Source organism: Oryza brachyantha, chromosome 1 (genome assembly GCF_000231095.2).
Source record: "Oryza brachyantha chromosome 1, ObraRS2, whole genome shotgun sequence".
Taxonomy (NCBI): domain Eukaryota; kingdom Viridiplantae; phylum Streptophyta; class Magnoliopsida; order Poales; family Poaceae; genus Oryza; species Oryza brachyantha.
The window spans coordinates 8,950,754-9,022,114 of record NC_023163.2 but is presented as its reverse complement, the minus strand read 5'-3'; the positions used below and the strand labels follow the sequence as shown (position 1 = coordinate 9,022,114).

General features: G+C 41.0%; 7 protein-coding genes and 2 pseudogenes across 7 annotated transcripts in view; 3 read left to right on the top strand and 6 right to left on the bottom strand.

The window, feature by feature from the left end:
* Positions 1-1,026: 1,026 nt before the first annotated feature.
* LOC102723005 (pectinesterase-like) lies at positions 1,027-14,009 on the bottom strand. Its single transcript, XM_040520109.1, has 2 exons — positions 12,871-14,009; positions 1,027-2,059 (listed from the first exon to the last, which is right to left on the bottom strand). The coding sequence occupies exons 1-2, from the start codon at positions 13,916-13,918 to the stop codon at positions 1,368-1,370; spliced, it is 1,740 nt and encodes a 579-aa protein (XP_040376043.1). The 5' UTR covers positions 13,919-14,009; the 3' UTR covers positions 1,027-1,367.
* Positions 14,010-33,952: 19,943 nt separating this feature from the next.
* Positions 33,953-36,383, top strand: LOC102704747 (probable pectinesterase/pectinesterase inhibitor 41). The gene is made up of 2 exons (XM_006644056.3): positions 33,953-35,004; positions 35,498-36,383. Exons 1-2 carry the CDS (start codon positions 34,041-34,043, stop codon positions 36,193-36,195), a joined length of 1,662 nt encoding a protein of 553 aa, XP_006644119.1. The 5' UTR covers positions 33,953-34,040; the 3' UTR covers positions 36,196-36,383.
* A 421-nt stretch (positions 36,384-36,804) lies between these two features.
* Positions 36,805-37,879, bottom strand: LOC102722728 (cell wall / vacuolar inhibitor of fructosidase 2-like). The gene is made up of 2 exons (XM_006645748.3): positions 37,425-37,879; positions 36,805-37,315 (listed from the first exon to the last, which is right to left on the bottom strand). The coding sequence occupies exons 1-2, from the start codon at positions 37,793-37,795 to the stop codon at positions 37,069-37,071; spliced, it is 618 nt and encodes a 205-aa protein (XP_006645811.2). The 5' UTR covers positions 37,796-37,879; the 3' UTR covers positions 36,805-37,068.
* Positions 37,880-45,662: 7,783 nt separating this feature from the next.
* On the top strand, positions 45,663-46,851 carry LOC102722449 (annotated as a pseudogene).
* Positions 46,852-48,265: 1,414 nt separating this feature from the next.
* LOC102704462 (dual specificity protein phosphatase PHS1-like) lies at positions 48,266-54,224 on the bottom strand. The gene is made up of 12 exons (XM_006644055.3): positions 54,213-54,224; positions 53,655-54,062; positions 52,727-52,765; positions 52,409-52,587; positions 51,590-51,806; positions 51,183-51,353; positions 50,930-51,090; positions 49,805-50,846; positions 49,414-49,560; positions 49,092-49,319; positions 48,851-49,008; positions 48,266-48,735 (listed from the first exon to the last, which is right to left on the bottom strand). The coding sequence occupies exons 2-12, from the start codon at positions 53,739-53,741 to the stop codon at positions 48,366-48,368; spliced, it is 2,799 nt and encodes a 932-aa protein (XP_006644118.1). The 5' UTR covers positions 53,742-54,062; positions 54,213-54,224; the 3' UTR covers positions 48,266-48,365.
* A 1,576-nt stretch (positions 54,225-55,800) lies between these two features.
* On the bottom strand, positions 55,801-56,850 carry LOC121056736 (E3 ubiquitin-protein ligase EL5-like). The gene has a single exon (XM_040530016.1). It carries the CDS (start codon positions 56,634-56,636, stop codon positions 56,043-56,045), a length of 594 nt encoding a protein of 197 aa, XP_040385950.1. The 5' UTR covers positions 56,637-56,850; the 3' UTR covers positions 55,801-56,042.
* A 4,472-nt stretch (positions 56,851-61,322) lies between these two features.
* LOC102722170 lies at positions 61,323-61,945 on the bottom strand (annotated as a pseudogene).
* Positions 61,946-63,135: 1,190 nt separating this feature from the next.
* LOC121056732 (RING-H2 finger protein ATL64-like) lies at positions 63,136-64,253 on the bottom strand. The gene has a single exon (XM_040530002.1). It carries the CDS (start codon positions 64,168-64,170, stop codon positions 63,418-63,420), a length of 753 nt encoding a protein of 250 aa, XP_040385936.1. The 5' UTR covers positions 64,171-64,253; the 3' UTR covers positions 63,136-63,417.
* Positions 64,254-69,922: 5,669 nt separating this feature from the next.
* Positions 69,923-71,361, top strand: part of LOC102721888 (phospholipase D zeta 1-like) — an 11,678-nt gene continuing 10,239 nt past the window's right edge. Inside the window, exons 1-2 of the mRNA XM_040519884.1 lie at positions 69,923-70,296; positions 71,160-71,261. Coding sequence (XP_040375818.1) covers positions 70,054-70,296; positions 71,160-71,261 — 345 coding nt within the window. The 5' untranslated portion in view covers positions 69,923-70,053. The remainder of the gene's footprint in view (positions 70,297-71,159; positions 71,262-71,361) is intronic.

Below are 71,361 nucleotides of genomic sequence, written 5' to 3'. Positions count from 1 at the left end.
GTTTTGACGTCCACGTACGGATAATACGTAGCTTGCTTTAGTTCACCTAAATAAGTTTTATTTTTATTTAGTTGAAGTAAAGCCGATCACATGTTGAGTGGTATTAATTGATTATGAATAATATGTATCATTGAAGATTTTATTTTAAAACCATGCAAGAATGGTGATTTTCTAGTGAAGATTGTGCATAGGTACAAATTTTGTTCTAATTTATATTGTTATATGAAATATACATCACACACTATGAATTATTACCCACTTTATTTATTTCATCGTTGTATGTAGTACTAGGTTAAGATTTCACATAGTGGCCCTAAATTTCACTGCACGTCTGCACGGCCTTCTAAGCTGGGCCTTTAACTTGACCTGCTACTTGATCAAGTTTCACACTTCGGGATTTGCTGAGCATAGGAAGTTCAGGTTAGCCAAATTAGTTGATTTTCTCATGCAATTTTGCGTAGAGGTAGATTTAAAAAGAAGAATTGGCTCTATAGAGAGCTCCTAGTTTATATTTCCATACATACAACATAGAATATTAGTATTTTGTATGCAGTAGATTATAAAAATAGAAATTTCGTTAATTTATACCACAATTAGTTTTGTTACCATAAAAACAGTTGGCATGATCAAGCTATGCCGTTCGAATTTAGAATATCCATTATTTAAGGGTGTAAATCTCTCCTTTGCTCTCATTAATGGTAATTTCTAGGTACCAAAAGCAAAAATCATTTTGAACTAAATTTGAGATTGTTAAAGAAGTTAATTGAACTGAACTGGAGAATATCAGGAGGGCGTGTACTTTGTCAGACAACATGTAATCAATAAGCCATAGAAATATAAGCGAATAAAGAAACATAGGTATTATCTGCACTTGAAAAGTCGAATATTGAAAAATAAAATGCGACATAAAAAATCATGAATCAACTCTAAACATTTAAAATTTAAGTCTTGGCTATTACTGATAAGACATCATGCAAAAGATGGAGTGAGGAAAAGCTCTCAGGAGGCCACTGAGCAAGGCAGGAGGGCAAAAAGAAAATGTCCCATTTTATTTGCTCTATAGCAAGCACTTATATCAGATTGACACCCATACATTCACCAATCACGAAACCCCACTGCCAAAAACAGAGAAAAAAAATACACCTGATTTAACATTCAACTTTCCATGTAGCTGAACTATATGGAGTACGTAAATAGGAACCCCTATCATATCGAATGGTAATTTCTGAATCACTTCGGGCCCAAAAACAAAAGAATCAACAGCAACATGTATTCAGTTTCAGTTCCAGCCGGTGCCTTCCTTCACTTGTGAGCACAGCACGCTTCCAGCCATGGCGCCCTGAACGTAAGCGTTCCGTGACGATCGGTCACAGCCCGACGGAGAAGGGGACGGACGTGCCGGCGAGCCAGACGTCGCCGTCGATGAAGGAGCCGACCGTGAAGGTGCTCGCCTCCGACGAGCTGGTGATGACGCGGTAGCCCTTCCACTTGACCCGGTTAGCCGTGGAGGCTCCGTCGCCCGTGTTCTGGTACTCGCCGTAGTAGAGCGTGTCGAGCGCGAAGTTGCCGTTCCACTCGAGCCACCCGGCGGGGTTGACGACGCTGTCGAGCTGCGACTGCATGAACACCGTGCGGGAGTACTGCTTCCAGGGGCGGCCGAGGTAGGTCTTGAAGCTGGACTGGACGGCGGCGAGGTCGGAGGCGGCGGCCACCTTGCACTTCTGGATGGAGATGCCGGTGTTCTGGTTGGGGTCCTCCCGGCCCTGCGCCGTGTAGGCGTTGCTCTGGTTGGGGAGCGGGCGGCGCGCGTAGAGGTTGCAGCTCTGGAAGACGACGGCGGAGTTGCCGAAGATGAAGTCGACGGTGCCGTAGATGTCGCACTCGCGGAAGAACTGGCGGAGGGAGTGGACGTAGAGGGTGTCCTGGTAGCCGACGAAGCTGCACCGGTGGAACGCCGACAGGTCGGCGCCCACGCGCAGCGCCACCGCCTGGTGCTTCGACGGGCCGGCCGAGTTCTCGATGGTCAGGTCGCGGGCCAGGAAGTTATTGCCCACCACCGCTGCACCCATAATCACATGGCAAATAGTTCAAAGGGCTTTCTTCTACCATGGGCCTAATTCATAGGATCACATGATGCAAGTTTTCTAGTGGCGACCCAATTGTTTCAATTTATCTGGTGCTAAGTTGTGACAGACATTTAGGAAATTAGAGCCCATGTTTGATCACTGACTACAAATGGGCCGTTACCGCAGCTAGAAGGTAGAAGAAAACACCTATTATTTTTTTCTCACTTAAATTGCAGCCTCGGCCATTCCTAATGAAAGTTTTATGGACACGATTATCTAAAGTGATACGTCATTTAAAAATGTTTGAAACTAGGATAAAACACCTCTTGGTAACATGCAAGACACCAGCTATCTAGGTAACCGTGTATACAGGGTTTTATCTCCATGAAACTCATTTCATCTCTCTCCACTAATACGTTGTCACATCATAAAAAATATCTATATGACATCCTATTTATTGCTCATAAAACTTCCACTAAAACTAGCCTAATTTAACAAGGCAGCAGCAAGCCAGCAAAACTAAAAAGAAGTATTTGACTATGGACAATTCTAGCATGTTTTCCTACAGAGTGAACAATCAAAAGGACCTTGCGACAATGGAACACGCACCGAAGTTGAACCACCTGCGGTACGTATTTCTCAACAGTAAATCAGCATATCATGCACATCCTACTTACCCAAAAAAACAAAATTTGTTGAACGGAGCCGTCCGGATCCACGGAACGGGTCCAGCAAGGAGGGATGGCCAGACAGACAAGAGGAAGGGGCGTGATAACTTGAAAAAGGGATATGGATGCGCTTGATGGAAATCAATCTAGCTGCGCGCACATGGCATGCAGGAGTACGCGGAACTGCACACACAGCGACAACCAGTAAATGCCGGCCGCCCCACGCGCGTAGGGGGGGGTGGTTGTTTCTTGGTGACTTTTTTTTTCCGAGTCAAATATGATGTTTAGATATTAATTAAAAGTATTAAATATAGATTATTAATAAAACACACATCATACTCTGGACTATTTTGCGAGACGAATTTATAGAGCCTAATTAGTCCATGATTAGCGAATACGATGCTACAGTAAACATTTGTTAACACTAGATTAATTAGGCTTAAAAAATTTATCTAATGAAATAGTCTTTATTTATTCAATTAGTTTTGTTATCAGTCTATATTTAATACTCCTAATTAACGTCCAAACATCCGATATGACAAGGGACTAAAAAAGTCAAAAAGTCATAGTGGCTGTTCGGATCCTGAGACTTTTTTAGTCCTTTATCACATTAGATGTTTGGACATTAATTAGTAGTGTTAAATATAAACTGATAACAAAACTAATTACATAAATAAAGACTATTTTATTAGACAAATTTTTTAAGCCTAATTAATTCACGATTAGCAAATGTTTACTGTGATATCACATTCGCTAATCATAGACTAATTAGGCTCAATAGATTCGTTTTACGAAATAGTCCAGTGTATGAGGTGGGTTTTATTAATAGTCTATATTTAGTCCAAATGTTCCATGTGACAGGGACTTTAAAAAAAGTATAGAAGATCCAAACAGACCCTAGGCCATGTTCGGCGGTGAGGAAAAGGGAGGTAAGTTATTCGGCGTGAAAAATATAGTAATAGATTATTACATGATTAATTAATTATTAATTATTAAAAATATAAAATAAATTATTATGATTATTTAAAACAACTTTCCTATAAAAATATTCTTTAAAAAATATATCGTTTAGCCGTCTGAGAAACGTAAGTCTGAAAATAAAGAGAAGGTTTAGATATCTTATGGGCTATATATAGCAGTAGGATGACTATACCTAGTAGTAGGATGCACACAATCCTAGCTGTATGTAGCAGGGATATGCCGTTCGACGACGACAAGAGGAGCACCGACTTCCATACGCGCACAACGTGAGTGTCAGTACCGGACTGTATACTATAAAATTCATGTAACTTAGGACTCGTTTAGTTTCTAACATTTTTTTCAAAAACATCATATTAAATTTTTAGACATTTAAATAAAATATTAAATATAAATAAACCAAAAAACTAATTACATAGTTATGAAAGAAATCTTGAGACGAATCTTTTGAGCCTAATTAGACTATGATTAGCCATAAGTGCTACAGTAATCAACATGTGCTAATGACGGATTAATTAGGTTCAAAAGATTCGTCTCGCGGTTTCTACCTTAGCCGGGAAATTCGTTTTTTCATTCGTGTCCGAAAACCCTTTTCATCATCCGATCAAATATTTAATGTGACACTTGTTCTAAAAATTTTCTCGCTCTACACACACAGACGAATACGAACATTCAACTTTGGCTGGTGATCTGCCATTCCTACGTTCCTGTTCGCAAAGAATTAATGGCAAGTGATCACGGGTGTGACTTCCAACTTTGTTTGGCTAGCTTATGGTCCGTGGTTCAAGATTTGGCTTATGATCACGTGTGTGCATTTCAAAATATATGGACTTGGTGCTAAGTATGAGTATATTACTGGTTCTAAAAATGCACCACCTCCTTGACTCGCTGTAGCCCCACCAAACGGTTCCCACTGCTCGATCTCACCTCTTTGTTTGTGCCTCGCTTACACTGGTCTAGTAGTACTCCCCATTTTTTCTCCATTGGCTAGGATCTACTGTACCGCATATGGCCACCTCCCCGTAGGTTGCGAGTGGTCCAAGATCAGCAGAGGTAATTTTAGGCCTTCCAATTATTATCTAACTACATTTCCTCTTCCGATCCGCTTGTGTCCTAGCAATCCAAAAATTATATCCAACGGCCGAGAGGTGTTTCCCTCTCATAAAGGCAGAGGAGACGATTCTGCCGTACTACAATTATAGAGCGGCAGGTGGGTGTAGCATTGTGCATTGGCACTTATCCACTATAATCTATCTGCAGGAAGGAGCTGTAGCCCACCTGCAAAAATGTTTAGGACACCAAGTGATAGATACGAGCCAATGATTGATACATTGTCTATTAGATTTGCTTCGGTCCAATAAAAATTATCTCCAAGTACTTGTAACGTATAAAATCGTTTTTATCATTAGATCTAATAATATCTATCCTGCGCAGCTAGATCTAATAATAAAAAATAATTTAATACTGTGAAGTACCAGTAACTCGAGGTATTTTTTTTAAACCAGATCAAATCTCAATGCCCATTGCCAAGGACTCGGGAGGTGGGGCGCTTCCAGCAGCAAGACGAGAGAATAATTGGACAGCTATATATTGCTTGTCCTGCAGCTGGGGAAAAAAAAGGTGTGCATCAGTGCATGCCATCGATCGATCGACCGATCGATGCATGCATTTAATTGCTTCTCTCATCCCCCTATATAAAAAAGGCGCAACACGGCTAGCTAGCTTCCATGGTCCCCCTTGGAAGTGCTAATACATTTTTCTATTAAAACCGTCACACGGCCCTGGTTTGGAACCAAACTCTATAAACACAGTGATTAGTTAGCTAGTACCCCATTTTGATAATTCATATTATTTAGAACAGTCACACGATCTTCAAAATATATCTGTGATTTTTATTAAAAATACAAATATATAAAAATTAGACAAATGGTTATTTATATTGAAGTGTTTCATTCGTCGTGTATTATAAGCGCTATACTTAGATTTATATCAATCAAATATATATTGTTTATATATATATATATGTCTAGATTTATTACTATTTATATAAATATATAAACATAAACAAAACTAAAAATATTATATCGTGAAACGGATGTAGTTATTTTAAAATTCATCTATACTTATTGTACTACATTTTTCAATCAAAAATTTATTAATAATTATAGTTTTAAGGTTTCACTACACACTTATCTAGAACAATATGAATTACGAATATATATGGGGGAGCATTAGAGAGTATTGCAGCATGCGATTTAGCTTGGAAGCTTATTAACACCGACACACGGTACACGAGGAAGGAATTGAAGGGGACAGGTCGCCGGCCGGGCGGCCGGTGGGTCACGGGCGAGCGTCGTGGCGCTGCGCTGCCTGTGCAACTCCCGGGAGGAGCGAGCTAGGTGGACTGCATGCATCCGGGCAGAGAGACACTAGCAAGCAAGCTGCACGCCCTGCTCGTCGAGACGCGCGGCATGCAGGGGGAGGCACCGGTGTGTGGAGGCGTGGGGGCACGCGCGCCGCGTGATCGGCTGGAATCGCACAGCACAGGAACCTCGTCTAGCTAGCGATTTTGTCAGTGCAGTGCATGCGTACTGCAGAGCAGCAGCCAGCCGGACCTGACCAGGTTCGTGTAACACAGGATTACCGCTGCATTTCACAGAGTCACAACCATACCCCCTCCCCTCCGTCAAGCTCTTCGAACACGGCCTAATTAGGGTACGCGCATTCGTGTTGAGGCACACCTCTCGTTGAGTTGTTGCCATGGCTCCTACATGGCAAACGAGACTACTCATTACGCAGGAGCATCGTGCATGCCGTAAAAGACCAGCGCCATGTGAAGCTAAAAACAAATCTAGCAGGTAACGAATTCGAGAAACCCCAACATATATATGTGCTGAAAAATATGTCAGTTCACAGAACTTAATTATATAAGCCGTTTGTAGCTAGCACGTACGTATGGCTATCGAACATGCGTGCACTTTTTATCTTTTCATGTTTGTTTATAGGCTGACAATTGAATTTTAAGCCTTAATTTAGTTAACTTTTAGATTTTCTTCGTTCTAGATTATTTTTCTGTCTTAACTTTTAGATCGTTAAAAACACAAATATTAAAAAAAATTTCATAAATTATTTCTGTTTATAAATATGTCATTTGGATTCACACGTGTTTGTTTGGCAGGTCTATCGGAAAACGCCACGCTGACAGTCGACAAAGATACATATACGTACGTACCGGGTACACTGTACTGCATTCATGATGCGCTAGCTCGGCACACGTTACCGCTAAACCCACTTAAACACCCATCGTAGTTCATCACTCCATACAGTACGATAAGTACAGAGATATCTCCAGCCTAGCTAGCTTGCATTTCCAGTTAATCATTCAGACAATCTATTCTATACCACTAACTTTGCATCGATTTAACGATTTGCTATGATATTGTCTATTCATATAATATATCGCTAAGTTTATCAATAGTTCTATAATGTATTATTGCACTGGTATTTTCTAAAAAAATGACCAATATGCCCTTATGATACATAAAGGTTGACCATTGATTAGGCCCAATAAAAATTCCATGAATCTTTTTGCATAATGTTGATGGAGGATGTATAATTTTTTAAATATATTTTTGGAAAATTATTTTGTTGTGGTAGAGAGGAATGACTTGCATAAAAGATAAAAGCACAATATATTTTATGCAACACAGGAAGATTGGTTTACATTAATAATAAAAACAAAAAATATTCTATATAGTACATAATGTCAACTATACCACTTTCGTCCTAATTTAACTGCATTTGTGGATTTTTCGTGTTTAACGTTTGATAGTTTGTTGTATTTAAAAATTTTATGAATTTTTTTTTAAAATAGTCACACACAAAAAGTATTATTCATGTTTTATCATTTAATAATAAAAAATACTATCATAAGCTTTTTTTAATAATACAAACGACCAAACGTTGAACATAAACAATAACAAAATGCACTCTTTCTGGATGTGGTAGTAATTAATAGTAATAGAAGTCATGAAACTTATAAGCAAAATTTCGTATTATGTGAGTGCTAAAGAATAATTTAATTGTTAGCCTTACATGTTTATAAGGGTATTTTGGATATTTTTAGAAAAACAGTACTGTGTCCAATGACATATTATATAACAAAAGATAAACTCAACTATACCCTATTGAAAGAGATAATGTCGATAATAGCTAAACTGGAACAAGCTCAGTGGCGTAGGGTGAACTAATCATTATATATTTTTTTGCCATTAGGAGTTGCCTACGACAACGTCCATAAGTGCTGTGCTCTTCTGGTTGGTGGACGCTTGGAGCTACGTACTGCTTTGGCTGATTAGTGGTGAACACCTGTCAGCTGTAGTACTGTTCGTCCGAGATGCACGGCGAGGACCACGTTTAATTTTTCACTGTTTCACCGCATCAATCACGTGGATCGGGATCGAGCAGTGGTCTACGTTGGTGCACCCGTGTGTGTTTTCCTACGTATGCTCGCTCCGTTGTTATGTTGTTGACTTTTAAATCTATTATCGTCAATTTTATTTGTAATTTTATTTTATATTGTAACACTTTCTAGCCTTATTTAAATTTATCAATGAATAAATATATATAATTTATATATATATATGTCTTGATTTATTAACATCCATATGAATCTAGATAAAACTAAAAAGTCTTATACTGTAAAATGGATAAAATATGCTTAGTAATAATTAAATTATAATAAATAATACATAATTGTGTAATTTTTTTTAAATAAGACGAATATCTAGTCTAGAAATTAACAAATTCAAATAAAAATGTTGAGTAATAATCAGTCTAGTCCTATGAAAGGTACATGCCCGGACAAAGCTGTGCAAATCTAAGATATTTTAAAATATAAATAATTTTATATTATTTAGTATAGAATAAGAAGATATTAAAAAATTCTTTTAGTAACTTCGTCGATTATTTTTGAATTTTAAATTGATTAGATTTTTTATAAGTACCTCATTAGCTCTGGAATCATTAATATATATGATTAAAATACTAAAGTAAATGTAGAAGTGCTTATATTATGTAAAAAAATTGAATTTTAAAAATATTTATATTTTACAATAGAGGGAGAACTGAATATTTACGGTGGTTTGATCATCAACTACTCAACTACTGGTTATTTCAAACACTCCAATGTGTGCCCTAGGGATAGTCAGCGTCACTCCGCTCTCCGTGACGTGACGAGCGTAGGGTCGAGTGGTCGACATGCCCTCGACGGCTCGACGTGTATATATTTGTCAACCCGCAGAAGGCGCATCATGCACGTACCTACCATGTGTACTGTCCAGCTATATCTTTCGATCACAGAAAGCGACACACAACAAGCAAACACCTGCGTATCCATCCTATATCAAGTGGTGGGCACGTACCAATTTATGAATCTCAAATTTACTCCATTCAATCCAACCAGGATATGAGTTAAGAAATATCCTGGTTTGGTCAAAGTAATCCCTTCCTATACACTATATCTTGTTACACCGTTGTCTTTTTTATATATTTAACTATTCATCATATTTAAAATTATTAAGTAGATATACACACATTAAATTATATTTAAATAAAATTAATAATAAATTATGTAATGAACGAAAGAAATAATAATTATGTAAGATTTTTAAATATAATAAAATATGAAGTATATGACTCAAAGTCAACGTTGTTATCTACTGAAAAAACGAAGAAAAATATTCATATGATTATCTACACCCCCTTCCTTTTTAAGACCTCCTAAGTTCCATCCCACCTCGCACCCTCTTTTTAAGTCCCAAAACCTACCTCCACCTCATTAAAAGGCTGGTTAAAGGGTTAACCACGTGGGTCAACTCTCTTATGGGCTTTCCCTTATGTCTATCTAAGCTCACCTCTCGTTTCATAGGAATTGTGCAGTAAAATGACGACAAAAAAACAGAAACACGACGACTAATTTGCATTAACAACGTCAAAAAATACCCATGTGATCTACTTTTTAAAACAATTTTTTTAAATAATATGGTACAAAAGTTCTTAAAAAACAATATATGAGATGAGGGATAAAGTTGTTTAAACTTTGAAATCTTAAGAAATAGATAAATATCTATAAGTACAGTAACGATACGTTTTTAAAATATGTGTATTGTTACTGCACAATTACAGTAACGTCGTGATAGAAATACAGTAACATCGCGATATACGTGCAGTAATATGTGTGTTACATAATTGCAATAACATCGTGATAGAAATACAGTAACATCACGATAAAATTATAGTAACATTAAAAAATTGTATTCCCAATCTTTAGAGAGCAATATCTCATGTGTTATATATTATTTTTCAAAACCGTTTTCACCACATTAGTTAAAAAAATATGATTTAAAAAACTAGATCCGTCATGACTATATTTTGAGGTTGTTACTGTATTTTATAAGCCATGTTACTATATTTTTGCCTTCGTGTTACTGCACTTTTTAGACAGACGGAAGTAGACAAAAGTGGGATGTGGAGGAAGGTCAAAAGGATGAGTTTGACCGGCGGATTGAGCTTTTACTAGGCTAAAAGAGGGGTTTTAGGCCTTTGAAGAGGTGGGAGATGGTTTGGGCCTTATGAGGGGAGGGGGGACATAGAATAGTTTATTCTATGGGGTGCACATAAGGCCTAAACCCACCTCCCACCTCCTTCTAATGGTCCAAAGCCTCTCTTCTAGCCTGGTCAAAACTCTACCACGTCGGTTCCAGTCCTGTTTGTCTAAAAAGTACAATAACACGAAAGCAAAAATACAGTAACACGTCTTATAAAATAAAGTAACAACATCATGACGGATCTAGTTTTTTAAATCATATTTTTTTAATCACGATAGTGAAAACGGTTTTAAAAAATAATATGACACATGAGATATTGCTCTCTAAAGATTGGAAATACAACTTTTAGCTCTCCCACATATATTAATTATGTTGTAGGAATAGTATGTAGTCACACCTCGTGTTACTGTCATTCGATTATGATGTTATTATACTTATATTACGACGTTACTATACTTATATCACGACGTTACTATAATTATGCAGTAACAACGCACGTGTTACTGTACTTATATCATTACGTTACTGCATAATTGCACTAACAATACTCATAACTCATATTTTATAGTAACATCGTATTATTACAGAATGTAAAGCGTTACTGTTGCTATTATCATTATATTAGTGTATAATAATACAAATCCTATAGATATTTCTTAAGATTTTAAACTTTAAACAACTTTATCTCTCACCTCATATATTATTTTTTAAAAACTTTTATACCGAATTGTTAGAAAAATGCTTTAAAAAATAGATCCTTCATGGGTATGTTTCGACGTTGTTACTGTGAATTAGTCGTCATATTACCATATTTTTTCCTGTGTTACTGCAAAATTTCTAGTAGACGAGAGGTATGCTTAGATAGACAAGAGGAGAAGTCTATAAAGGGTTGTCCCACGTGAGAAACTCTTTGACCAATCTTTAATTATCTTGAGGATTATTTTTGGGCCTAGGAAAGGTAGGTGAAAGGTGAGATAGATCTTGGGAGGCCTTGAAAGGAAGGAAGTGTATAATAGCTTATACTAAGAGGGGTGCGCGTATTAGTCTCGCTCTATATACACCACACCACTTTCACCTGAGGCGCATTCACGTGTACATAAAGGTAATAGGTACCTGTTTGTTTATGAGAACGACTTTGAAGATTTGACACGCAACATACTTTTGATTACAGAAAGTGACACATAACATGCAAATTCCCGCAAAATACCTATATCAATTGGTGGGCACATACCAATTTATGATTCTCAAATTTAATCATATAATTGAACCAGAGCGACTTAGGCCTGTTTGGTTCTTAGTCTAGGACTAAAAATTAGTAACTATTTGGTTAAAGAGAGTAAAAGAGACTAAAAGTAGTTATTTTTCTAATCATAGATTAGCGGCAGCAACAAAGGCTCCTAAGCAGCAGCAGCTATTGCACAGCAGCAAGCGATAAGCAGCAGCAGCAGCAATATGTTTTCAGCGTCAACAGCAAAGGGTTGTGCACTTTGCTGTTGGCGGGCGTCAACAGCATCAACAGCCCGGCCGTGGGCGGCGGCAGCCCCTATCTTTTTATTTATATATTAATTTATATTTATATGGAGGATGTACCACATGCTAACACTCCTGTCCTTTTATTTATGCTTATATTTATAAGCTAAAATTTAAATTTTTAACCTTAAAAATAGACTTAATTTTAAGATCTTTCTCAGCGAAGATAAATTTTATAGCCTTGACTTTTAGATCGTTAAAAATATATATATATATAAATTTTATTCACAGATTTTTAAAAAAATATGCAGTTTGATTTTTTCATGAAAAAACCAAAAAAATTTAACATGAGGTGCATTCAAATGTGCGTAAAGGGCAAGTACCGGGTTTTTGTAGAAGAATTATTTGAGGATTTCAATCCTAGGGAGCAGTTATGAACGCATAGTTCTACAAACCACCAAAGAGAGTTCCAAAATGCTGCCTCAATGGCTAAACCTGATCCACAAGCACTAAGCATGCATGTGTGTGCTTGTATATATATTTACCAATGCCAGCATTATATTTACCGTTGTTAGGTTAAAAATGTGCAATTGCTAATGTATGTATCTAAACAACCAATAATAAATTACCGATTTCATTTTAAAATAAAGCAACATAGTATCAAATAGTACCAAATATACGTGATATATCCTAGTACCACGGATATGGATATAAGGTATGTTCAGTACATGGTTGCTATATTTTGAAACGAAAAGAGTAGGAACTTATAACTTCTTGACTTTTTCATAACGTCGCTTATATAAACAATCAATAACCAATTAACCCAGTTACTCTCATAGTTATATATCGTAAGACTTTATAATTTTAATTAGATTAAGAGTTAATTTATAGATATTATTTCTATATTTGCCTTGTATTGTCCTGGAACAGATTGAGTACTAGTAAGCAAGTGCACTGTTTGTACGTTGCAATGGCGTACTGTTCTGTCGACTGGACGGACGTTGCAAATCAATTTGCAGCTAGCAAGCAATTAGCATCATGGCATGGTCATCAATGCAGAGGGAGGAGGCGTGTACTTACCAACTGTGGCGGAGCGGAAGGTGGTGGAGCCGTCGACGACGTTGCGGCTGGCCTTGATCACCGTCTTGCCGATGCCGTCGCCGATGAACATCAGGTTCGTCTTGGCCTTCCCCACATCCACGTTCTCCATGTACGCCCCGGCCTTGATGTATATCACGTACCGCTTCTTCGAGTTCGACGGCGCCGCCGCCACTGCGGCCGAGACCGTCGTGTAGCCGCCGCTCCCGTCCTTCGCCACCACCGCGTCAGGCGTAATGCCCGACGCCGGCGCTTGGAGTAGCCGCCGGTCACCCGGCCTCACCCACCTCGGGAACCCGTTCGCCATCTGCCCGTACCCCATGAATGGCTGGCGCTGCGCGGTCTCCGGCTCCGATTGCGTCGCCGTGTTGGCCGTCGGCGACGGGTTCGCCCCACCGCCGCCGGCGCCGGGCAGCTTCTTGGCCATGGCGAGCGAGTTGCTGACCATGTGGGAGACGTGGTGGATGTTTGCCTCCATGTATCGGCGCACCCTGTCGCCGTTCTTGTAGTCGAAGCCGTCGAGGCAGGTGTACTGGTTGGTCATGGCGGCGGAGAGCACCGTCATGACATGATCCATGGTGACGCGCTTTGCGGCCATCGAGGCCGAGCCATTGTTGCCGGAGACGACCGGCGACTCGAGGTCGTTGGTGGTGGCCTGGAGCTCGTCCATGGTGGTCTGGAGGAGCTCCATGCAGTCGGCGATGGCGAGCCGGTCCTGCGCGGTGAGGTACTTGTTGTTGATGTAGTGCGAGCAGTTGTAGGAGGTGGCGGCGACGGCGTCCTTGGTGCGGTTCACGGTGCCGCAGATGGCGTCCGGGAGGGACTTCTTGTGGAGGTCCGGGATGTCGGCGAGCGTGGACAGGCAGAGCTCCGGGTAGAGCGTGCCTTCGCAGTGGGCGGCGGCGGCCTCCTCGGCGGAGGGGTAGAAGGCGACCGTGTCGGACGCAGCCACGGTGGCGGCGGCGGCGGCGAGAGTGACGGCGAGGATCACTAGCAGAGGCCCGCGACCCCTGGCCTGCAAGAGTGGCATTGTGCTGTCGCCTCGTGTGGTGGTAGCCCGTTGCGTCACAGCGAGCACTGAGCAGCAAGAGCTAAGCTAGCTGGAGGGGGAGTAGTACTACTGCGAGTGATGGATGATTGGGTTTGGCTTGATGGTCTACTACTGTATAAGTAGAAGACCAGTGCGCGAGAATAGAGTGTGAGGGAAAGTATTAGTCCCACAGAGATGTTTTTTTTTTTAAAAAAAAGGACAACAACCCCTTCCATTTTCATTAACATTAACAGAAAAGATAATAATATGTTCAAAACAGTACTCATGTAAACACGTACCGAAACCAACCTCTCTCTACTGAGCTATCTTCACAAAACCACTTAAAAACTACCTCTCTCTAGTGATCTGACTTCACAAAACCACTTAAAACTATCATCATCAAGAGACAAACACAACCACTGACTAAAAAGATCCTCGGTCACAACACTCCAGCAGAAACTAGCACCAAAAAGAAAACAAAAAGACCCAACTCATCCCTTGAGACGCTTTGTCTTCAGACCCCAGCCATGTTTCACATCATAAAATTTCCATCCTCACGTGTTTGAGTAATCTTGCTTCACTTTCAAGTTTTTCTGCTCCGTGCCCCTTGATCTGCATAAGAGACCACAATAAAATACAATTAGCAATCTGAAAAATTATCTCTGCAGAATCGTTTGGAAACTTATCCTAAAAACAAGCATTGTTTCTTATTTTCCAAATAGACCATAAGACTGCTGAAACTCCTGCAACTACCAGAATTTTCGTAGCTTTGTTAAAACCTCTCATCCAATTATCAAACAAATCAGTCCCACAGAGATCTGCTCTCTGTTTCAGCTTTCGCGTCGTCGGTTGGATCACGACGGGATGGTTCAGATCATTGCTTCGGCGAAAGATTTTCAGATTGGATCGCACACACAGTGATAGAGACACACAAAAACACCGCACACAAATGAAAGGGAGCATCTAAACATGCGCGGACAGTTTTCCAAAGGAAAAAGGGGTTTGCCAATACAGCTTTTGAATGAAATTTAACACAAAAACTTTCAAACGTAACTACACTACAACTGTAGTCTGATTAGAGCATCCAACGGCTCATCTAAATTTAGTTATACATATCATTATTTAGATGATCACCAAAAATAGTTTTATCCTTCATATTTTTTTTACTCAAGCATACCATCTATGTATAATATCCTCCGTATATTTAAGGGATGGAGGAAGATTTTCTCTCTTCTAATATAGATGATATTTAAAATAGAAGATAAGATAGATACTCTAATTGAGCTTAACTTTTACTCATCATTCTCTATTTAACTTTTACTCATCATAATAAAGGATATGATATGATCTACTGAAGATGCTCTTAACGAGCAGTGACGTTCCTATATACTACATTGTAAATGTAGTATATAATGAGCAGTGGCGTTACTGTATAGTGCTAGCCGGAGTCAATATATTTCGTGAGTAGTATATGCTAGAGTGGAAATGGGCAGTAGATATTTACTAATAAAATATAATATAGTTGGAGTGAGATATAGATGATGTAGTATGAATAATCTGCTAAAAAGTACAAATTTGATATGGAGAACGATTCGTTTTTGAATGATCGTTCGAATAAAGTTATAGAAGACTAAATTTAAATAAGCTATGGGACATTCTCTTAGCTGTATTAGTAAAAAAAATATAATATGATGGGAATGAACGGATAGAAAATTATTACATACGCTGAGTCGCTGACCAACAGAAACACGCGGGCAAACCCGACAGAAGTAGCTCTCGTACGGTGTGTCTACATCAAAAACTTTTTGGCTTGAGAATTTTTAGTTATCTTAATATGATTTTTTCCTTGGGAGTGCACTAAATTCTACTACCTCCGTTTCATAATGTAAGATGTTTGACTTTTTTTAGTTACAACGTTTAACCATTCGTCTTATTCAAAAATTTAGTACGGATATAAAAAATAACAAATCGTGCTTAAAATTATTTTAATAATAAAGTAAGTCAAGCAAAAAAATGATATATATTTTCATAATTTTTAAATAAGACAAATAATTAAACACTGTGAGCAAAAAGTCAAATATCTTATGTTAGAAAACATAGTGAGTATTTGTAATTATCATGTATTGGCACTTTTGTTCAAGAACTTTTTGGGCGCGGATGCAACGGGAAGAGGAGTTGCACACGCAGAGTTACTGTTCGAGTGAACATAAATGCATTCAACTGCAAGATATGGATAGGCCCGTTGATGGGCTGATCTGGGCTAGCATTTTGTCTGTCGTCAGTCACTGGGACCCTTAGAGCAAGTTAAATATTACAGCTAACTGCTGGCTCTAATTCATCTATAGTCAATCTAATAGCCAATTTATATAATAGTTGTTTACAAAATATTAATACATGGTCCCACATATCATACACATGTAGCGTCTTGAAGCCCGTGTTGTAGCTAGCTATAAATTAGTAGTTTACTCTTTTCTCTTTCTTTTTATCTCTTTAAAATATATTTATAGTTGGCTTATAGTCTATTGTACCTGCTCTTAAGGGTTGAAATAAGGAAAAGTGTGTTGTTCACATGTTGTTTTGAACTCAGGGCATGTTTAAAGCAGGGTCACGTTTTCGTAGACCTTTAAAACTGCCGTTCAGTGAATCATGATTGTCGCACGATTATTGTGGTTTTTTATAATTCTCAATGGTTTTCATGACGATAATCGTGGTTTTTATGGTGATAGCAGAGTCGGTTTTATGAGCCTTGGTTACAAGTATATCCTGGTGCAGGCTCTTTTTTAGGGGGAATTTCTTTTATGCCCCTGAAACGTTAGCTATTCCTTTATATATCCTTAAATTTTGCTAGCTCCCTTGGATGCTCTTAAATTTTGATTTTTGATCCCTTCCATGCCCTTTTCATTGGTTGACCATTAGTTGACCGTTTAATTTTTGTAAAAATGTCAATTATCCCTTATGCATGGATAGGAAAACTATAGAAATACGTGTACTATAGTATTAAAAGCCATAAATTCATTGTACGTGATTATTATATTCTTTATGATATAAGGTATTATTCATGAAAAAATATTTTATCATAATTAAAAATTATATCATATTTTTTATTGGAAAAGTATGTAATGTATTTTTCTAATGATAATACAATAGATTTACTATGTGTTGTAACTTAAAAAATTCTACCCATAACTTTAATTTATTATGATTGCCATTTTAAAATTTTACACATTTTAATATGTATCTAAAATCTTAATGTATAGTACTTTCTCATACATCAAACTTATTGTCATACCACAAAGTACTATATTTTTAATGTGTAAATATTATATTTGTTCATTCATTACATATCCAGGAGTAAAATCGATATTTTTATACTTATTGAATGGTCAACTTCCGGGAGGATATACAAGGGATCAAAACAAATATTCAGGGGTATATTGGAGAGTGACCAAAACTTAGGGATATACAAGGGATATGGTAAATTTTCAGGGGCATGAAAGAAATTTTCTCCTTTTAAAAATGGCTACTCTCATGATAGTTGAGAAGATAAAAGATTTAATCGTTAATACATCAAAATAATCTTTTAGAGAGATTTTACAATATTTGCAAGGTACAAAGAGGAGGTGATGTGAGCCATTGGTTTGCGAGGGATAACATAAAAAAGAAAATATTGTAATATGTTGTATTGGTATAAATATGATGATATTAGAATGACAAATGTGTTTTCTATACATATGAAAAATGTATGAGAAGATATTGAAGGATTTAGCTAGTAGCCTATTGCGTTATTTTGTTCTTACATATGTTATGTCCGTACGTAGGGTTTATGTGTTATTCGATCTGTTACGAGGAAGTTGGAAGTGGAGAATCAAGGGCCGGGGTGGACGCGTGGTTTTTCTCTTTTTCCTGACTTGCTAAGGACTGAAATAGCTTGCTATTAATTGCTGTTGTACATATTGTTAGAAGAAAACTTTTAATTTTCTAGATATTTGATATGGTTTGAGATTCGTGCTACAGAGTGGGAGAAACAAATTTGCCACTACACGTTTTGTTATGTACGTATACCTCGCAAACATCGTAAAGTCCTTCTTTTAAGTTTAGATAATTTAAGTACACACCATTCAAACCACCCTAATCGAACGGAGGACCCATGGAATATCTGGACAGGCATTCATTAGCTTTCCACCAACACAGTACCAAACAATCATTCTTCACTGTAGCCACATGATTGACATAACTAAGGATATACAGTACCAGAGTTAAATCTTATCCACAACGCCGCCGGTGGTTTAATCTCTGAACTCACTCTCTCTCTATCTCTGTTCATGCTATACGCTGATGGATTCTCAATTCTACATGACAGACGAGCAGCTAGCTCTAGCTGGTACCATGCCCTGCAGCAAGCAAAGGCAGCAAGGCTAACAGTTCCCTGTCGCGTGCAAGACGACGGCACGTCGTCGTCCGTCGGCTACGTGACAGGGGCACGCCGCGGATAAGCGCAGCGCAGAGTGCATCAACCGGGCTGGCCGGTCGGCCCGTCGCGGCGGGCGTCAGTTAAGTACTGGTCCTTTGCATGGCAAGTTGGCAGTTGCATCTATACGTCCAGACCTCTTAATTGGGATCCATAATACAATACGCGCGAGAGAAACGCACAACGGAACACACGCCTACATTACAAATTTCGATGACCCGGTACCTTCTTCAATAATAGCCATTGGCATAAGCAGGCGATCGAACGGTTGTAGTATTCGGGACCAATATATACAATGGTCTGTCTCAGGTGGTAAAAGCGGAAAGACCGAGCCATCAATAACGGAACAAAAGTTTGACCTGATCAATTAGGTTTACTCTAGATACTTAAAAAATTAGATATTAAAAAAGAACTCAATATCAATTAAATAGATATGAGTGAGATTTTAAACTTAGATCTGAGACCAGCTAACCTACCGTCTTGTGGAGCTAGTCGGATGACTCGCGAGCATTTCTCTATATGTACTTATATATTGCTCATGCTATACTCGATCGGGTTCGTACGAGGATATATGTACAGCTCTAATACGGCACGCTAGCTAATCACCTGTCTGTAACTTGTTGCTTGGAGATCGGCATGAAATCTTCATAAGTTCGTACTAGGATGGAGTCATGGATGTCAGGCAAAAAGGCGTTAGAAGTAGGTTGGGTGGGATCGAATTCGTCCCCCTTCATATAGTGTGCATGTAGACCAACTCTCAAGTGTTTGTAGTACAATCCAATCCAACACTAATTTGCCAGTCCGGAGAAATTCCCATCGTCAGAGTACAGTATGCATATTAACATCCGGTAGAAGGATCAAGGATCCATGCATTCTCACTATGCAACCTGTGCACTGCTCAACACGTTAGGTGGATGGTTCACGTGCGAGGTGGGCGGGCGGGCTAGCGGACGGAGAGAGCGCTGCGCCGCGGCTTTGACTCCGGTAAGCGACGACGCGACGGATCACGGATGGATGGGACCCGTACGTCCTGTGTCGACACGACAGACAGTTCCCGTGGGCCGATCGATAAATTCGATCGATCTGCCTCGTCTGCGCGTCATCTCACCACGGGCACCGGTAGCGCGGTACGGCCGGCCTGCCGCTGAATGGGCGGCTCGACGACAGCGCGCGGCCGACCGACCACGCGCGGTGCCGGCGAATCGCGACCGTGCACAACCGCAGATGCGATCGATGCGCGACCTAGCTGACGATGCGTCATGGACTGGGCCGGGCATCTGCCGTGTTTTCAGCGTTGATCCATGAAGGATTGAAGGCCCGTCATGTGGCAACGGTCACAGCCCGATGCATTTGGCCCACGATGAGAAGAGTCTACTTTAGGTTCTTCCTCTTGTCGCGGAGTTTAAATTTCAACCCTGGATCACAATACCGAAATTCTTGACCGTCCAACTTCGCAGAACCGGATTAAATTAGGTCCGTCAACAGTACAGATGGTTGGTTTCGTTGATATGGGTTCCTAGCCAGCAAAAAAACCATGTGGGTTTCCACTGACATGTGGACCCCATCTCTTTCTCCTTCACTTCTCCGCTCTCTTTTCCCCTTCTTTAATTAGGGTTAACCCACAGCGTTGAGTGGCATGCGATGATAGATCATAACCGCAACAAACCACGGAAACTGAGGATTTAGGAGTTCACGGAGGCAACAACGCTCCAGTTCCATCCACGTCTTCTTGGACTATGCTGGTAGAGACAGAGGAGCTTGATGAGGACAGATGCCATGGCTCCTACCTCCTCAGATGTAAGAGTTCACGGTGGCAACAATGCTCCAGTTCCGTCCGTGTCTTCTTGGACTGTGCTGGTAGAGACATGGGAGCTTGACGAGGACAAATGCCATAGCTCCTCCCTCCTCGTTGCCGCTTTCCTCGTTGTCTTCCAAAGTCGCGATCCAAAACCACTCGGCTAGACCAAACCCCCTTGGCCAAGCCAACGGCTGGCTAGCTCGACTCGACTCGCGTGCTTATGGTGCTTCGTCCACCCTCTCAACCAGGCAACGAATACTCTTACATAACACCCTATTTATGTTGAGATTTATCCACATTAACTTTTAACGTGGTATTAAAACCCATACCATTAATTATGGGCGAATAAAATTTTTTGAGAATAAATTAGTCCTAGCACATTTATTCCAATAAAACCGACCACAATACTGCCAAAGGATCTAAGTTGACCTAGTTTTGCAAGTTGGGGTGGCAAGATTTCCGGTATTACTATTTTGGGATGCGATTAAAACTTGGTAACAAGATAAGAACCTAAAATGGACTTTTATAGGTTGAAATATACAACCCTGATTTTGGAACAAAATGAATCAATATGAGTTCATTGTTTCTTTCTCCTTTCTATGTTTTTCTATAAGAGCTTTTCACTATCAATGAAAAAGATAGCTGAAGATACCATATTTTTTCTATGTAAAAACTTGGGACTCTAGATACTAGCTACTTAGGTAGAACATTTTACACTAAAAAAAGGTATTTTAGGTACTTCCTTAGTAACCGTAAAATGTCTCCTCTTTAAGGGTCCTATTCGGTTTGTAGTAAGAATGAAGGATTGGATTCATAAGAATTAATTCATATGAAAATCATTCAATTTGTAAGAATAAAGCATAATAAAACTAAAGAAAATTGTTCTTTCCTACCAGCTATGGAGAGAAAATATAAGAAATTTTTTATCCACTCAAGTCTCTTGGAAAAATTATTAAATTAACATGAACATGGCTTCCTTTATTTTTTGCTATTCTTATGGGTTGAAATTACTTCAAACTGAATTGGCCAGAGCATGCCCAACATATCTATAAAATCCAGTCATCTATTATCATTTTTTTTGGATTGTTAAAACTGTTTAAGCAATAGAAAAAAAATACTCCATCTCTAAAAGATTTGCTAAATCTAAAATTCCCTGTAGCTAATTGTGGGCTATATCGTTAACTACTGACAGAAAAACAAGGTACGTTGTCGCGCACCCAATCGTTCTTCTTGCACGTGTGAGACAAATTTTTTGTTGGATTGGGAGTGGAACTGGACCCCTACAAGTGGAGACTAGTAAAACAATGTTTGAAATTTTTATTTTTAACTAGTGAGCCTGAGAACAGAAAGTCTGTTGGATTTGATTTTCATTAAAAAATTCCCTACTTTTGGTAATACCAAGTCTGTTGGTGATGCTCTAAGTATGCCTATGAACGGACCCGTTGGAGCTAGAGTAGAAAGCAGAAAAGAAGCACACAGTGCATCCCTGCCAAATTAGTTAGTTTAATTTAGCTGGCAGCGGCACGCACAAGCCTCAAATTTCTTCCAATCAAGTAACTAACCAGCCCTACTGGCACCGCTAGAGTTCGTCCCGAGTCCCCGACCTTGTCGTGCACCGCTTATCTGCGTGCATTCAACGTGATTTTGGTCAGATTTCGGCTGCTCCGGTTGTTCCTCCATCCCAGATCCAGCTCGATGCATCGGCTGTGAGATGTGCATTCTGCAAACTCGGATCTGCCAAACTTGACGCGTCCATATGTCTTCTGCTACTGCCGTCCGGCCCTCACATGCTTCCATGTGCCATGCACATCACACCGCGGCGCATCGTTGGGTCAGCCGTCAAAGCCCTCCACTTGACCAACACCCAAACCGGGCGCAAGCTTTTTGGTTCGTGTCTCCACTAGTTTCTGACTCCCGGAGTACATACTGATGTGGATTAGCCTTTGTTTCTAGTATCTAAAAACACAAGGTATATATGGAGTGCCACGTCCGACATCCGCTGTTTGCATGTGGAGTAGATTGACGTTACCGTTTTGGACCTATGACCTCCGTGTGGGCCCCACTTCACCCGGAAAATCTTCAAATTCGTGATGAACTTTTGAAGCAGGTCAATTTATGAGTCCAGCTTGATCTAGTTAGGCATTGCAAATGTAAGGGCTCGTTCGAATTTGCTGTTTGCCCAAGATTTTCTTCTACGTGTAAAAAGATGAATATTATTAGCATATGTCTAATTAACTGCTACCTGTTACCCTTTCCGTCTTGTGTCATAAGAATTGCTGGGTTTATATAGATCTATGCATATACCAATATATATGTTTTGTATGTATGTCTAGATTTATTAGCACATATATAAATCTAATCAAGATCATAAAGTTTTATAACATAAAGCAGACATAATATAAACTTAAAAATGTATTTGTTGATTTTTTAAAAACAATTTTAAGTTTTTTATTAAATGTACTATTTACCAATTTGAAAAAAAATTGTTCTAATAAAATATTGATGAAATAGCTTGTCGGATAGTCTGTTTAGAATGCAACCTACTCCCTCTGTCCCAAAAAAACCAATTCTCTAGTTTCTATGTTCAACGTTTGACCATCCGTCTTATTTGAAAAACTTTTAGAAAATTAGAAAAAAATTAGTCACATGTAAAATACTATTTATGATTTATCATCCAATAAAAACAAAAATATCAATCGCAAATTTTTTTTGAATAAGACGAAGAGTAAAAAAATGTAGGTAAAAAGTGAAAAATTGATTTATTTTAGATGGAGGGAGTAATTTATAATTTTGAGCATTGAAATTAATTAGCCGAGCTCGACATGCTCAGGACTCATAATAAGTCACTTACTTGACACATCTAGTGGCACTACAAGGCATGACGGATTGACGGGGCTGAGTGGAAGGTAAAGCAGCATTTAGCTTGCTAATTTAGTTGATCGTGTACGACGTAACCACAGTGTTGATAACTTTAGTCCTTAATTGGTTGATTTGTGGAAAGCGTGATAAATGTTCCTCGTTGCAGTTGTAAATAAGCTAAACATATAGTTATGTGGCGCCAATGAGAATTTCAATCACATATATATAAATGTAAATGGTTCAGTATTGCACGACACGATATCCAGCTATCCACTGGAAAGCTCGATCTCGTCTCCAAGAAACCATGTGTTTACATAGTTGCCACCTTTTATTAGCAGCAAACCCAGTAATTCTAATGAAAATAAGTATTTCGGATTTACAGAATATAATGTTCAACGAAATAAAGCAAATCATGAGTAGGAAAAAACAACTAAAGTATGTGTTGCTCAGCCTACCTCTTAATTATAGGCATTTAGCATAAATATGACATTTAGTATCAAAATCGTTCGGACTTTGAAAATTTTGATTATCAATACTTATTTTGCAAGCATCAAAATGACATGTCTTGAAATTATAGGGGCTGTTTGGTTGATTATCACAACTTGCCTAAGTTTGCCACACCTCAAGTTAGCCAAATTTGATCAAGTTAGGTGTGTGTTTGGTTTATGCCACACATGTGACAAGATTCTATTTTCAATATACATGTCCCACATGTCAATGAGATAAGAAAGTGTGGCACACTTGTCACATACTAGCTAAAGTGTAGCTCCATTTTTGTTAGCCAAACCTTAGGCAAGTTAGCTAAAATATTATAGCAATCTTAGGCAAATTGAGTATATCATCTAAACAGCCCCTAATCTCTTAAACTTATTAGAGTTTGAAAACATAATATAAATCATGGTTAAAATCACACATCAAACACCACGAAGAAAACATCAAAAGTCATACTCCCTCCGTTTTATATTATAAGATTTTTTTGGATTTGTCTAGATTTATAGTATGTATATGTTTTACATGTGTGTCTAGATTCATTAGCAGACATATAAATCTAAACAAAGCTAAAATGCCTTATAACGTGTAACGAAGGGAATATGTATTTTTGACCGGAGAGGTTAGAAAGCGGCCTTTTTCAACAGAGAGGATGCATGATATTGTTTTGGAAAAAAATATAGAGATGGAATTAAATTAAATTCCAGAAAAAAATGTAACAACAAACCATTTGTCTTATCAGTTCATTTATGTTCTATAAAAAAATAGTCCACCATAGTGAAACAAAGAAAAACTATTTCTTATTTTACAAACAAAACTAGATTGCAAGAAGTTACTCAATCAAATTATAGAGAATCCGAAACAAGGAATAATTAACTTTTTGCCACTCTTACAAATACTGCTAACATATTTACCATTAGACCCATATGCCATAGATACATAAAGACCCACATGTCATAGCCAACGGGTGACAAATATATTATGTGCTTTTTAGAAGAGTGATAAAAAAGTTAAATGCCCCTGAAACAAAGGGGGAGGAGTGCGGATGAAGCGAACTATTTTATTTGGATAATTCACCCTCCTACCAAAATAAAAGCAAGAAATATGAACCATTCGTCCATTCGTAGGTATGCTCTCCTTTTTTAAGCCTTCTCTAGGTTTGGCGAGAATCAACTTGAGGATCATACTCCTCTGTTTTACTGTTTACAAACACTGAAACACAATTTGTTGGTTGAAATACTATTGGTCGCGTTTCCGGTAGTAAATTACCACCATTATTTTATTCAGTCGTAAAAGATTGACTTCATATATAGTACGTCTACAAGACCGTTGGTTTGAACCAACAAATAATTTCTCCATGATATGTGCTCCTGCTCCCTCTTGCAATAAACTTATAGTGTTCAAAAGGTGTTTTTTCTTCATTAAAATATATTGCAAGTTATGTTATGATGCATGTGATTACACACCGGTGTGCACTTTTAAGAGAGGGTTTTGCGAGGTAAAATTATTTATTATGGTTTTCGTTTCTTGAGCATTAGTGTGTGCATGGAACGGAAATAGTGCCAAACAGAAACAGAGTAGTCTCAACTTGCATCTACTGAGTTGGCCTGGACCAACTTATAGTCTGATGGGGTTGATTTTTCACCTCGTTGGTGCTTGGGAACTTAGACATTGGTTAAACTAAATAGCCATGACATCTATATATATATTTTTTTCAAGGAAGGCGGCAGGAGTTCTGCCAGATTCATATTAGAAAGAAAAAAGACAAGTCCTAATACAACCACGATACCATGCCGATGAACGCGTCAAGCGTTCACTCTAGAAAAACTACAGGAAACATGCTTACTACTACTCTCGCGCCCAAGCTCGCTCCCTCTCTCGGTAAAGATTGATGGCATCGTCGACCACGTCCTGTACCGTCTTGTAGATACTATTGAATATCCTATCATTTCTCTGTAGCCATGACATCTATATATAAGTGTTAAACGGTATAATGAAAAGTTGGTAGTGTAAAACTTAAGTTGTGATTTATGGACGCAGCAGGAATATGTTTCTCTTTAAGTCATCACAAAACATATACAGTGTTACTCCCTCCGTTTTAGATTATAAGACTTTTTGGTGTTGCCTAGATTCATATGTGTGCTAATGAATCTAGACACATATACAAGACATATACATTGAGATATAGATGAATCTAGGTAAAGCTAGAAAGTCTTATAATCTGAAACGGAGAGAATATGTTGTAACAATATTACTTTTTTCAAGGATAACAGCACAAAGTTTTTTTTGTCTTTTCAACACCAGTGTAATATTGAAACAAAATTTTACTGCACTTTTATATCCAAGTGCTGAAAAAGACCCTCTTTTTTTCCCTTTCGGACATAAAAATCACGTTTTGTTTTCTGGTACAGAACTATTGTTTCATGTGCAATCAATGGGCAGGTCAGGTGGCTGCGCTGGGGTTTATGGTGCTTGTTTCCATCAGTCTATTTCATAGACAAAGTGGAGATTTTGAGTTTCTATGTGTATTTATATAATTAATGTGCACTTGTGTGTACGTGCGTATTATGAATGGAACATGCACCGGTCGTGCTCTCAGAAGGAGGCTATGGGCATGTTTAGTTTATAGTCATTTTCATCTTTATCAAAAAATGGCACCAAAATATAGCCAATGGTACTTTGCCAAAATTTGGTAATTCTGAAAACTACATTCTTTAAACACTACTAAAATTTGGTAAAATGGCTTGTTTTGAATAAACTCAATTTTTGCCCATGGTAAGTTTTGGCAACTTCAAGAGTAACATATTGCGTTTGGTTTGCTACAAACTTTTACACTGGTATAAATTCTACTACCAATTCTTGTAGAAATGAAACTTCCGAGGTTTTAGCACTACCAAAACATTGATAGCGCAAAAATTGGGGCATTTAATTATTTACACTGCTATAGTACTCATTTAAACATTTGTTATCATCTGTGTCTATGACATGTAAATCCAAAACCCACATATTATGGACATAGAGTCGAATTGCCAAATATAAGAGTGACAAATAATTAAATATTCCGCAAAAGTTAGCTCGAATTAAAACTTGCTCTCTCAGCAAATGCATGCCAACACAACCAAAATTTGGTGACACCAAATCGTATCAAAATATAGGGTTGAAAGTGGTAACAAACTAAACAAACCCTATATTGTTTCTTTATAATCAGTAAAAGTCGTGATCCTACAAATAAACTAACTTTTTAGTCCATCCATCTCCAATCCACCACACAAGAAATTGAGCAGAGTCAAAATAAGTAAACGCTTGGTCACAGATAGCTTTCTAGTAGGATATCGATCCATGCATAATTACACAATTATAGTGGATTGAGCATCCACATCCGTAACTTAATTTCTTCCAATTAAACCGTCGTGCATGACCGATCGTCGTCACAACGACCATACAATGCGAATCGTATCTACGTAAAAAAAAAAAAAAAGCCTCCCTAAAGGCAAAGACGTCGTCCATGCATGCTCCTAATTAACCCAAGATGTCTCTGTCATTGCTTGGTCGATCGATCGATCAGTGCAAATTCCGGTAAATGTCGTTTAAAAAAGTTAATTAATTAGCCACCGACCGATCGATCACACGTACGTCCACTAAATCCCACCAAATTTTGAGTTAGTGGTGGCCTAACTGTGTGGAACGACACCGCATACCGAGACCACAGAAATCTCCATTACCATAGCGGAAGTTCACGTACGTGGCTGTCACATCGATCGATCCTTGGCCTAGAGGTACGTTTTTGCATGCTGTAGTGGCTCTCGTGCAGCCTTGCTTGGTCTCGGTCGGTAGCAGTGGAGCCGCGCCTCGGCGCACCGTGCGAATTGTTTGTGTATGCTACGGACCTACGGTTGCAGCAAGCAATTTAATGGGTACGAGTGGTTTTTGACGGTGGCCATGTATAAGTATAACAACTATGGTTTTTTTTATATTACCTTAACATTTATTACACATTAATTTTATTGTAAAACCGGCAGCAAGATCGACATCGGCAATCGAACATGAAAGAATACTAGGGAAGATCTACAATTTGGACATCAAGATATAGTATTTGTTAAGGAGATTAGATCAAAACCAATATCCTTGAGGCACTGATTAGACCCTTCTTCTTGGACAACCAAAATTGTAGCCGTTAGGTTATCAGCTATCTTCATCTAGCTAAGCTGACGGTTGTTTCCTTATCTATGCTACCATTGTCATATGCCAATGCTAGGTGGTGTCTTCCTTAAGGATAAAAATGTTACTCTATTTCTAGCATACAACTATAACAATTTAACTTCTACATGGTAATCAACCATGTACACATGTCGTATCCCAAAATTCTCCCTAATTAATGAATCATTATTTTCTAATCTATCGGTGAAACGGGACCCAGTGTCTCCCATTCCCTGAAAGGAACTATGTTGTGACTCACCATGTCAGCACATAGGAGGCATGGGCCAAGACCGAGTGGTCTCTCACGACCCCGTCACCTTCCCATTCTTAATGGTTCTCCTGGAAAGGAGAGCGTGGAGACCTATAAAATCTACATATGCAGAATAGTATGGGACGCCTCTGATCTAGGGCCTCGGTGCCTCTGATCTAGCTCGGGAAGGAGGGGTATCAGAACCTACAAGATATACATCTTGAAGGTGTTCAAGAAGGTGCACCCTAAAATCGATATCTCCTCCAAGGCAATGTCCATCATGGACTCAGAGGTTACACCCCTGAGAGGACTTGGTAAGCGCTACGTCCAAGCAAACCCTTACGATTACCCAACAAACTCGATCGGTAAGCACTCCACTGCACATGTTCTCACTCGTTCCTGGCCAAACCTCAAACAAGGGGCTCACACTTTCCCGCTGCCAGAGTCTGATTCTGCACATAATATGTTTTTATAAATTATAAAAGTTAAGGCAAGACTCCAACTATTAAAAGCCACTAGGAGGGAACTTAGGTTGACTTGTGGGTATTATTAGGTAAATATCCCATTCCTCAAAATATTTAAACTTTTAATTTGATTTTTAGAGAACTATAGGCTATGGACTATATCTAATTTCAATAAACCAAAACAAATTTCAAAGATTTTTACAAAAAAAATAAAATATAAAAATAATCATGTTACCCCTTTGGCTGAGTTGGTCCATTCCTCTCTTCCCTCATTTTCCTCCCCTACATTAGTGTGTCTTCTCATTCTTCTTTTCTCCCCATCAGTCTGGGATCCCTCTTTGCATATAACTTGATTCCTTCTTTCTGCCATAGGCTGAGATAGAGGTTGAGAGGAAGTGAACCTAAGGTCTCTCCCTCATTAACATGCTGTTAACGTCAGAATTTGGTAATTTACCGTTGGAGATTAAACTGTGATTAAAGACCGAATCAAATAGGAAAACAGGGCAATCGGATAGAAGACCAGGCGGAATACGACTCGGATTCAGCCGATGGAGTCCAGATCGGATAAGAAAAAGAGTCTGATTAGGCCTAAAATGTTACAGATAGATTCGGGAATAATCAGAGTCCGTGTAATTTAATTTTATCTAGTAGTTAGAGTTAGTTAGGATTTTATCTCTAAGAAATTAGAGTCCGATCGGGACATGTGTGTTAGAGATATAATCTATCTAGGAGTTTATTTTTTCTTTTTATATATTAGGAGTTGTATGTCGTGACCCACACGGCCTAGCCTCAACCCAAGGGTATAAATATGTATGCCCGGGGTCAATGTTTTTCATCTACATCAATCAATAGATCAACTACTCTCGGCGCATCGCCACCCTCCTAACCGAGGTTTCTTCAGCGAAACTTGGCACCTAACGTGGGGCTGCATCGTCTTGATCTCCGACGGAGGGGTAAGTCCTACGTTCCGCCGGGCCGCGGTAATCGTTCGGCTAGATTAGAACTGTCTCGGTTCAGTCTGATCTTCTAATCTTGTTGTTTGATTACTAGTTACCATATCAGTTTCAACTTAGATCACTTTTGTGTTTTGACTTGATCTGGTCGACCACTTTGGGCGATCTGTGTTGGTTTGATATTTGCTATTTGACATATTCAATCTAGTACTGTCTCGGTTAGGTACAATCTAGTAGGTTGCATTTGTCAGATGGCTTATATCAGATCAATGTATTTTGTTCATTGTTCTATCGAAGTACCAGCCGATAGGTTACCAGTCATCGGCTCATTGACTTGATAGTAATCTAGATCTGTTTAGTATCTATCCTAACATTGCTAGATTTAATCTTGAACTGTCTCGGTTGGGTCCAATCTTCTATGATTATTCTTAGCAATCTGGGCTAGGTATTTTACAGATCTTGGTTGTTTTCCGCCGTCTATAGGCGATGATTTTTGTCGATCTACATGTTTATCATATTTACATCAATATAGCAGTCGATTACTTTACTGCATTATTTCTATACCAATCACTAGATTTAGTTAGATCGGCAGTTACTTATGTTGCATCGGCTTATGAGAATTACTTAAAAATTGGTTTTAGCCGATCGTAACACATGATTCATTGTTTATTCCAAGTAATTCATTGGTTTGTTTATTAGCCTTATCAATCTTCATGTTTCCTATAATCATATCGTGCTCGATTGCATACTGTCTTGGTTAAGTCCAATCTCTGTACGTCTGGTTCGATCTGGTTATAGGGGCTTATCCGATCGACTAGGATTAATAAGTAACTCGATGAATTGCGCTGGTCTAATATTTTGTTTAATTCTATTTTGATCGAGTTTCTAGCCGACCCATGCTTTTTACAGCCGATTACTCTGCCTATCGGCTAACTGTCGCAGCACCTACATCCGATCGGCTGGATATTTGGTTCCCTATCGGCTCGATAGCCGATCAACTTGTTTTATTTTTTATCTTGTCAGTTGCAGGATCAAACTGACTGGCACGCCTGCGCATCATTCTAAGAATTTAGGTCCTGCACTGGAGCTGTCTAAGATTGACTCCCAGGCCTTCGTGTGTGACACGTCGGATCATATTTTTGACGCCAACACAAGCTAGGCAAGCTTGTCATTCACTCAACTTGAGTAGTGATGAATAAACATGCTTTTCAGAAAAGGTTCAACTAAATTGGATTTTTCTATTCAATAGCATTTAAATTCAAACGGTCATATCTTGGCAATTCAAAGTCCAAATTTAGTCCTACAACTCTCTACATACCTTCAAAAATGCAAATAATCCATTTATGTTCTTTGCAACTACCTTTTTACGTGGTTTTCTTATCCTATATTTGTTTTATTTCTATTTGTCATGTAAATTATATAGTTCTAGAAGACCATCCGTTCATCGTAATTGACCTTGAAGACATTACAAGCAATCAAGAACAAGTTATAACACTCCTATCAATCGTATTGAAATTTATGTTTGTCAAGCGTATGCTATTTTACTACAATTGCATTGATAAATTATCATTCACTATTGTTTTGAATAGCTACTAATATTCCTATATTCCTATGATCCTTGTTATGTCCATGATGATGTAACTCTTTCTATGTCCTTGCTAAGAGCATCCCTAATAGCTCATCTAAATTTGGTCATCCATATCTTTATTTGGATGATCTAAACTAGTTTCATTCTTCATATCTTTTTCTACTCCACTAGATTATCTATATATGACATCCTCTGTATCTCTTTAGAGGATAGAGAGAGATCATCTAAATATGAAGATTCTCTCTTCTAACATGGATGACCTCTAAAAACAGATGATAGGATAGTCGTTCTGTTGGAGTTCAATTTGTAGTCTTTATCCTCTATTTCTAGGATAGAGGATGGGATAGATGAGCTGTTGGGGATGCTCTAACATTGAGTAAAATAAAATAACCATTTGCATTACTAAATGATGGCCCGACTAGTCATTTTAGATTTATTCTTAATCATGGTTAGATTCAATATAGTCCTTTTGATGATACAATATAGTGGTAAAACTAAAACTTTTCTCACATGTTGGACGATCGACTGAATTGTTAGTGGAATTGCAAAAATGCTTTCATAATATCAAAACTTGTTTGGGGCTAGGCTCAGGATGCAAACTAGCTTTAGGAGGTCACATCGTGTAGTATGGCATGATCCAATGTGGGGTAACACAACAAGAAGCAGGGGAAGGCCAGGTTATGTTGGATGTGTTGGGAGGAAGGCATGAATCCTAGTCATCTTAGGGAATAAAGTGGGAGGCAAGATGTCTTATGGTGCGGTTGTTTTGAGATATGCATTACGAAGGGTTTTGTCATGACCTCTATTTGGTACCATGCTCATATTTAGCATGTTGAGGATGTGTCGGGCATGTAAAGTTGTATGATTCTGATGCTAAAATTTATTCAAATATTCGCACCCTTGGTTATGGGCAAATCAAGCAATGTAGCCAACGTTAGTCTTGATTTGTTTACAAAATAACCCTAAGAGGACATAATCACGTTGAATGTAATTACATTGATAACTTGGATAACATGGTGGGCCGCAAAGATTCTAAAACCTTGAAGGATAACATGGATATATGACTTAGACCAAGATCTTGATTGAAATTATGTTTTAATTTGAATTTTTCAAACTATTGCTTTTCATTATGTGTATTTCTAATATTCCTTACTGGGTACGGTTGTACTGAATATTTGTCATACAAATTGAGAGAATGGATTTTCTAGAGAAGGCTTTGATAACTAGTTTTTGCCACCATGAAGTGATTGTGGTTGATTCCGTAGTCTTTTGCCTTTATTTTTCTTATATTTTAGTAAAGGGTCTTCAGTTTCCAATGGAATATTTACGTTTGGGCATGTGCAACATGTAAGAAACAACATTGTTGTTGTGTACCCTGCCTTTCAGGAATGGGGATTAATGCACTGCATGTTAGGGAAATGTTTGTATTTTTGGGACCTAACAACATGTTCAATACAAAATCCAACAGATGTAATTGGTTGGAATTTGTATTATTTTACTGGATGTGATATGGATCAATTAAGAAGGAAAAGATACAAAATTTTTGATATACTATAAAAGGCATTGTTACCTATGGAGTGAGTAATTAATGTGTAATCTTGCTTGTCATTTTTCCCAAAATTGAAATACAATGCAAATAAAGGTGTATGATTCAAATTTGTAAATCCATATAAATCTTAAAATTTATAGATATCTGAAATGAAAATTTCAAAGCCAATGCTAAAATCTTTATTAGTGAGATTTGGTACTATTCGGACTATCGGATAAATGCTGATAATAAATTTACACAAGAAATATCTGATGACTTTTCAACATCTATGCATACCACTATCAGTTAGTTATTAATTATTGTAGGCGGTAATATTGATTTTTAACCTAATTAACATCGATGATTTATGACTAGATTTACAAATAAGTTGTATATACTCGTTGGAAATGCTCATATAAAGAAGAACTTGTTTTTTCATTCACACGCAAATGTAGTTTATGAATGCATGTTTGTGAAGTGAGATATACGATACCACAATATATATGCCGTTAAATTTGTTAAACCATTTTTATAGCTTTGAATGGCACGCAAAGGGAAAAAGTATAGGACCTGCATGACGTTTCATTTTTACTTATGGGGTCAAAAACATAGCGAACAAAATGAGTCGGAGTACAAACTTAACCTGATTTTGGCCGTGTGGCGTTTAGGTCAGAATTTAGTAATAGCACAACTAGATCAATTACGCTTCTATCAGTTTATTGGTTAGAGAAACCAAGGTTATTTTGCAATTTAGGGGCAAGGGTGGTTGGGGAGAGTGTAGTTAGATCGGAGTTCCAAAGCACTTCAATTTCTCATGGTTCGAGTTAAATACCATGAATTTGCAGGTTTAAGCACATGTGCTCATACAAAGTAGAGTAACTGTTATTTCTCCCAGATGCCATAATACTGAGCGAAATGCTACACAAACGACGTGTTGGTACGATATTTTGTACGATCAAACAGCTAAGCTCACGGCATGCTTGGGGTTTGGATAGCAGGCCGTGACGTCAGGAGCTAAGCTCACACAGTGAAGGAGGGATCCGTTTTATCGTACAAATGTAGTAAAGAATTGTTGTATGTATAGCACACCTCAATACGGAGTAAGAAACAAAAGCCCAATTTGGACCATACCAACCCAACCCAACCCAACCCATACAAATGTCGCCTTCCCCGAGTAAACGCATCCCAAATCAGATTATCTCCAGCTCGATCGATCGATCAATCGAATGCTTGACCTCACCCGGTTTTCCCTCGCACCGTCACCCGATCGATCGATTCGTCCACACGCGCTTAGCGGGACCCCTCCGCAGCCAAATGGCCATGGCGACGAGCCGACGACTCGCCATGCACGCTAATTAGTTTGACCTGCCAACCTCGAAACCTTATAAAAAGGGCACCTCGATCGATCGATCGATCCATTGCTCATTCGGAAAGCTTGACAGTCGTGCTAATCGCTCGAGCTTACTTAAGTAGTGGTGGTGGTGGTGAGCCAGCGATCGAGCTAGCTTGTCATTTGTCAACGAGAACCATGGCGTCCTTCCACATAGCCACGCTGCTCTCCGCGACTCTGCTGCTGTCTTTGCTCGTCCTGGCGAGGTCCGACGTCACGCCGCCCACCACGCCGGTGCCGCCATCCACGGCGTGCAACGGGACGACGGACCCGACGTTCTGCCGCTCCGTGCTGCCGTCGAACGGCACCGGCAACCTCTACACCTACGGCCGGTTCTCCGTCGCCAAGTCGCTGGCTAACGCCAACAAGTTCCTCGGCCTCGTCAACCGCTACCTGTCCGGCGGCAGGCTCGCCGCCGGCGCGGTGGCCGCGCTGCAGGACTGCCAGCTGCTGTCCGGGCTCAACATCGACTTCCTGTCCGCCGCCGGCGCGACGCTCAACAAAACGTCCAGCACGCTCCTCGACCCGCAGGCCGAGGACGTGCAGACGCTGCTGTCGGCGATCCTGACCAACCAGCAGACGTGCGCCGACGGCCTCCAGGCCGCCGCCTCGGCGTGGTCCGTGCGCAACGGGCTCGCCGTGCCGATGAGCAACAGCACCAAGCTTTACAGCGTCTCGCTCTCGCTCTTCACCAGGGCGTGGGTGCCTCCCAGAACCAAGAAGCCGAAGGCAACAAAGCCGCCTCGCAGCGGCGGCCGCGGGAGGGGCCTGTTCGACGCCACCGACGACGAGATGGTGCGGAGGATGGCGCTCGAGGGGGCCGCGGCGGCTGTGAACACGGTCGGCTCCGTGACGGTCGACCAGAGCGGCGCCGGCAACTTCACGACAGTCGCCGACGCCGTGGCGGCGGCGCCGACGAACCTCGACGGCACCAAGGGCTACTTCGTGATACACGTGACCGCCGGCGTGTACGTTGAGAATGTGGTGGTGCCCAAGAACAAGAAGTACGTGATGATGGTCGGCGACGGCATCGGGCAGACGGTGATCACCGGCAACCGGAGCGTCGTCGACGGCTGGACGACCTTCAACTCCGCCACGTTCGGTGAGTGTCTTTTGTCAACTCAAATTCGTCTCGTACATGTTTAGGTAATTAAGTTTTTGTACATGTCGGTGTTCGGTACTAAGGTTTTCTTCTATACTGCAATTTGGCCAGCTGGTTAGATATTTAATGAACTACTAGTAGCAACTGCTAGCAAGTAAAGTAGCCGCAGATTAATAGTAGTAAACCTGTCACAAGTCAAAGTGTGTTGACACTTTACATCAGTGCAACCGTACCTCACCCCTCGGAAAATACGATCGTTGACGAGACAGTTCTTTAATTAGTACTAACTCTTTAGCTGTTAGGCTCATAATGCATGGATGTTTCTGAACCATATACTAGAAACTTATCCGAAGAATATCCTAAGCTATAGATGTTTCTGAATCATATAAAAACCTATGGAAAACAGGAAATCCAATTGATGTTATGATTTATGTGCTGGTGATCTGGTCGTGATCTTGACGTGCGATGCGTTTTTGTGCTGCGACGCGTGCAGCTGTGCTCGGGCAAGGATTCGTGGCGGTGAACATGACGTTCCGGAACACGGCCGGGCCGGCGAAGCACCAGGCGGTGGCGCTCCGGTGCGGCGCCGACCTGTCGACGTTCTACCAGTGCAGCTTCGAGGCTTACCAGGACACGCTGTACACGCACTCGCTGCGGCAGTTCTACCGCGCCTGCGACGTCTACGGCACCGTCGACTACGTGTTCGGCAACGCCGCCGTCGTGTTCCAGGACTGCACGCTGTACAACCGCCTCCCCATGGCCGGGCAGAGCAACACCGTGACGGCGCAGGGCCGCACCGACCCTAACCAGAACACCGGCACCACCCTCCAGGGCTGCGCCGTCGTCGCCGCGCCCGACCTCGCCGCCAACACGGCGTTCGCCACCACCAACTACCTCGGCCGGCCGTGGAAGCTCTACTCGCGCACGGTGGTCATGCAGTCCGTCGTCGGCGCGCTCATCGACCCGGCCGGGTGGATGCCGTGGGACGGCGACTACGCGCTCAGCACGCTCTACTACGCCGAGTACAACAACTCCGGCCCCGGGGCGGACACCAGCAGGAGGGTGAGCTGGCCGGGCTACCACGTGCTCAACAACACCGCCGACGCCGGCAACTTCACCGTCGGCAACATGGTGCTCGGCGACTTCTGGCTGCCGCAGACCGGCGTGCCCTTCACCAGCGGCCTCAACTGATCTGTCGACGAAAACATACATACATACATACTACATAGACACACGTGATTGGTACAAGTACTCAGTTGTGTCGATTGTTAAACATTTTTAGATGATGTAATTGTAACTTTAGCAAAAAAAAAATACTGAATTAGGCAGAGAAAAGGAATACAATAAGTGGTATAAAAATACCACAGAAAGAGCTTAAACTAGGTTTCCTCGTTGTTTGTAATTTGGATGTATCGAATTGCATAAGGTTTAATAAGCTTGTTGCTTGTGATATTTTGTTTAGATATCTTGTAATTGCTCCTGAATTGGAATGTCATATTTGTATAAGCATGGAAGCCTAAGCTCCAAATCGGCCCAAGCGGACGATTATATGGGCCTAGGCCGTATTAGAAGGAACACGGGGCTAGTTGCGAGATCCAGTTGCTCACGTCGGCAGTGTAATTGCAGAATACATTGTCACCTCTAACAATGAAATGAAGCTGAATGTGTGAACAATCATATGCTTAAGCACGATAAAATCATGCTTGTAATGAACAGCTGTGAGGTAATTTAATGTAGAAACTTATCAGCTACATCCCCTATTAAAATAATAAAACTGCTATTTTTTTTTCCCGATGGAGGTGCATAAAAACAAGGCCCTTCTTTGATCAAGAACTTGCTATATGATCTTACAGTGATCGAACCTATTTCGTATGAATCCAACTACAGTCCCACCAGCGGCTAGGGAATCTGATCTGATGCAAACAGAAATTAGCAATCAAATTGCAAACATCAATTGACAAACGAGCTAATCTTCAAGGTCTCGAAGAAATTCCCATATCGAATCCCAGATTAATTACTGCTCTCGTCGGAGAAAAAAAAAGAAGTGAAAGAAAGGAAATTAAGCTATTCTGCAGCGCTCGGTGACGGAGTACGGATCAGCTTGGTGATGGTGAGCGCGATGCTGCAGAGCCGGTCGACGTCCCGGTTGCGCATGGTGAGGATGTTGCGGTGCACCTGCACGTTGCGGCACCCTCTCTGGCACAGCTTCACCTCGGCCTGGCTCGCCGCCACCAGCGCCCTCGCCTCCGGGTACGCCCCCATGTCCAGCGCCACCGTCGCGTCCGTCAGCTGCTCCACCGCCGCCTCGTACCTTCGTCACGACGTACAATAACGTATACGGGTCACACACGTTGCCGGTGATCGATCGAGCATCGCCGGCCGGCGGTCCTCGTCGGTACTATACGTACGACGTTAGTTACCTCTCGGAGCAGTCCTCGAGGCACTGCTGCAGCTGCACCGTCTTGTTCTCGATGCTCTCGTCGTCGTAGATGCTGGAGAGGTAGGTGGCCGTCTCCGACGCGTTCTTCTGGACGGCCAGGATGGCCACCCTGGCCAGCCCCAGCGTGTCCGACGACTTGGCGGACCGGTCGGCGGAGAGCGTCGCCATGCAGAGGTCGTAGTGCGGCGCGGTCTGCTTGCACGCGTCCTCGAGGGCATAGGCGGCCGACGGCGCCGCGGTGGGGGCCCGGGCCTCCGGAGGCGGCGCCGGTGCCGCGTTGGCACAGCCGACGGCGAGGAAGAAGGAGAGCACGGCAACGCCGACGGCGGCGTGGTAGGGGGAGGAAGCCATTGCGTCTTTTGGTTTTTCCAAGAGCGATCGATCGACACGGGCGTAGCTCAAGTTGGGCGGGAGGACATGCAGGGATGCTAGTTTGTATGCTGATCTTTGGCTAAATTAAGCTCTCTCCCAAATGGTAGCTGGTCTATTATGATTGTCTGTTGCCTTTTTTAGGGATAGATGTTTGGTTGGACGAGAAAAAACAAAACTAAACTAAAGACATTTTCATTCCAAAGATTTAGGGGTCTTACGATTGAAGCGTGACGCCAAAACTGAGTTTTGACAGGTCACACGTAAAAGTTTAGAACGAAAATTTTATTAGAGTTCCTGCTGATAAGTTATCGATCATCGGTTCATCGGCTTGATAGCGATTAAGCCTGCCAGTGGATTGTAATTCAATCCAAATCCACTCCAATCTATTTATTTGCTAATTAGTCTACCAAACCAACCCGCGCCCATTATTCTTCATTGGCATTCAATCCAAACCAAACCAATCCAACTTTGATTTTAACCCAACCCGTACCAACCCATTTGGTTAAAATGGATTCAACCCACTCTTGCAAAATGGATGCACCATTTGATATGTATAAATTTAGACCTAAAATTTTAAAACTCGCGTTCACACTATAAAAGTTTATCAAATTTGACTAAAATTTAGTGGGATGATCTGTAATGTATAAAAACAACTTTGTGCAAATTTTGGTCGATTTCTACGTGTGGGCCCCACGTATGTCTATTATCTTATCCATTAGCTATCCAATTAAAGGATCCATTTACCCTCCACGGGTTAAATCCATTTAGAACCTAAAATAACCTAACCAAATCTAGTCCATACCAATCCATTTGTCTCTAAAACTCAATCCAATCTAGACCATTTGAAGTTACCGTCCATTTGCACCCAACCAAACACAATCCAAATTAAAACCAACCCATTTAACATATTTCCATCCAATCTATTAGCAGGCCTAATAGCGATATAGATCTATTTAGTATGTAGCCTGACATCGCTAGGCACAGTTTTGAACTGTCTCGGTTTGATTCGATCTTATAAGATTATTCCTAGTAAGATAGACTAGATATTTTATAGATTTTGATTGATCGTCAGTCGTTTATAGCCGATGATCTTTGTCAATCTACATGCGTATTATATTTGCGTCGATAGAGTAGCCGATTGCATTACTACATTATTTCTAAACCAATCGGCTTTGCTTATTAAGATTATTAATTATTTTGTGTTGTATCAGCTTATGATATTCATATGTTAATTGGTTTTAGCCGATCCTAGTAAAGGATTAATTGTTTATTCAACAATTTGAGTTTATATGAATCAGACTCCTAGCCAATACAAGCTTTCAAATAGCCAATCTTTTAGCCGAATACTACATCAACATCTGATCGGCTGGATTTTTTATTACCTATCGGCTCGATAGCCGATTGGTTTGTTTTATCCTTTATCTTGTCAGTTGCATGATCAAACTGACTGCCACGCCCGCGCATTCTAAGAATTTAGGTCCTGCACTAAAACAATCTAAGAAAAGAAGTCATCGGGTCCACTTTTGACGTCAACAACTCCTCTATCAATATTAATTACATTTTTATCATCTTGAAATATTTACTTATACATGTAAATCATGTTCTCAATAATAATTATTTTAGAATGAATTTAATATATTTATCAATTATATTTCCACACAGACTTCTTCTACTAATATTATTTATTTTTAATCTAAATTTTAGATGTTTCTAGAAGCTTCTACATATACTCTTATCTCAATATTGGGTATTTGTTTTATCTCAATTTTGTTGTTTCTGAAATTTTATTTATACTTGGGTTCTCATCTTGGTATTAATTATTTTTAAAATTTTAATTTTAATTTAGATTTTTCAAAATTGCACTTCTACAAGGACTCTTATTTTATTTTTATCTGCCTATATTCCATGCTTGTATTTTTTACGCAGATTCTAAACGACAGTCCTACAAAAACTAGCTTCTACACATAATTTATATTTTAATAGAAAATATTGAAACTTCGAAGTTCTATTTCTACCCTTACACTTCTATTAATGTTACTTATTTTAATAAAAAAATTAAATGTTTTAATTTTTATTAATAGAATAACTCTTCGCTCAACAATAATTATTTTAAATTTCTAAGGTGAAATTCATTTTTTCTAAAATGTATTTATACATGGACTTTTTGCACTTTTCTTTATTTTTAATCCCAAATTTGCATTTCTAATTGAATTCTTTTTTCTATTTCTCAATTAATTAATTGTCGTAAACTTCATTTCTAATTTTCTATACCAACTTGTGGGATACCTGGATTATGGGATTACCCATGGTACATATTCTTATAGGAAAGGTGTTCCAAGTGAAGTCCCTAAGTGGTCGTCTAGGGGGTGAATAGGCATTCCTGGAAAATTCTTTAGAGTAACAGCAATTAAAACTTAGGACTGTCTAGTCAGTGGGTCGGATCGTCTGGTTTGCTCTCTCGGGTGATCTCGGTAGGGCACACAGGACTATTCAGCTTTGAAAACAATGATTATGAGAATCCCCTTTTCAGGTGAAGTTCCTAGGAACATGGAGTAATATGTGCAGAAGAGAAAACGGCAAAATCGAACAAAACAATTATAAAGCAAGATCACAAAAAAGGACACGATGAGTTTTTCCCGAAGTTAGGATTTAAGAAACCTACTCTCCGTGGAGGTGCTCTATAGATCTGGATCCCTCTCAATCTTATTCCTTACTCAACTATCAACCACAAAGTCAACGCAAGTCTTCAAATCAACACCTCTTGGTTGATTGATTCTTAACCAATCACAAACATCGAGGTGAAGCAATCAATCCAACCCTTGGTTGTGATTTACTTTACCCTATGACTTCCTACAAGAGAGTTCGAGTTTTTCACTATCTCAAATTACCTATTTTCCTTCCTCAACGAGTTGGATGCTACTGGGTGATGCCTAACCATCTAGGAGAATCAACTCCAAGAGAAATAAGCTCCAAGCATCTTCCCGTATGTATCCATGAACTCCCGAAGATCACTCGAGGACTCATCAACTAAAAATAACCATAAATACTAGATCCTTACCAGAATCACTCTAGATGATCATGGAACTAGTTAGGGAGAGCAAATAAGTCCTAGAACAACCTTAGGTGGATATATATATATATATATATATATATATATATATATATATATATATATATATATATATATATATATATATATATATATATATATATATATGTTGTCATATGTCATGTAGCTATTAGGAAAGTTACTGGTCCGGACAGCCCGATCAATACTTGAGTTCTGCTAGAGGACGGCGGCCGGACTGTCTAACCGAAGCTCTCTGGAAACCTGACACCAATAACTCTTTCTTCTAATCTTGAGTTCATGAATGGATGCATTGAAGACGCTTGCAACCCCTCTTAATAGTACGGTGTTCCTATGACTCAAACACAAAAAATGAAATGTCTTCCTTCTCCATCGATTTGAGTCCTTAAGGCATTTAAACATTTGTTCCTGCAACCTACTTAAACTTCAAGCATGTTTCCCTATATCACAACTTCATTAGCACATAAGAGCTTTAATAGTATTGTCATTAATCATCCAAAACCTGATCAGGGGCTAGATGCACTTTCACCAAGAAGAAAAGTAAGATGCAAAAATAGCAAACCATATAGTATCCAACTAGGTAGATGGAAGTCTTAGTTTTCTATAAACAGGTTTCCATAAATAGTCGAGCACGTTGAATTTAGATACGGTAGATGTTTAGTCGTATTAGGTTAGGTATCTATCACGTGTACTCTACCTCGGTATATAAGGGGATGTAGATGGACGACGGTACAACATATTCAAAAATTGATTCACCTCGATATTCAACACCACACCAATAAACACACCTATATCCATAGCCAATAGAAGTAGGGTATACTTCGTATTCGATAGCCCGAACCTAAATATTTCTTTATCTCCTGCGTACGATCATACTTTCGGTCTCACATGCCATACCATATATATATTGTCGATTAAAAAACATAGACACAACCTGTCCCTCAACATTTATTATTTTTAATAGAAATTTATATGTTTATAAATAGTAGTTCTAGATATACTTCTCACTCAATATTAATTATTTTTTATTTTAAATCCAAATTTCAGATGTTTTCAAAAAAATGTATTTATACATGTACTCTTTTTCGACATTTTTTTGCCTTTAGTTCGTATTTGTATTTATAATTGGATTGTAAATTTATTTTTTTTATTAATGTTAATTTTTTTTAAATACTAGAGTGAACATGGTGCTCCATTTCTTGTTACTATATTATTGCAGTTCAATGATAATGTGGTTCGATAAAATGGCTCGCTTGTATAATAGAGGAGAGTGACATTAATAGTCTGACACTGTGGATTGTGGGGCCCTACACTTGATTATTCGATTGCCTGCTCGGTTGTTAGTAAGCGCGTACTGATAGCCCTATCGTTTGGCTTATGATTATTTACGCTGTTCACCAGAGATAGTAGTACTACGTGTCATAATAACTTCATTTATCGTTTTTCCGTGGTCACGGTTTAATCATTCGTCTTATTTAAAAAACTTATAAAAAACTTAAAAAAATTAGTCACGCATAAAGTACTATTCATGTTTTATCATCTAATAAGAATAAAAATATTAATCGTAAAAAAATTTCAAATAAGACGAAGAGTCAAAATATTATATAAGAAAACTGAAAAAACGATCTTATTTCGGGACGAAGATAGTACGAATTAACTTTTTAGAAAAAAAATTATATCTATGTTCGCAGCGATTCTAGAGAAAATCCTATAAAACAAACTATAATAAATGAAATCGTAAAATCTACTGTAAAATTAAATTTTAAAATTTGACTTATAAGCCTAAGCATGAACTAGAGATATCGGGGGTACGCAATCATCCAGGAAGTTATGCAAAACGCACGAAAATGTCGAATATATAAGGGGTGATTTTCTGGTGGGATACAATAATTATAAATAAAAAATTTATATATTTATTCTTAGTGGTCTAAAATGTAAGGCTAAAAAATAAACATCGGTAAAAACCTCTTAACCAACTCTAAACTTTAAATTAAAGATTTAAATTTTGGCGAAATGATGGGTGGCAGAAGACGGCCTGTCAAAGTTAGGTCTGACAGGACGTAAGTGGCTACTTCCTCTTTTTTCTTTATATAATTGTAGCTGTCACTCAGTATTATTCATATTTAAACTACCTAATTAAATAGATATTTCAAAATATATTAGATACTTGGATCTCCTTTGGATTGAAAGGAATTTCAAAGGAAATTTGAAGGATTTTAATCTATAGGAATATTTTCATGTTATCTCCTTTGGAACAAAGGAATATGGTTGAGAAAATTCCTATAAATTTACTTCCCATGCCCCAGTTCCAAAGGAAAACAAACATGAGCTCCTACCTCATGTTTTTATTTTCTTTGAGAATTCCCATGCAATCTCTAGCACTCTCTTCCAAGAAAATACTTCCACGAAAATTCCTTTATTTTGTTCCTACAAGCCATCCAAATCCTAAAATTCCTGTGTTTTTGAAACCCTGTGTTCCAAAGCAGCCCTTAAACGTAAACAATACTGTTTTGATCATGTGTAGCATAATCGAATTATTTAATGTTATTATTAAGGTAAAGTTATAACATTAACATTAGGATGACAATTAAAGAGGAATGGAGGGAGTAACATGACAACTCATTTGATCTATCTAAGGCCCGGCCGTTCGTTTTGAAGGATAGAGCAAGTAATTGGCTGGCTTATTAAAGAGAACACCAAATTAGGTCAAGATTAATGAAGTGTTACTCCAGCTACTATATTTATTTGATTTTTTAAGGATATCTATTTATAAAGTTTTGTTTTTCAACATCTGTTGTCCAATGGCTTGAAAAGCTTGTCAACAATAGTTTTGCAATCGTGTAGCTCAAAAGATTAAGGCGTAAGCCAACAAATTGAGCCTTAAAAACATGCTAGTAAAATAAATTAAGATATTGTTACAGGGAACATAGCATGTGTCCACTAAGTTTCCCATGCAAATATACACCATGCACACCAACCGACAAATATCACTAAAAATTCTAAAAAAAAAATTACATGTACTCTTAAGAGCAGTACATCTATGTATAAGTGCTCATATTCCAATTCATCATATATACAGGGAGCAACAAAAGGATAATTTTTTTGATAAATTTACACTCTTGCAATTATCGTATTATTTATTTATTTTTGTTATATTTAAAATATACTCACTCTGTTCTAAAATATAAACATTTTTAGAATTCAAATTGAGTGCCATAAAATAAATATTCATGCACTGATTCTCATATTTCAATCATCATAATGTTTATATAGCCAATCAACGGCTTGGAAAGGAAATTTAATTAATTTAAAATTCAAAATTGACCACTAAATTAACTAAAAGATAATTTTTTTATCTCTCCTGGTCTTTGCTAAAAAATGTTTATATTTTGAAATATAATTAGTAATAAATTTAAAGATGACACTTCATAAATAGGTGTGATACTAAAAGCATGTTTAATAGTATAGCCAACTACTAGCTCCATATATCATCTATAGTCAATCTAATACCAATTTATACAATAGTTACCTACTTACCTAAAAACATATACTATATTATTAATATCTGGTCTCACATGTTATACGCATATTGCATCTTGGAGTCTATGATGCAGCTAGCTACAAATATTTAGCTTGCTACTCTTCCGTCCCCTCTCTTATATTCTTAAAATATATTTAGAGATGGCTCATAATATGCTATTTTACATGCTCTAAGTATATGTAGTAGTACTAGCAAATTGCTCGTGCGTTGCAACGGAATTTAATATTTTAAGAATATTATTAATATATTATTATCAATACATTATTATCAATACATTATTATCAATTCAAAGAGGAGACCCACGGGCCCCGAAATATAAATTCATAGATAAATTTAGCCCATAGGCCAAACAACTTACGACATAGGCCCAGCAACCAAAACCCCAACCCTAATCCCCTCTCTTTCTCTCTCCTCTACCCCACCCACCCCACCCAGCCACCGCCGCCTCCTCTCCTCTTCCCAGCCGCCATTGCCTCCTCCTCTCCTCTTCCCAGCCATCGCTGCCTCCTCTCCTCTCCATTCCGTGCTTCCGCCGCCGGCGTCGGCACACGTCGGCGTTCCTCTGCTCCTCTCCTTCCCCGCGGTCGCGCCTCCTCTCCTCCTCTCTATCGGGCGCCAGCCGCCGGCACCGTCGATGTTTCTCCGGGGGAGCCAGCTAGCCGGGAATGGCCGGTGGAGGGCTGCTCCCGACCTCCCATCTGCCGTGGCAGCCGGTGCCTTGGTGGTTGACGCGGCGGTGGCGGCATGCGGCTCGGCGCAATACAACGGCAAGGGCCGGCGCAAGGCGGTGAGCGGCAAGCGAGGGCGCGAGGCCAAGCCACTGAGGCCGCGAGGCGGGGTCACGGGGAGTCGAGGAGGGACCATGGGAGCCGGCCAACTAACCAGCTGGAAGTCTAGGAACGTGAGCGGGGATGCCGGGCCCACCTATCAGCAATGGTGGTGGCAAATTCATTGCAACCACCGTCACAAATTTTTATAATAGTAAAGATAAATCTTTGTTGACATTTATAGTTGATGCATGTGGTGTGGTCGGTAACCTTATGTGTACGATACGTACCCATTTTTTGCAGGCCATGATTGTACTGAGGACAGTGACTGGCATTGTACTGATGACTGTGACTGTGACTGCGTACCAGTTAACTGTACACTTCAATTATCAATATTTCTTTTATGTACTGCATATACCGATAGGTTTTAGCGTAGGCATGTAGCTCGTCCGAATGATTAATTTGTTGCTCGTCGTGACGTACGGTGGACAAATTGTCACGTACTCGTAGCATCTTAGCATCGATTATGGCATCGCAACCCTCGCTGCTGCCGGCATCTGCGCCCAGCGCCGGCGAGGAAGAGGACGAGGAAACCCACAGAGAAGTCTACGAGCAGCTCCGCCAGCTCGTGTCGACCTACCCGACCGTGCCGAGCGGCCTCGACACCCCGTACCACCGCCACCCGGATGGCTGGTACACGTTCCTGCCGGCGATGGTCAGCGTCATGGTGGCGCAGCGCCACTTCCCGGCCCGCGACACCGACATCCTCCTCACCACCTTCCCCAAGTGCGGCACCACCTGGCTCAAGGCGCTCCTCTACCTCTACGCGACTGTCCGCCGCGGCCACGACGGCGGCGGCGGCGTGGACCGTGCTCGCGCAGCTCAGGCAGCAGAACCCGCACCAGCTCGTCCCGTTCCTCGAGATCCAGGTGTACGTGCGCGACCGCGTCCCCGACCTCAGCTCGCTCCCGGCGCCGCGGCTCCTCGCGACGCACATCCCGCGCCCGTCGGTGCCGGCCTCCGTCGCCGCCGCCTCCGGCTGCAAGGTGGTGTACATGCGCCGCGACCCCAAGGACTGCTTCGTGTCGCTGTGGCACTTTCTGAACGCGCAGCGGCCGGAGCCACGGGACGACGTCGGCGAGGACTTCCGGCTCTTCTGCGACGGCGTGTCGCTGGTCGGGCCGTACTGGGAGCACGTACTGGCTTACTGGCGGTGGCACGTCGAGCGGCCGGGGGCTGTTCATGACGTACGAGGAGCTGAGCGCCGACACGCTGGGGCAGCTGCGCCGCCTCGCGGAGTTCGTCGGCCGGCCGTTCACCGACGAGGAGCGGACGGCCGGTGTGGACGAGGCGATCGTGAAGGCGTGCAGCGTCGAGAGCCTGACGGGCGCGGAGGTGAACAGGTCAGGGACGGTTGAGCTGATGGAGGCGCCGATGCGGAACGCCATGTTCTTCCGGCGAGGCGTCGTCGGGGACTGGCAGAACTACCTGTCGCCGGAGATGGCAAGAAGGATCGATGAGATTACCGACAGCAAATTCAGAGGTTCTGGACTGGTGTTTCCTAGGATGACCAACCCTATAAGATTTTATAGGTTTACCTAGATTTGTATAGATCTTATATTAATTAATAAATTTAGACAAGGTTAATAAGTCTTACCAAGATGGTATATTTTACTATTATTATTATAATATTTTGATTTTTTTTTAAGTTCAACTTTTAAGTTTTATCAGAATTACATAAAAATATAGCAATATTTTAAACATAAAATAAAAATGTACTCTCACGATATATTCAATGATTTATTTAGTTTTATAGATGATGTTATATTTTTCTATAAAATTTGGTTAAATATTAAAAAGTTTGACTTAAAAAAATCAAAACATCATATAACTTACTCTCCTAGGTTTTTAGTGTTTGACGTTATTGATTTTTGGATATATGTTTAATCGCTCGTCTCACTAAAAAAACTTACCTAATTATTATTTATTTGTTATGTTTTTTACCATTATAATAACTATAAGCATGACTATATTTTTCAAGTTTTTAATAAGACAAATGATCGAACGTTTATAAATGAGTCAACGGTATTAAACATTTAAAACAAAATAAATATACTCTATATAATATGTATATAATATGTATAGTACGTATTTTGCTCTGGAATTTTCCTCTTCCCTTGTAGCTCAACTTTCGAAACCGAGTAAATTACATACTACTACACGTTGTTTTTCTTGTGCATAATACTCGTTACATCCCTGAAATAAAACAACTCCTACCGTCCCAAGAAAGAGTTAAGAATGAAGAAGGAACAAAATACCCTCATTAATGGAAAAACAGTATTAGTGAGTGCATAAAAGATATTATGATTTATGCAGTCCGAAGATAGGTAAAAATGTATGAATTAATTTATTTCATGATAAACTTTAAACTTTAGAAATTAATTTTATTATAGAATCGAGAAAGTATTATGTGCTTGATTTGGTCCACAATCATCAAAACCTAGCTAACTGAAGTTTATGTTAGAAAAAAAAACACTACATATCAGGACGATAAAATTCACATCGTGGAAATATGGAACACTGTGTTTTTCTAGTTTAGTAAGTTAGGTGGTGAAAAATATAGCCGTTTTTGTACTTCAAGATGAAAGATAAACTTTCAAAAGCCGCCTCTGGTTCTTAATAAATTAAATTTGGCCAGCTTCCTTTAGAGGTTCTGGACCGGTGTTGCCTACGATGACCCGACGGATAAAACATGAAAAACTATCTGATTTTATATAGTTATTTAATGATATAAATAATTAAATTAACTAATATAAAGTTAAAAATCTACTTTAGAACGATGAGATAATTAACTTCTATGTAAAAACTATTTGCAAAAAAAAGACTATTTAGTTGTTTAGGAAGCATGCATATAAAAACCGATAAATAATCTAGAAAAATCTATTTGGTGGGGGAAAAAGCAAAATCCACTCCAAATTTAACATTGAAAACTCAAATTTTGACTTATAACATAAGTAAAAAGATGAGATGCTAATCCTGTGGTCGTATATTGAACACCTATAGTTCGGCCTGCTTGATATATCTACACCTAAATTACATCGGCTTGAAAACGTGTACTGTGTATATCATACTGCCACAACACTAAGAATTGATTCAGAAGCTGAGCTCATCAGCAAACGCCTTCGTAAGCTTCTGAGAAGGGCTCAGGCTCCCACCACGGCTGATCCGGAGCGACTGGATCGTCTTCTGGATCTCCAGGGTCATGGCACTATCCACGCTCCCTGCAGATAGCCGCTTGTGAGCCTTCTGCAAATGCAGCTTGAGTGAGCTCGTGCTCAGCCCGACGCTCTTGCTGCAGATTGGGCACACCTTCATCTCAGGTCGCTTGTGCTGCCAATCCATTGACACCTTTCCGTGCAGCTTCCTGTCGAGGGCTAGAAGAGCCTTTGCGAAACCATCATTCGGTTGTGCTCGACGATGCACTTTCTTCAGTAAGTTCCAAGCTTTGGCGAGAGTGAGGCCCCTGAAGAAGTGTTTTGTTAGTGGCAGTGCTTGGATAGTTGGATGAAATTCTTTATGTGACGTTACCACATAATTTGCCAACGTATGATTGCTAGTTGCAAAGTTAGACTTCTTACTTTCTGAGCATCAGGTAAGCAAGCACAATTGTGGCACTCCGACTTTTTCCTTCAAAGCAATGAACAAGAACCTTGCCTCCAACATGATTTACATGATCGATATAATCTGAGGCTTCTTCAAAAAGATCGCTGATCTTTGCATCATCGTCGTCACTAATCTGCAAAACATTAGAAAAAAAATCAGTGGAAAACTCGGTATCATAGAACATGCATGATATCAGAGGTTGATTGATGCTCTTACTGAAAAGTTCTTGTATTCAAAAAGATCAGGAAATTGGGAATCAGACTGGCCAATCTCATTTGAACACAAACATAGTATATGGGTAATGCCCAAATGCTGAAGTGTGTACATAGACCTTGCAGCCAGAGCCCCACCTATAAACAAGTTGTTGATAACAAGAGAAGGCCGCTCGGTATTTGCAGCATCAGAGACCAAGGCTATCCTTTCGATGATGTGTTCTAGACGCACCTGCAAGTGTTATTTATGGATATATGTTATTCAGAACTGCAGGCTACTTCCTTGGAAAGTAGTTCTGTATATTTAGATACATCAGAAGACCCACCTTCAATTCATATGCATCAGCTACCATGTTGTTCTCATTGCCATCGAAAAATCCAGAATGAAAATTGTTCTCCTCACAAAATTTTATTACATCAGACTTAAGCATCTCATTCCATTGTTCTATCTCTTTGAGCAATTCAGGATCAACCTGTCACATCAAAAAATAGACCTTGTTAGCAAAGAAACAGGCCAATCTTGTAGTACACACAGCAGTCAGTCAAACTAGGTATCATTTTCAATAGAAACTACTGTGAAGCTAGCTGCACTAAGTTTTGTACTACTTTTGTCAAGTAAAACAATGACAAGCTAACCAAACAAGTGTTTGCTTATGCCAAATATCCAGCATAGTTAGACCAAAAGACACAAACCCATTGCAAATAGAAAAGTCTTACCTTCGGAGTCTTGTAAAAATCACGGAGTTTCATTGTCATTCTTAAATGCCGGGGACCCTCTGCACTCCCTTTAAAATATTTATTACTCCAACTGTCTCTTGACAGAGGGGATACTGAATCTGAGCTTCCCCGGGATCCCGCAGAAGAAGGCTTTGTTGTTGATTTCAGTATTTCAGAATCATTGTGCGGTTCACTATTCATATGCTTACTAGGAGGGCAAGGAGTACTATAGCCAGCACCTGGTGATGGAAAATCAGGAACTGTAACATCATTGTTGTCAGATTCTTCAGAACCTTTAGTAACTATGGACAAGAAAACTCGCAAAATGCCATCTAGTTTTTGGTATAGCTGGAGAAGAAATAGATGGAACCCCTCCAGATCCCTAAGAGCCGCACGAAATGCCCCCCGGAATTCATGAATCGCAGCAGTATTGTCTTCATCAGAAATGGAACAACAAAGATCAGTGGAAGTGATTGCTTCATCAGGTCCAGGAATCCCAAGCTTACCACCAGAAATTTCATACAACATATTTGAGGAGTAATCTGAATTATTCAAGATGAGCTGCACAACTTTGGGATACCGCTCATGATCTTTCACCCGTCTCCCTGCAGGGGGACGGCGGGGCACTCCAGTGTCAATTGCTACAATGTGGAAAGGCACATCCAAACGTTCAGCATTTCCTCTTACACTTCTCGATGCATCTGGTTTTGGTGACATGGTTACAGACTCTGGAGAATTCATGGTTGCATTTGCAGAGTGAGTCCGCAGCTTTTCACTCTGCACAAATTGAGTAATCGGTGGAATGGAACTATCTGTAGTGCACTTGGAATCATCCAATCTGTCCAGTACAGATGATCTATCTGAAATCATCAGGTTTGAAGGATTGCCACGCCAACCAAGTTGACGGCATGGGAGTCTGTCCTCATTTCTGAGTATCAGATCTAGCATGAAGACCCTACCCAAGGATGAAGCAGTAATGCAAGCATCCTCCCGTGGACTAAATGCCTTTGAACTCTCAAGAAGGGGAGACCCATGGATATAACTGCCAAGACAGAATAGAAACAATTTATCTCCTCCTAAATGCAGTTTACCATGAAGAAAATGCATATTTAATCATAGTGATACCTCATTAGAAGGAGGCAGCGGCTTAGCTCAAGAGCTTCCAACAATTCTGAGCATGTCATCTCACCAACCTCATCATTATTTGAAACCGCTGCTGATCGTGCATTTTCTGCAGCCTGTCTAATCTCCTGCCACTCTTGGCTAGAATTGTGTACTACTCTAGCCTGCAGTTGTTAGAAAAACCTGAATAAGAGATCAACTACTGTGCTATATCATAATCAAAGTGCACATAATTCATGGGGAGTTAGCAAAATACTTGTGGTGTCTGAACTCCAAGCAATCTTGCAAATTCATAACCCAGACGTTCTGCCTGAGTTGACATCTTTGATGATGAGAACTTTATAACAGCAGCTGCTTCTTTTGGCAAGACATTACCTGAAGAACTAAATAGAGCAAAGAACACTACACCACCAGAGTTCACAGTCACCTATAAAGAAAGGAAGAAGAAATAATCATGTCAAATGCATGGATAAATAAAGATGGTCCAGTCAGGTGAATGAATGTGGTCTGGCATGTCCAATATAAGAAAAATTAAATCCATGCTGATTCTATGCTTATGGTCTCAAATCGGCATAAGATAGTATGAAATTAAATGATTGATTTTTTTCCCATGCAAACACTAACAACAATGTTCAAGTGCTAATAAAACTGGCAGCAACAAACCTCAAGAGCTTTGCTCATTTCATCTTCAGAGTGTTCCGAACTACTGCTATGCTCTGTATGGTGCAGAGATGACAGCATATTCCATGAAAAGTCAGGTGATTCAATATCTAATGCAGAAGCATTTCCAAGTCTCTCCCACAAACTTATTTCGGTAGGCTGACTGATCATCAATGGTATCTCTTCTTTGGCTACGAGCTCTGCTGTAACCACTTGCTCGCTGTGGTTTGCAGTTGCAAAACAATAATAGCATTAGCACAACATGCTTACAAAACCAATAATACTGCAACTAATACAGACTCGCATTTCTAGCCAATGTACCCTTTAGAAATGTATGAAAAATCTAAACATAAAAACTAATAACATGTACAGGATGCCATCATGCATAATTGATAATTTATGAAGCATATGGATGTTATCCTTTTAAAGGTTCATTGTGTATGTTCATGGCATTTTAATGAAGGTTTCTTTGTGGACATAACCACTATAGATGAATGCACGATGTTAAATATCATAGCAAATCAATATTCACAACACTTCCTACTGGAGAATGCAGACCACTGCAAAGGATATGGATGTCAACTTCCTACTGGAGGAATCTGAAAAGACGATTCAGTCTAGTTTCACAGATATGCCCAAAATATATTTGTCAGGCATTCGACTTTCCAGATCAAGTATACAGAAACATAATCAATATTTATATGAGGTTCACTGCAGTAAATGTGAAGACGATCATGAGACAATTTAATCTACTAACTGCAGATAATCATGTAGATGCTACAAATGATCCTAAGGGATTACTGCTATATTTTATGAAGCTACCTTAAGTCTGCTGTACTGAAAAGTGAGAAACTCCCACTTGGCATGACTTCAATCCTTGAATTCCGGCGTGGGAACCCTGATGGGCGGAATGCCCCACTTCGTTTACGTACCAATGAAACCCATTTCTCGAATGTCTGACCCGGTGTTGAGATATCACCACCAAATAACAAAGAAACCACCTATAAACATAAACAGGAATTTAGAAAAGATAATACCAACAGATCTGTACCTCAGATTCCAGGGTTCTATTCAGTACGGAATAAGTATGTAAGAAAAAAATTAAACTCACAAATGGCAATTAGCCAAATTGAAACTTACACGAGAGGATAGGTTTCGATCTCTTTCCTCCTTGTTTTCCTGCAAGAAATGTAAAATTTTTATAGTTAAGTGTTTTTGTTTCATGCACAAGTAAATAGTTAAAGCACACTGACACAATATTACACTCACAGGATATGGTAGAAATTTGGAGCTAAGCTTGAATCTCTAATGCTGCGCAATTATGATGAAGTAATATCGACACGAAAAACACCATTGGTTTACCAGCTTCTAAACGGCATCATGGTGGTGAATGATCAAATTAATGTCTTACAACAGAAAGTTTCCGTAAATTTGGTGCCAAAATGCAACATTTCTATCGGAGCCAGAAGTTACAAACTCCTAGTAAAACAGAACGGTAGCATTGATTGGACAATGAGGTAAACAGAATGCCATCATTGATTGAACCAGGAGGTAAAACAGAAATGCTAGCACTGATTTGATCAGGTGGTTAAACAGAATGCTAGGTTAGACTGGATGATGGGGTACCAGGCAGAATATATCCCCCAATTAATCGCACGAACCGAGAACAAATTGGTACCTGTCATCAAACAACGTGCATTCTGCGCAAGAACGCGGGCTTGATAGACAATATCAGCCAGAACCTCAACGAAAGACTCAACAGCAAGAACGCATTTCAAGAGTTTTTATAGCCAAGCCGGGCATAAATCTGCCACAGGGAAACTACATTCCACAAACGAATCAGTTCATCACAACTCGCAGCTCGCCAGCCAACACGTAACACAAACCAAATACCCCCGAAGCAGATCAAGGTCCCTCCCGATCCAGGACATGCCGCACCGGCCCGGTCTCTCCCCCAAACCCTCATCGCCAAACCCAAGAGCCACCCCCCCCCCCCCCCCCCCTCGTCACATCCCGGATCAGATCACGCAGCCGCGAGCAGGGGAAGGGGGGAAGGAAATGAGCTCACCCTGGGAGGAACCGACGGCGCCTCGTGCCACTGCTCCACCTCCTCCTCCTCCTCCTCCTCCTCTTGCCGCGCCTCCCGCTGTTCCATGGGAGGGCGCAAGTAGCCGTTGACGGCCCAGGCGCGCGGTGTGATATACTGGCCGGCAGGGTGGTGGTGGTCTCCTGGCTCCCGCCTCCCGGAGAGAGAGAGTGGGAGGGCGTGGGCCGTCAAATCCGACGGAAAAGGCGGGATCTCCGCCGCTCCACGCGATGTCTCCCTCCGCCGCTCCGCGCCTCCGGCCTTTCCGTCTAGGTGCCGGCTTTTCACGTCATGCGGAGAGGGGGAGAGTCGGTGGCCATTTGGGGAGACCGGAGAGGCGGAGACGAAAGTGGAGTGGATCAGTGGAGCGCTGAGCTGAACTGCTTTTCGCTTTCGGCAACGGAATCCGGGGAGCATGGAGAGGGAACTGTATAAGGTACTCCCTCTTCACCAAAATTTACATGTTTCTGTTTCAGAATTCCTATATTGCCTTTTGTTTCGGATAGATTAAGGTTTATGAGAAAATGATCTACTAAATACCTTTCATAAATGAAAATCTCACCACCCGCATGTTCTCCTCTTGCAATCATCCAAAAAGTATTCCTGGACAGTACAACTCATTAGTTGCAAACCATACATAGGAGTATAGATAAAAAAAAGAGTCATCACTCCTAACTTTTTAGAAAGAACTAAAATTTTACCACAAACTTAGCTAAGTTCACACATCAAAATACAGTTTACTAATCTATAAATATTTCAGTCATAAGAGCGGTAATACATTCCGCCGCTACAAATCCAAACACGACCAATCTCCCACCATAAAACAAATCACAAACACATCCCGCCTATCAAGCAAGAATCAATTCGAGGGAGGGGCATTGGGTGGGTTAGGGAGGGGGATTGAGTAGGTTATTAGATAAGAGGACCAGATAACCACCTATCAAGTAAGCAGCAGTGAGCTATCATCGATTAGCAGGTCAACAAAGAACAGCTCAACATTATCCTAGAAGTAATCCAACGAATATAAATCAAGCAAACAACCTTGTAGAGAAGGGCTGATGGCTTAATCGTTTCCACTAACACTAAAGAGAAGAACACAACCCACTGCAAATGGAGCTTAGTGCTATAACTAGATAACCCAGGGACTAAGCCATAGTTGAGGCCTTCGATGAATGGAGGTTGAAGCTTATTTAGAATACTGATTCAATCTCAGTTGCTTGACAAGAAAATATTATCGGTTAAAATAAGAAAGACCATCACTTATGACATATGGATGCCAGAGAAAGAGAATATCATTGGCAATACCAGGGTTTGGTTTGATCTAAATGCTACCTAGCTGACCGTGACAATAGAGAAGCCAAAGACTACAATGAAAACTTAACCAATAAAACACCAAATCAGGATGAACCTGAGATATAGAAAGACATAAAATAGTAAAAATTCCAGCATACACTACTCATATGCTAGCATGGGGAGGAGGTATGTCATTCGGTCCTCACCAGCATTGAACCGTTGGAATTGAGCAGCAAGATGGGTCAGGGAAGGAGGATTTTAGGTGGTGTTTAGATTGAGAAAATTTTTGAGAGAAATGTCACGTCAAATGTTTGACCGGATGTCGAAAAGGGTTTTCGGACACGAATGAAAAAACGAATTTCACGGCTAACTTGGAAACCGCGAGACGAATCTTTTGAGCCTAATCAATCCGTCGTTAGTACATGTTGGTTACTGTAGCACTTATGGCTAATCGTGGGCTATTAGGCTCAAAAGATTCGTCTCAAGATTTCTTTCATAACTATGCAATTAGTTTTTTAAATTTATCTATGTTTAATGTTTTATTTAAGTGTCCAAAAATTCGATGTGATGTTTTTGGAGAAAAATTTTGGAAACTAAACAAGGCCTTAGTGCAGTCGTTTAGTCACCTCAAGAAACCTGGAGTTGATGAAGACTTGTTGAGGGATACTAAAGCAAATGTCCCCTACCTTTTTCTTATACTTATGGTTATTATCTAAAATTTAGATTTTAAAATATAAATTTGGAGTTAGTTTTGAGGATTTCATCGCATTTAATTTTCGAGTCCTTGCTTTTAGATAGCTAACAAACACATATATAAAATTTTACCCATAAATTATTTTTAATCAATAATAAGCCGTTTTGTTTTTATGCTTAATTTAATTGAAACAATATAATTACACTAATGAGCACTAGAACGAATGATTCTGAAAACCAGATAGCTGCCGTGTGCCGCTCATTCTTCGCAGATTACTCCTCTTATCGAATTGCATCGAAGTCAAAGCAACCAATGCGGCGACAGCAACCAAACCTGACGCCGAGAGCTCACACTGACACACACACACGGACGCTCTAGTGGGGCTATACATGCGCGTCCACATCATCCACGGCCGCCGGCATGTCCGCGACGCCACCATTGCGCTCCCCGACGACGACGACGCTGGCACGGCAGAGCGGGCAGGTGGTGTGCAGCCTCAGCCACGCGTCGACGCACGCCGCGTGGAACCGGTGCCCGCACCGCGGCAGCGCGCGGCACTCGTCGCCGTCCCTCAGCTCCGCGATGCACACCGCGCACTCAGCCTCCGCCTTCTCCCCGCCGCCGCCGCCGGCGGCGGAGAATGAGCGCACGACGAACACGGGCAGCGACGCCAGGACGTCGTCCCGGGTTCTCGCGGACACCGCCGCGGGAGGAGCCGAGGCGGAGGACAACGCGCCGCCGCCGCCGTCGTCGTCGTCGTCGTCGCTGCGCGCGGAGGCGGCGTCGGCGGCGGAGCGCTTGCGGGAGAACACCCTCCAGAAGTAGAGGTAGACGAGGAGGACGAGCGCCACGTTGACGACGACGAGGCAGCCCGTGAGCGCGCGGCCGTGCGGCGCCCAGAGCGGGGCGGCGGCGGCGGGCACCGCACCCGCATCCGTGTCACCGGAGGCGCTCGAGCTCGTTCCCCGATCTGACATGGCGGCGGCCTTCCACAGCCAACAACTTCAGAAAGGAAGTGATTATGGACGAAAATAATCCGGAATTTCTGGCGCTTAAACCGAAAAATTCTTTGAATACAAGGAACCCCAATCACGATGATTGGGGAGAAAAGAGAAGGCGGAAAGAAGAACGCACAAGCAGCAACATGGTACTAGTCGACATGGAGTATTGGAGTGGGTGGCGAAGAATTTCTTGGGGAAAAGATTTCATTTTTATGCCGCTAATGGACACCAGTGGGATGGGTTTGACTAGTAAGTGTTCTGGTGACATCACAGTAACGGATATTAAGCTCATTTTGAAGTATTAATTTCACTGGTAGCATCCTATCTTTTTCACTTCTAAAAAGGTGTGTTTAGTTTGAAAAACAAAAACTTTTACGGTCACATCGAACGTTTGATCGGATGTTGGAAAAATTTTAGACAAGAAGGAAAAACGAACTTTATAACTTACCTGAAAATCACGAGACGAATCTTTTAAGCGTAATTAATCCATCATTAGCACATGTATGTTACTGTAGCACTTATGGCTAATCATGGATCAATTAGGCTCAAAAGATCCGTCTCATGACTTCTCCCATAACTGTATAATTAGTTTTTTATTTCATCTATATTTAATGCGTTATTTAGGTGTCCAAAGATTCGATAGGATGTTGTAAGCTAAAATTTAAAGTTTTAAGAGTTGATTATGGGGTTTTTTATGGAAATTTATTGCCTAGTCTTAGGTTTTAAATCACTACGAATACATATATAATTTTTTTTATTCACAAATTATTTTTCGTCTTATAAATATGTCATTTAACTTTTTTATAAAAAAATCAAACTATCACCCTATCTATAAAGAATTAAATTAATTCGTACGAAATTCCTGGATAAATCCTTCATTTAGAATGAAATCATAATTAGTCTTTTGAACGCAGTGACCAGGCAATTGTGATTTATCTTTGGCAATTTGCACGATCATGGATATATCATTTGCGTACACATTCAGATTAATTGTGAAACTAAATAAATCAAACAAAAAATGTGGAACTAAATAAAACGATTAGCGGGGCGAGAAGATCTTAAGGAATAATACGCATCGAGAGGTGACAACATAATTATGACTTAACGTTGGTTTGTTCCATTGATTTAGGAAGGTTTGGTCAATTTTCTCTCTCTCTCATTTCTCTATCTAAACTTTTGGATTATAAAATTAAGCATCAAGAAACGGATCCATAATATGGACCTGTAGTTTGGCTAAAAGAATTAGCTAGCGTTTTAAACTATGTTTGATTTGCAAACAAACACTTTATTTTCTTCATTGAGTAAAAAAAATTGTTTGTAATTCATTAGTCTTTCTTTTTCAACCCTCTACCTGCGACCTTTAAAACTGCACTTTGCTGCTTACAGTTACTGATATCGGAAAAAATATTTATGACCCATATAAGTATAAAAACTTATGTCGATTAATTCAGAAAATAAAAAAGTACACAAAGTCAGGATATTCTCATCTCGGTTGTTTTTTACGTGAATTGTTTCTCGGTTTTTGCTCGTACATTTTCTAAACCGTAATGTGGTGTATTTTTTGCAAAAAGTTTACATACAAAAGTCCAATCACCTCAATCTTCCAAATAGACTTTTTAACGTTGTAATAGTTAATTTTGTTGTTTACATACTTAAATAGCTATAATAAAAATCAGATAATCTTTTATTTATCATCTTCCGCTGTAAAAGAATACATCCAAAGTGAAAGTTGCAGTTTATTTGTACCGATATTGAAGTATATTTTGCACGTTTAGTATCCGTCTCCTATAAATTTAGGTGACTAACCGATAAAATCAGCATAAATAGCAAAAGTGAACCATATTACACTACACAATATAGTTTGGGAACATCTGATATTTCTCCCTCTTCTAGCGAAACTGCAAATATTTTTGTCAGGTATAAATTCCACTCCTGCTCCCCCGTCCCAAAACAAATCAACTTTTTAGCTGTTAGATACAATGTTTAACTCTTCGTCTTATTTTAAAAAAATATGATTAATAATTTTATTTTTATTAGATGATAAAACATGAATAGTACTTTATGTGTGACTAATTTATTTTAAAAATTTTTTAAAAATTTTCAAATAAGATGGATGATTAAATGCTCGATATAAAAACCGAAAAGTTGGTTTTCTGTGGTACGGCGGGAGTACGGCCTACCTGTGTTTGCAAATTCGCGGTGGCGCTACGACAGATACCGCACAATTTTGGTTGGCGATCTAACCCCTCTACTGGCAAATTGAGCTGGGTCACTAGTACAAACCACACTAGCCGATTGTCCCAAATAAACATGTGATTTAGGCTGTGTTTTGTTGATATTTGACAAAAGACAAAAGATTATCGATTTTTATAGTAGCTGTTTAATAGTATAAAAAATAAAATTAACTACTACAGAGTTAAAATACTACTTTAGAAATGTGAGACGATGAATTTCTTTCTGTATAGAAATATTTTGTAATAAAACATCGTTTATCAGTTCGAGAAACGTGCATGCAAAAATCGAGGAAAAAGCTGAGATTAATGTGGAGAAAAGAACACAGAGAATTCTATAGAAAAAACTTGTAGCGCAAAGCTGGTTCAGAATCCAAATTTACAAGCTTACTGTAACAAAAGGAGTATAAAACTGAAATGAGGTCAACGCACTGTAAATTATCCACACACTGAATTATTTCATATCTCAAGTATTGGCATCGCGTTCTGGCCCAATTAATCCATCCTTTTCATCTTTTTCGACAATCTCGGTCCGCTGCATTGCAAAATGCCTGCATTCAGTTGCAATCTAAGAAAAGTTAAAGATTCTTCCTACATATGTACACAATGTTCTTTACGAAAGATTGTCAACCACGTGGTATGTTCAAAGCTTATATGAGTACAATCTAACAAGACCAGTAAACATGATAATGGAGCAGGGGTAGAGAATGTGTATTAAAATTGGACAAATCCATTGCAAAGAACAATGAGAATACCTGAACAGCAACTATGGGAATTTCACCCAATATTGGCCTCCAATCACATTCCAAAAGCAACTTAACAAACTATTGAAGAAATTTCGTTCATAAAGATCACCCGGTGTTATAGCTACTTCACTACCTTTTACTCATATAGTGCGCAGTTAATTTAGTATGTAGATGAACTTTTAAACCCTTCACCGAAGTCCATCCATCAGTAATTAATTGGAAGTCAATAAGGTAGGACATAGTGACACAGTGATGCTACTGGGCTTGCTTGATGTTACCTCTCTAATTCCAAGCATGTGAAATGTGCTAAATAAGTTATTCACTTCTCTCTTTTTTTGATTTTTTTACCAACTCATGAGTTATGCAGCTGGATCTAAACAAATCCAATAACATGCGTAAGTAAAATTCGAAGGTCCACAGTGGACTGGCAGGACATATTTACAACCCCAGGTGAATTTACTGGTCATGCAAGCTCATGTTTATTATTATTTCATCTCTTCTTTTCGCTTTTGCTTATACTTATAAGCCAAAAATTTGATTTTCAACCTTAATTTTAAAGTTCATTTTAGGATTTTTTATCATAATTTATTTTTCAGCCTTGGTCGTTGTTAGATCGCTAATAACAATATATATAAAAGTTTTATTCATAAGTTATTTTTATTTGTAAATATATCGTTTGAATATTTTCCTTTAACCAATGAAAAAAAAATTGACCCCCTTTAACTATGTGACAGTATCTGTGTGTCCCCCTAAACACATCTGCTAACAATTTATCAAAGTAATCACGTCATGTTCTTTTGCACAGTTCAAGCACATATACCTCAAAACCTTTTAGAATGTTACTGATTTCTGACAAGTGCTCCACTACTTCTTCAGAGTTACAACAATCTTTGATTCCAATTATTTCAACAGGAAGAACCGGACATACAAGTACTCGTGATACAGGTATTACCTCCTTACATCAAAACTAATTTATGATTTATTATGAACAAAAAAAAGTGGAATTTTCCACGGATAACTAAATGGATCACCCCCCCCCCCCCTATCAATGATTTGTGATCTCTACCTTTGCGCAGCAAACACTGAAAACTCCAACATTGTCAGGTAATTTTAAGTTAATGAAGTTTGAAAGAGCAATACCACATCAGGATCATTCTCCCATGGTCGATCAGGGATTTCCATTTTCAGAGAGATTATTTGTGGCCAGTGAATGTATTTGAAATTAGTTCATTCTAAGCATTTGTTAGAGCAAGTTCAATAGTATAGCCAACTACTAGCTCTAATTCATTTATAGTCAATCTAATAGTCAATTCATACAATACTTAGTTACAAAACATCAATACATGGTCCCACATGTCATACACATATTTTGTCTTGGAGTCCGCGTGCAGCTGGCTACAAATTAGTAGCACACCTCTCTTCTTTCTCCCCTCTTATCTCTTTAAAATATTCTTACAGTTGGCTTATAGCCTGCTATTGTACCTGCTCTTACACAAAAAGCAGTTCACTGAATAATCAATCTTAGACCCTGTTTGGATCCAAAAAAGTCTCTGGAATTTCTATGAAAAAGTTCATCTTCTTCCAAACAGGAGGGACTTAGTCCCTTGGGAGGGACTTTTAGGGTATCTTTCTTCCTCTTTCCACTTGTTGCCCCTATTCTCTTCCCTCTGTTGCATGCCGCCCGCTCAACGGCGCTGCCCCCGCCCCGCTCGCCGGCCAGCACCACCCCCACCCCCGTCCCCGCCCCCTCTTCTCCCCTCTGTCGCCTGCCCGCCCGCCCGACGGCGTCGCCCTCGCCCCGCTCGCCGGTCGGCGCTGCCCCCCGCCCGCCCATCCCCTCTCTCCTTGGCAATGGGTATGGCATGAGCCGCAGCCTGCGGCAGCCCAACGGAGACCTCAAGGCCATAGTCGTCGGTGACTTGCTGCATGAGGCTGTTGACCTCGGTCTCTGGTATGGAGAGAGATGTGGATCTGGTCGTGGCGCCCTCCATAAACTCGGCTTGGACCTCCATGTTGACGAACTGGTGCTCGAAGTTGTCCATGGTCTCAGCGCGCCACGACGACATAGATGCGTTTGGGAGTCGAGGCGGGAGGTGAGGCGGAGGTAGTTCATGTGCTCAGTGCGCTTGCGGATGGCATTCTCGGCGTAGATGTGCGTGCCGTCCATGTTTCCCTTCTCGATGGCCTTCTTCACCTTGAGCTTCTGCTCGTTCTCCTTCTTCTCGCACTTGCACGCGTGCCGCTGCAGCGACTTGGAGGTGAACCTGAGGTCGAACATTTGGGTCATTAGCTTCTCCGGGTTCCCCATCACCGCTAAGCTCGCCTCGCCCCGTCCCCTCTTCTCCCTACTCTTCTCAGGAATATTATAGTATTTGTACCCTATAGTAAGACACTTTTAGTCCCTCTTACCAAACAGGAGGGACTGCGAAAAAATCAAAGAGACTATTGGGAAAAAGTCCTGGGACTATTAAAAGTTCCTGAATCCAAACATCCCCTTATTCACGTGACCAGTTGTCATGTGTAAGCAGTATAAGGCCCCGTTCGGCAGGGGTAAGTAAGTTAACTTATGCCCTGGCACGGAAAACGTAGTAATAGATTAGTACATGATTAATTAATTATTAATTATTAAAATATAAAATAGATTGATATGATTTTTTAAATAACTTTTCTATAAAAATTTTTTAAAAAAATACACTGTTTATTAGTTCGGAAAGCATGCGCGGCTCTTAGTTAACTCATGGCACGCCGAACGCGGCCTAAGTAAGCAAATGTAAGTCGTACAAAACAATTGTTACACGTATTTTAAGTAGTGTACCTCGGTGAACTTATGGAGTGATCCAATCGTTGCAAAACAAAAAAATGGGACCGTTGCCACACGCGGAGGCATCTGCCGCGATCAATACGAACGTCTATTTACCGATTTTTCTTCCCCAATCTAATAAAGTGACAAGCGATTTTTGGATGGCGTTTTTTGGGAGAACCCCATGTGATGAAAGCTATAGCAGCCGTCAGATTTTCGCGGGGGTCATCTTTACGTGTCAAATGAAAAAACCACACGACATATTTACCAATAAAAAATAATATAATAAAATTTTATATATTGAATTCTAAAAATCAAGATAAAAAACAACATATGATAAAAAAACATTAAAATTAATTTTAAATTTAAGGTTAAAAATTTAAATTTTATTTTATAAGCAAAAGTCAAATCGGAAAGATGGGGACGATCTTTGTCCAAACAATCCCTCCCACAGTGGCTCAGTAGATCCAAATCCGCAGTGGAGAGGATCATTTGAGGCCGTGTTCGGCGATTCATCTAAATAACCTAGATTTCTCTCGTTTTTCACATACATGTTTTCTAAACTGCTAAACTGTTTTTTTACGAAAAAATTCTATAAATAAATTGTTTTAAAAACACATATTAATTTATTTTATATTTTTAATAATTAATAATTAATTAATTATATACTAATCTATTATTATATTTTTCGTGCCGAATAACTACCCACATCCACCCTCCTACACCGTTTAAATACCAAATTTATTTACAGGAGACCAGTGGGGTAACTCAAGAAGTCAAGATCACACAAAAATAACCATCGACCGTCTGGCAAAATTGTACAAAACCAGGTATACGTATATCGTATACGGTATACCCAACCCAGTAACGCCAACAAATGTATGTGCAGTCTACAAACAATCCGAATTCCGAAACGATGGCTGGGTCCGTACGTTCAGGAACGGGCTAGGAACCTTCCGCTGTCTATTTCGTTGTCAGATTCAGAAGGAAGCGGATCGGGTCGAGGTGAAGACCCGTCTCGTCTTCTCGAGATCCGTCCCACTCGGCAGCCTCCCCATCGCCGGCGCACTGCTCTTCGCCGCCGCCGCCGCCGCCACGGTGTCCCCGGCTATATCGATCCGCACCTCCGGCTGCCCGTCGGCCGCGGCGGAGTCAGGCGCCTCCACGTCCGCGCGGCAGAGCGGGCACGTGGAGTTCTCCCGGAACCACGCGTCGATGCACTCCACGTGGAACCGGTGCCCGCACCGCGGCAGCGCGCGGGCCTTCTCGCCGGCCTCGAACTCCGCGAGGCAGACCGCGCAGTCCCCGGCCTCGGCGCCCGCGCTGGCCACGACGACGGGCAGCGCGCGGAGCACCGCCGGGTCGAGCCCGCGGGGCGACGGCGCCGCGCCGCCGTCCCGGACCTCGTCGCCGTCCGCTCCTGCGATGGCCAGGCTCCGGAGCAGGCGGCGCCGGCGGCGGTCGCGGGAGCCCCGTCGGCGGCCGCCGTTGCACATGTGCAGCACGATGAGCGCCAGGAAGATCCCCGCGAACGCCCCCGACGCGGCGAGCAGGACCTTCCCGACGATCTCGTAGCTCGATGGCCTGTCCACCACCTGTCTGCCACCGCTGCCGGCGGCCGGAGTTGGCAAGTGTTTGTTCAACGGAGGAACAAACCCGGGGACGCTGCTGCCACACGGCACCGGCGGGTCCTGGGCCCTGGGGTGCGGGCCGTGACCTTCGTCGGCGGCCATTAGCACGGCGGAGTACCGAGCAAATTCTCGGCCGGTTTGCAGCGGGAGCGAGCTAGTGCGCTGATTTTGGCGAGCTCAGCTCAGTACAAGTCGGCTTCACTTATACGTGCGGTTAGGACAGAAATGCCCTCTACAGCACAGCGAGAACGCAGGGGTTTCTCACTTCTGGCCAGCCGTGAGGGGCACGCCGCGCACTTGACCTAGGGGGTGTGTAGTCGATGAAATGAAAAATTTTATGTGTTACATCAGACGTTTGATCGGATGTTGAAAGATGATTTAGGATAAGAATAAAAAAACGAATTTTACTGCTGGCATGGAAACAGTGAGACAAATCTTTTGAGCCTAATTAATCCGTCATTAGCGCATGTGGGTTGCTGTAGCAATTATGACTAATCATGTACTAATTAAGCTCAAAAGATTTGTCTCATTATTTCTCACCTAACTGTGTAATTAGTTTTTTTAATTTATCTATATTTAATATTCTATTTAGGTGTTCAAAGATTTGATGTGATGTTTCTGGGTGAAAATTTTTTGGAACTAAACGGGGCCTTAGCCTCGGGTAGTATGCAGCTATACTGCTCTTTGGCTGAGGTAGTGTTTAGATTGAGAAAATTTTTGGGAGAAGTGTCATGTCAAATGTTTGACCGGATGTCGGAAGGGATTTTTGGACACGAATAAAAAAACGAATTTCACGGCTAGCCTAAAAACCGCGAGACGAATCTTTTGAGCCTAATTAATCCGTCGTTAGCACATATTGATTACTGTAGCACTTATGGCTAATCATGGGCTAATTAGGCTCAAAAGATTCGTCTTAAGATTTCTTACATAACTGTGCAATTAGTTTTTTGGTTCATCTATATTTAATGCTTGATTTAGATGTCTAAAAATTTAATGTGATGTTTTTAAAAAAAAATTTGAGAACTAAACGAGACCTGAACGGACGGCGACGATGCGTCTCTCAGGAAAAATCAGGCATTCAGTCAAGGTCAGAGTTGACGACGACGAGTGGCAACGAACCAATGATCGGGGAGTGAGCCGTTATTCCACCGGGCCGGGCGACTTGACTCGCCCGCGGAAAATTTCGCGGGGGAAACGATGGGGACGGCACGGGGACGCACCGCGGTTTTGGGAAGTCGGTCGTCGCTAGCGTGTACCCCGGGGCCTCGGCGTATCGGAGTAGGCAAGTTCGCCGAAAAAAGAGAGCCCGTCGTCGTCGCTGCGGCAAGTTGCCGACGTGTGTGTGTGGTGGTCTATTCTGTTCTACTTCTACCGGCGAGCGCAGTGAAATCTGAGGCGAGGGAATGTGTTGCGAGCATACTACGCGTGGGGCTGTAGCTGCACACGTGGATGTGGGAGTAGCTGCGTACGGGTGTCTTTTGTACTGTACCGCGCGAGAAAAATATCTAAGCGGTCCGTCTGATAGCTAGGCTATTGCGCGAACGCGCACTTGGGCTTGGCCCGTTTTTGTTGCAGCCCTTTCATTTTTTTTCCTCCTTTTGTTCTAATGTCCGCATGAACTACGTCTTACACGTTCGACAGCCCGAGACTGTGGCCTGTTTGTTGGAGTACGTGGTTTTTTACGGGCCAAAAATTGGTGTTGTATCTTTTTTTTTTTCTGAACAACTTGTCATTTTTGATTCGTTTCGAACTCATACTAATAGGGGGCGATCGTAGAGATGGCCATAAGCCCTAAGGCTCGATGACCCAGCCCACAACATGATGGGGATCGGGCCTGTGCTGGCCCGACCTAACTGTTGGGCCATGCTTGGGCCGATGCTTTAGTACGTGGGCCGGCCTGGTACTACTCGATTCAATTAGTATGATAAAAAAAATATTAAATGACTTAAAATAGACTTAATTTAGTGATATAAAGCTTAACCAAAAAGGAGAGATGTGCAAAATAGACTTATTCTAGCCATACAAGCCACATGCCAAAAAATATGGATGAAAAATAGACTTATTCACGCAGCCCAAAGAGGTGAGAGAGGAAATATTAAACTTTTTCATCGAATAAGCACGATAGGCCTTATTGGGTCACGCATGGGCGGAAGGTGCAGTCCGTGGGCCAACACGACACGATCCGGTGTGTTGATTGGGCCATGCCGGCCCGACGAAGTTCGGCGCGAAGCCCGGCCATGCCTGAGACGTGACGGGCCATGTGGGCCGTTTGGCCATCTATAGACGATTATAGACGATTGTAATGAAAAATAATTTATGAATAAAACTTTGATATATGTATTATTAACGATATAAAAGTCAACGTTAAAAATAAATTTCAGTAATAAAATATGAAATTAATTTTATATTTAAGGTTGAAAAATATAAACAGAAACGAAAATATTATGGTGAATTTTTGCCACTGCTAGTTCTACGTACACAATAATTCTTCTGCAATGGAAGTCTCTAGGTAGACTTCTTTCTGGACCAATATGCTGCTCGCTGGGGCAAAAACATATGGGCTCGGCTTTCAAACGTGTGTCTAAGGCTCTAAGCATCTCCTTGCACGCGTGGGCTTAGAATTTCGAGTATGGGCCAATTAGAACGAGTTCACGAGCCGCGTGCGATCGCATGAGAACACACGTTAGACGAGCCCCGCTTTGACCTTCTGCTCTATCATTTTTTCTATCTGGAATCTTACTATGCTGCAATATTTGCCAATACTTAAAAGCAAGTAATTATGACAATTTTGTTGTAGACACATAAAACTGAGCTAACCTTGGTTGACAATGAATATAAACACGATTCAAGAAAGTTTTGATTTTAAAAAAAACTTGTGTTTGACCTTTTGTATTTTATATTATAAGATGTTTTTCGTCGTACCTATATTCATCTATAATCTATCTATACTATTAAAAAAAGGTAACGATTCTGCCAACCTTTTTCGTCCGTCTGTCTTATGGGCCGACCAGGCCGCGTGTGGGCCTCCAACAGCCCACACACAAGGAGTCGACTCCCCGCCCGTCGTCCGCACGAGGCCACGCGCTTCGCTTTTCGTCGCCCGCTGAGCCAGATCCGATTCGGGGGCGAACTGGATGCTGTCGGCGAGGACCTGGAAGCCGTAGAGGTCGGCGGCTCGGTAGGAGGCGATGGCGGCAATGTCCCATAGCCCCACGATGGGGACGTTCTCGGCGGTGGCCGCGATGTCGTCGATGGCCTCACGGGCGACGTTGAGGCCCATGGCGTTGAGGAGCTCACACTGGGCGAGCGCCTGAAGGTGGGAGATGACGCGGGTGAGATCTCCCTGTAGATCCTCGGGAGCGCGAGGAGGCAGTGGTGGACGAGGAGCTGGATGACGGAGGAGGAGGTCGCAGTTGCGGTGGATGCTGCTGCCGAGGGAGTTCTTGACGGGGTGGATAACACGGTCGGCGATCCAGAACTTGACGGCCTGGATGGCGACCTCGAACTGATCGTATGGTACAGCGTCGTAGCACGAGTAGGCCTTTGCTGCTGCCGCCGCCTCGCTGTAGGCCCTCGTGAGCTTCTCGCAGTCGACGGCGCCAACGCCAACGCCGGCAAGGACGAGCGTGGTGTGCCTCGAGCTGTGGCATGCGTGCGCCGGCCCCATCGCGCCGCTGCCGAGGAAAGGGAGCGTCGTCGTGTACTTGCCGCAGGGGCACCTTGAGCACCTCGGGGACGCCGCGTGGTCGACGTCAACCGTGTCTCTCTCCGCCAGTTTTGCTGCTCAATGCTTCATTTTCCTCTCTCCACGGACCACGGCTTTGTGTTCTATTGCAGTTGCAGGTGGACCTGGCTGCCGACGAGGTCTGCGCGCAGCTCTCGCTTGTGCCGGAGAATAGCATTTGATTTTGATTTCGTTTTGGGTTTTGTCTGAGTTTTGGGTTGGCTATTTCCAGTCCGCTTCTGACGCCGACACTGAGGAGGGGGACGCCATGAAGCAAAATTTCGCGCGGATGCGGTACATGTTCTGCAAGACGGTCACGGCGTCTGACACCAACACGCACGGTGGCTTCTCCATGCCGCCGAGGACTGCTTCCCACAACAACACTACTGGTTGGTGCATTCGAGAAAGAAAGCTCCACCTTTTTACGCCAAAAGACTTGATTTTTTTGGGTTTCTTTATTGATGAATCCGTTGGTTTCGAGCTCGCACCTTATGACAAACACAACACGTTCCAATGATCACCCTCACGTTAAGCCCCAACCAAAGCCACGCAGTGATGCGTGTCTGGCTCTGCTCGCGGCAACTTGCATCGGCAAGTCAGGTGGTATCTTGCAAGGAATGATCTCCGCACAATAACACGCATATTCCCGCGCCCTCACCCTGCGATCCCCCGGCTGATTCCACCCATCCGTGTCCACAGTCCACATCATCATCAACCACCTTACGCCCTCATTTGATTTGGTCTGAGACCAATAATTAAGTTAGTATTAGTACTAGTCGATTACTTAGCTCTGGTTTTGGCTAAAAACTACCCATGGCTAAAGAAAGACGATAAAAGAAATCTTTATGACTGGATGTGTTTTACTTTTACAGTAGTGGCCAATAGACTCGAGTGTCCCATGAATGGGCCAGTATAGTGCAATTATTTGCCTTTCCGATTTAGCCGTTTAGCTTCCTTATCTTTTTATCTCTGCTTAGCTTAGGCTTACAAATCAAAATTTTAAATTTTAATTTAGAGTTAAGTTTGAGGTTATCTTTTTGTCTCTGCTCATGTTTATAAGTTAAATTTTAATTTTTTTAATTTTTAATTTAGAGTTGAGTTTGGACTCGTAGTTTATTTTTAGTCAAGTCTTTTAGATCGCTAAGAATACATAAATAAAATTTTTATTCATAATTATTTTACGTTCATAAATATGTCCCTTTAGGGCTACATTCATTTGAAGATTATTAATGAAAGATGAAAGAATATCTAATTTTGTTATAACTATTTAATGATATAAACAATGAAATTAAATACAACAAAGTTGAAAAATCTATTTTAGAAATGTGAGATCATGAACTTATCTCTATATATATTTTTAAAATACACCGTTTAACATTTTGGAAAACGTGCGCGCAAAAGGAAAAAAAACCCGACAAAAAATCCACAGCTAAAGATGATTAATATTCGAACACTTGTTGTCATACTCCAATATTGAGTTCAATCAAACGAAGTAAAAGGACAATGTGGGGTTATATTATGCATAAGTATAAGCGACGTATCTTAATTAACATTCATATTAACCGACGACAATAGTTAAGCATCTTTTAAAGATGATATAGGGTCTATTTGAGAGCTTCTCTCGGCTACAGCTTTTTCTAAAAACTGCTTCTGCCAGAAGCTGCCCCAAACAGTTAGTTACAGATTCTAGCAAATAAACTAAGAATTCAAAAGCTGAAGAAGCTGGATTTAAAAGCTTTTCTAGATTTCTAAAAGCTACTTACCATACCGCTGCTTCTTAAAATCTAAACTATTTCGACAGGCCTATAATAAATATCCCACCGGCTAGCAGTAGCTTTGTTATCCAGATGGTGCAGCATTGCGTCATAGGACCTGGTTCTCACCGTCATTCCCTGGAGGCGCGCTCTCATGTCACGTCAGACGGCTGGCCCCACACCCCGAAACCAGCGGGGGGAAGCCACGTCCACCTGTCCCTCACACCACACCACACCACACGCACACGCCCCTCCCGTGCCGTCACCGCCCCGAGGCCCCCACCCGTCGTCTCCAAAACGGAACCGGAGAACAGATCGGACCACCCGAATTTGGCTCCTCCCTCCCACCCGCCGGTCACCCCCCCCGTCCCCGAGACCCCGACTCGCCTTCCCGTTGCATTTCGCGTCGGATCAACGAGCATCCATCCAACCGCGCTTCCGATTTTCCACCGAGCACGCACGCGAGGGGAGGAAACCGCGGGGCGTGGCGCGGTGCGGGCTGTGTCAATGAGCGGGGGGCGGGAGGAGGAGGATGAGGAGGAGGAGGCGGAGTACGGGCCGAGGTACGTGAGGATGCCGCAGGAGCCGGAGGGCGACGCCGCGGCGGCGGTGGCGTCTTTCCGGCTGCCGGAGTCGGCGCGGGCGTTCGACGAGCTGCCGCGGGCGAGGATCGTCGGGGTGTCGCGCCCCGACGCCGGGGACATCACGCCCATGCTGCTCTCCTACACCATCGAGGTCCAGTACAAGCAGGTCCGCTTCCTCCCTCCTGCTCGGGGTTCTCGCCGGCGGTGATGCGGGCCATGGTGCTTAGCATTGGCGATTTAGCATTTTAGCTTTGGTGATTTGTTTCGTCGATGCTGCGCAAATTTGATTTCCATTTGACCTCTAAAGGTATCCCCTCCCCTTTTTTAATGAAAAAGGAAAAATAATATATTTTATGCGGTTTAAGATAGAGTGAGCCTCCACCGCTGCTAAAAAAACGAAATAAAATAGAAGGGGTCCCTTTCTCTTGTTTGGATAGCAATTATGTCAATGAGTAGCTTGGTGGAGCTTGCACGAAAGAGTAGTTGGTACTTTTGTTTCGCTGATTCGGTGGGGGTATGAAATTCAGGCTACTCTGACCATTTTTGTGCAAATGCAGGCAAGTTCTTTGCCTTGTGGGTCAGATTCAAGTGTTATGCGTGTGTCGATGTGAAATTTCCATGTTCTTTTCATGTGATTTTAGAGTTGACTACCTATGCCAATCTGTAATTCACCTACTTTTTGTGGTCCATGGAAGAGTACTGTTTGAACTTGTTGTAATGTTAAGTTCCAGTTGGTGGATGCACGTCATTCTTTGTTACATAGAAACAGCAGACCCAAGTCAAGGAATAACATGAATTGTGAATCATCACATCTTATTTCTAGTTGATAGGTGCTGTTCCATATGGAACAATGGATTCATTTCCATTACTAAAGTGGTTTTCCTTTGCTGTTGAAAAATAATATGTAAGTGGTTTATTATCGAGAACATGCTATTTTTATTCACCTTCTTGCATTACTAAGATTTTAAAGTTATGTGAATGATGGACTTTTTATATCCTTTCAATGAAGTTAACTAGTTCTTCTATCAGTTTAGGTGGCTTCTATATAAGAAGGCATCACAGGTTCTATATCTACATTTCGCGTTGAAAAGGCGTGCATTTCTTGAGGAATTCCATGAGAAACAGGAACAGGTCAGTTGCACTGCCCGTTAACTATATTTGCATATGTTTATCCTTTCAAGTGGAAATGGTGAATGCGGTAATTGCACACCAGCAATATCTGTTACTGTTG

What these genes read in the sequence shown, in the direction of transcription:
- LOC102723005 (XM_040520109.1), bottom strand. Translation starts at nt 13,918, where the DNA reads ATGCCACTCTTGCAGGCCAGGGGTCGCGGGCCTCTGCTAGTGATCCTC. An exon ending in CTTCCGCTCCGCCACAGTTG is followed by an intron (nt 2,060 to 12,870) that starts GTAAGTACACGC and finishes TTATGGGTGCAG; the next exon opens with CGGTGGTGGGCAATAACTTC.
- LOC121056736 (XM_040530016.1), bottom strand. Translation starts at nt 56,636, where the DNA reads ATGTCAGATCGGGGAACGAGCTCGAGCGCCTCCGGTGACACGGATGCG.
- LOC121056732 (XM_040530002.1), bottom strand. Translation starts at nt 64,170, where the DNA reads ATGGCCGCCGACGAAGGTCACGGCCCGCACCCCAGGGCCCAGGACCCG.
- LOC102722728 (XM_006645748.3), bottom strand. Translation starts at nt 37,795, where the DNA reads ATGGCTTCCTCCCCCTACCACGCCGCCGTCGGCGTTGCCGTGCTCTCC. An exon ending in CTCGAGGACTGCTCCGAGAG is followed by an intron (nt 37,316 to 37,424) that starts GTAACTAACGTC and finishes GTCGTGACGAAG; the next exon opens with GTACGAGGCGGCGGTGGAGC.
- LOC102704462 (XM_006644055.3), bottom strand. Translation starts at nt 53,741, where the DNA reads ATGGAACAGCGGGAGGCGCGGCAAGAGGAGGAGGAGGAGGAGGAGGAG. An exon ending in CGCCGTCGGTTCCTCCCAGG is followed by an intron (nt 52,766 to 53,654) that starts GTGAGCTCATTT and finishes CATTTCTTGCAG; the next exon opens with GAAAACAAGGAGGAAAGAGA. An exon ending in AAATGAGCAAAGCTCTTGAG is followed by an intron (nt 51,354 to 51,589) that starts GTTTGTTGCTGC and finishes CTTTCTTTATAG; the next exon opens with GTGACTGTGAACTCTGGTGG.
- LOC102704747 (XM_006644056.3), top strand. Translation starts at nt 34,041, where the DNA reads ATGGCGTCCTTCCACATAGCCACGCTGCTCTCCGCGACTCTGCTGCTG. An exon ending in CTTCAACTCCGCCACGTTCG is followed by an intron (nt 35,005 to 35,497) that starts GTGAGTGTCTTT and finishes CGACGCGTGCAG; the next exon opens with CTGTGCTCGGGCAAGGATTC.